The sequence below is a fragment of the Lampetra planeri genome, chromosome 24 (genome assembly GCF_965212315.1).
Source record: "Lampetra planeri chromosome 24, kcLamPlan1.2.h2, whole genome shotgun sequence".
Classification (NCBI taxonomy): Eukaryota; Metazoa; Chordata; class Hyperoartia; order Petromyzontiformes; family Petromyzontidae; genus Lampetra; species Lampetra planeri.
This window is the reverse complement of record NC_136130.1, coordinates 6,912,421-6,984,509: the sequence shown is the minus strand read 5'-3', so window position 1 is coordinate 6,984,509 and position 72,089 is coordinate 6,912,421. Positions and strand designations below refer to the sequence as shown.

The following is a 72,089-nucleotide window of genomic DNA, read 5'->3' as shown; positions in this document are numbered from 1 at the left end:
CGGGTATGTTCCTCTTCCCTTGGCTACGACTCACTCCGTCGTTTGGCCATCATCCCTTGCAGTGACGTGTCCTGCACAAGCCCGGATACTTCGTGCCTAGGAGAAGAAATGTTGCATCCGCTACGATGTGGCGATCACAATCGCGGTCGCTGACCAAACAAAAAAGGAACGAAAAGCTGAAAGCGTGCACAGGGAAGCGTGCGCACGAGGGAACCTACGCTTGGAATGACACTGGATAGACACAGCAAGAGTAACACATGTATAATAGAACGCACGGGAGTCAAATATATATTTATAACCGTTAAGAAAAGCGAAGCTTGGGCAGGAGAAGTCACGAGAAAGTATGAAGGCGGCGACGGTCTCCAGCAGGGGTCCGGAACCTGCGACTCGTGAGCCGCATGCGGCTGTTAACAGACTGCGACGTGACGTCATGTCAGCATGTATTTCACACGCGTTGCGGGCTCTTCCAATTTGAGTTTTGTAGCGAATTCGAAAAGAAATGGCTCTTCTTGTTATTTTAGTTGCCGAACCCCTGGTCTAGGCTAAGGACGGAATGGCAGCCAACGGAGAGAAACGTGCCCGAGACGAGGTTCACAACAACGACGGAGTCACGAATCGAGCTCTTGTGCAGGTATTAGATAGATTGTTGCGCGGGGGGGGGGGCGTGAGGACGTTCGAGACGGTTCGAGACGGTTCGAGCAGAATCAACGGAGGGAAAATCTCGCGAGATGTATTCGCGAAGGCAACTTTTTATTTGAGAGCGACCCGCAGAGACGGTGAAGTGGACTTAAAAGCGCAGACCCAAGTTGTTGCCCATTGCCAGGGCAAGCGAGCTCGCTGTTATGCAAGCTGCAGTGCAGGGGGCAGGCCTTGACCCTGGACAGCCCAGAACATTTTGTGAGAAACCAGAGCGGCGGGGGTGGGGGGGGGTGCACATGCACGCGCGGCTGTCGGATCGCACCTTGAATCGTTGCCAGCAAAATGAATTTCATATTTGTACAAGCAACAGTCGTCCGGCATTGGAAGAGCGTTGGGGGTGAGAGTGAGCGGGGTGGGTTTTGTTTGTTGCATTAAAATGAGCACCGCCGATGGGTGGGTCCTTTCGTAATTTACTTAGCTTATCACATTTCACAAGAGCCCATCGCTGTTAAACATTACACGAGTGGTCACGGACAGGATTCCCGAGGGCAAATGATATCCGCTCGTTTTTTTGTTTGTTGACAAGACACTTCAAACCACAGTTGCTTTAGCAGAAGACCCTCCCAAATTCCACGCGGCCAGTAACAAAACAATCAGATCTATGGATGGGTGTAAGAGGAGCGAATGCATGTCTTGAAATAAGCGGAGTTCTGACTTCTTCTGGAACACAGAGTGAACGAAATGCTTTCTGTAACGCGTTGGTGCGTTACATGGGTTTTTTTTTGTTGCGTTAATGCGCTAACGACGTGGGAAGAGTTGGTGGCGCAGGACTTCGCGCGCTCGGCCCATCAGAGCTTTATTTTTGTCCACGGCAAACATTGGTGACATCTGAACCGGTCCATCAGTGGACACCCGATCCGGTCCTGGGTACACTCCTTCATCGGCCCGCATTAACCAGCGTTGCAAAGAACGGTCAAACAAGCCCCCCCATGGCATGACACGGAATGGCCTTCGTCCAGTAGCATAATACTAAATGGTCTGTAAATTATTACCATTATGTTCACAGTCGTGTTGGTGAAGTATTTTTAGCCCGTGTTTAAACAACCACGACAAAAGTCAACTTCGAAATGTTTCCATAGTTCGTTTTCGAGCTCACGACCACAATTCCTGTCCACTATCCCATGTAAAAACATGGACGTCGACAATGAAAGTAAAATATAAGTTGAACGGAGCGCAAATCAGCGAGGAGAGAGGTGCACACTTTGAAATCGCACTCAGAGATAGATAGCAAGAGGATCACATGGGTTGTGGAGAACAGTAAGTGGACGCGAGCAGGACAAGTTTCCATAAGAGACGATGCCGACTTGTGGTTGAGGAGCAATGAGCAGAGTGGCAGCCAAAGTAGGTCGACCTGTGAAGTCGGCTCGTGTGCAGCTACGAGATGGAATTTAAAATTTTCAGGACTTGGGGAGATGGCAAAAGCTGTGGGAGGGGGCTTCATCCAGGAATGAATAGATTATATCCGATAATGACGATGATCCTACACAGCAGATTATTTCTGCATTGCCACCACGAGATTATGGATACACTCACGCACGCACGCACACGCGCATCCCTCCAATACGTCATGCGCACTCGCATGGTAACAGCCATGCGTTCTGCCGGGCGCGTGGTTTTCAACATTCAGCTGCGCCTTTAAAAAATACAAATATTTTGCTCCCTGGGACAATGAGCACGAAAATCCACTCTGTTGTAGCAACCTCTTTTCCCACCAGCGCCAACGCAGAGTTCTTTCTGCGCAAACGTCTTGGGGCACAAAGTGTTGCGATTGCACGCTTTATGGGGTAACCAAACAAATGGTGAATGCTTATTTATTTGGTTTCTGTCTCGCTCTCGCTCTCCCTGTTAGTTTAGCTTTGTGGTCAAACTTTGATTCCACGCTGCCGGCGGCCCGAGTTCATATCAAAAATAATCAACAACCGTGTCATGTCACCCGTGTGGATTGGGATTTCGTGCTTGTTTTTTATGCTCATGGGTGGAGTTTGGGGGGGGGGGGATACGAGGAGCAACGCCCCCCCCCCCCAACTTTTATTTTCAGTACTTCACAGTTAAGATTTAAAAAAAATTCATTTCTTATATGCACCCGCGATTCCGAGTGTGCGGGACAAAGCGATCCCCTGCCCCCTAAAATATCGTCTGCCGATGTTTATACTCATTGATAACTGCAGAGTTTACATCTTTGTAACGTTTAACTTAAGTTTAATCAGTGCGTGATATCGGCTCTAGCATTTAGTCCTGAACATTTTTCCTCTTGTTTTTTATTTATAAAAAAAAAACGAAAAGCGGCCACAAGAAACACGGAAAGAATTGCATTGATAGACAAAAAAGAGAACAATTACAGATTTAGAGAACATATTCAAGTGATTGAGACCATTCAAACTGTCACGTGGGCTTGGGAAGGACACGTCACGGAGAGAAGGGCCGATGGACGGTGGTCAAGAAGAAGATTGACGTCACAGCTAAGGAATGGAACGTGTCCAAGAAGACATCCACCGAGGAAATGGAGCAATAAAGTCACGTCTTGTGCAGGTGCTGGGTGGATTCTTATATTGCACGATTGTGAAATATGGTAGAGAATTGAGGGTGGGGGTGGGGGGGGGAACACTTTCATCCAGCGGTGGATTGACCATGGCTGATGATGATACCATTCATAAACATGCGTTTAGACTATTTAAATTATTCTGCTGCTATAAATCTAAAGGATGAGCCACTTTGTTCAGCCATCATTTGTGGCCAGGTCGCTCATGAAAAATAAACACAAATAATTTAATCTCTCTCGATTTAAAGCTTTCGTGACTGCAGGGATTCATCTTCTTGGTTCTTTCGGTAACGTGACTTTACCGAAAGAAGCAAGAAGATAAGTTAATCTCATTGGCCTTTGTCCGGTAGGATGGGGATGGTTTAGTTTGATCCGTATGCGTTTTGGTGATTTGGTGATTTCTTTACCTTTCTTGTATTTAGCACTCCCATCGTGTTTTTTTATTGTTTTATTATTGTAACGTTCTTACCCGCCCCTACTGGACATCTGTGAAAGAGCTTTATAGCTCATTGGATTTCTCCAATATGAATGCATATTCTTATTCTGAACACATAAATCAACTTACAGATTGAACGCGGGACCAACTCGTGCCGAGGGAGATAATAAAGTTAATTTTCGTGGGATGGCACAATTTCCAGAATGCAGAACGGTCGTTTTAGCGCCATACCTTCCATTTGGAACGCGTGGCGGTTGAATGGCCGAGAACTTATTTCCATGGTGGATGCGGACAGAAATGTGTTCACAGTTCCCCTAAAAGAGCGAATCCATATACAACCCGCCACATGTATTAGCTCGTAGGTTTAATTAATGACTAGGGAGGTAGGATATCCATAGCAGTGCTCTTTGCTCTGCCGGTGTATGGCGTGCCACATTCCCATTGCCCCATGGACAGGAACGGGTTATGGAAATGCCGCACACGTGCAAAGAAAGGGCTATTATATTTAAATAAATAGTGTAATCCTTCCAACCCACACACCCTTACATTCCATTTTCTCAAATCCTACATGGGCATTGTGGGATTATTTTACTACGGATGATGACATTTTATGTGACCTTCAAATTTCCTCTTCTCACACAAAAACCCATGGAGGATAATGACGATGCATAATATAAACAGACCAACTGACGCACTTGCACATACCTTCATCGCTTTTGTAATTCGCCGCGTAGGTTTTTCTTGCTTATTTTGTTTGACAACGTACATAATTACATTCGTCATAATGTGAGAAAGAAAAAAACCCCCCACGGGACTTGATGTTCTGAGCAAATTACATCTTTGTAACAGAACAACAACATTTTATTCGTGGGCATATTTATTTATTTAGCAGCCTCAAAAGGTCAGTACCGGTCACATCACTTGGATCGAACGGCTAAACGCACGTGGCTTGTGCGGACGACTCGCAGCTGCCACTTGCAAAACGTAAAACACTCGCGGCACATTTACGACCGACCACCGTAATTTGCCCGGCCGCAGACCCCCACTGCAACGGGCAGTGGGGGGGGGGCAACCACCGTGAGAGCCACCCCCTACCGCCCACCGCCCCGACCCCCTCCCACCGAACCCCCCCCCCCACCACCGACCCCCCCACCGACCCCCCCCACCGCCCCGACCCCTCCACCGTTTCGACCCCCCCCACCGCCCCGACCCCCCCCACCGACCCCCCTCCCCCCACCGACCCCCCCCCCTCACCGACCCCCCCCCCCTCACCGACCCCCCACCGACCCCCCCCAACCCACCGCCCCGACCCTCCCCCACCGACCTCCCCCCCCCCCACCGCCCCAACCCACCCATCAAAACGTCGGAAGGAAGTTCAAGCCGACGAGCAACCGAGAGTAACGAGCACATCTCGGCGTTGTGGGTTCCGTGCACCGGGACATCTGCAAAAAAGAGCTTTATAGCTCATCGGATTCCTCCAGCATGAATACGTATTCTGATTGTGAACAAGGCCATCCGTGCCCGACCCACTATCCCTTCCTCCCCACAGTAGCAAACCACATCCTTAGCCATCGTAAGGGTTTCGCATTAAATCACCCCCGTATGCTCCAGATTTGGAAGACGCATCTTATTTCTCTATAACTTTAAGCAAAAGTTAGGGGTGGGCCATATCAAATCCAGTGTGTGTGTGTGTGCGGCGTGTGAGAACTTTTTTAGGCATAATAAATTTGGGGTGCATCTGACCAAAAACTCAACTATTTTTACTATTTTATTTTACCAGGCAAAGCCCGACTGAGCTATGTAGCTGCTTTTCAGCGCGACCTGGCCACAAATGATAGCCCGACGAAGCGGCTTATCACGTGGACATTTATAGCAGCCAAATACTCTAAACGCACGTTCCTAAGTGTGAAGGGATAAAACCAGAGGACCAAGAGAAAACATAACAACTCTAAATATACTCCTGTACACCAGGCGAGGTAGTAGTTAACATTTCACCACCACGGTGCCCCTACCGGAGCGTACAGCAGCACATGTGGTATTCGTGTTATCCCTTCATCAAGGCGCTGTGCTTCACAGATGTTCTGCCAGTAAAGGGGCGATGCTCATCTGTGGTTTTTTGGCCCGTGAAGTAATTCACTCATTTGAAGGTCGTTTTCGAAAAGTTGGCAAACTTGCACCCTGACGCCGGCACACGTGGCTTACGTTTCGTCAAACAACGCCGTGGGAGAATCTTCACCGTCCGATGCAACAACAACAACAAAAACAACAAGTAGGCACTGGCGTCTGCAACGAGCGGCAAACGACTCTAACCTCTCGGCCGCGTCACCGTTCTGACTCTTGCAGACCACGTGAGCGACCCCAGGCGGGTCTGTCTCTTTGCCCGGGTCATTCTGTGGCCGTGTTACCGCGTCTGCGGGAGTTACTCCCCCGGTGCGCTCGATCTCGTCCGTTGACAAAGCCCCCCCCCCATAGCCTTAACGAACTGTAGGAGCAAGTGCTGTTAGCGAGCACCTGTGAAGGCCGGAATGGCAGACGAGGGGGTGGGTGGCCAGCACCACGCCCGGCCGCCTTTGTGTCCCCTGTGGCGATGCTTTCACATCACACCAGGTACTCATTTGAGGCCGAGTCGACCTAGGAGAGGCACAGGACCGTAATCACCACACACGCGCGCGCGCGCACACACAAACAGGTTGCAAGATGCGGCTTGCGGGACTGTGTTACGTTGTGGATAACAGAAGGCAGTGCATACAAATAGAGTGTTGCACCGTACCCCTGTGCTCCCATGTCTATGCTCCCAAACCGAAGTGACCCAACGTGGCGAAGCATGTTCACACAATCGCCACGACTCATGTGGCATGGGGAAGGCCCTCCGTCGTGCAGCAGTCGATAGATAAAAGTGGCGGTACACGTACACGCGAACATCCATTTAAGGATGGCCTGGTCAAATAGTCGAACTTGTTCACAATGGCTCATCTGTGTAGACTGATGGCACAGTTTTGCTGGTTTGATTAACTTTTCCATGTGGACACAAAGCCCCCGACTCCCCACACATGAAAGTACGGGCCCATGCAGAGCGGAACCTTGGTTGTTGTGTATCTTGCTCAAGGTGGCATACTTTTCGCCGTGAATGGTTTGGCCCTCTGCTTCTTTCGTGCGAGCACCATTATTGTGTTGCCTTTAACTTTCTTCAAAAGGAGTGGGCCGTCAATATCTTCCCAACTTCCCTTTCAGCGGCCGACACTTTCAGATGTTCGCAAACCACCACCGCGGTCGCCCCAGAGGCAAAAAGAAACACACACGAGCTCAGCCCTCTCTCTCTCTCGCTCGTTCACTCTCCCTCCCCGCCTTTTCTCTCTCCACGGCCTGCCAAGTTGGCACATTCCTGCCTTTTCAAAATCTCTCGTACTTCTCATTTGCAGTTCAACCACTCTTCTGAATCTCCCCCCACTTTCTTTTTTACTCGACCCCCCCCCACCCATCTTCGCTCTCCCCCATGTACTTCTCTGCTTGCTTTTAAAGCTCTGCCTTTCTCTCCATCTCAGCGCTGTGTTTCTCCCCTCCCCCCCTCGCCGCCAACCCCTGTCACTATTTTTGGGCCACCTCTCTGATTTTCGCCTCTGATTTTCGCTCTAAACGCCCCTTCCCCTCACACGGGAAAACAAACCACCCAGGAAGACCCCCCCCCCCGTGCGCGCACAGCCCTCCTCATTTCCACCCCCCCCCCCTCGTGCAGGTGGCTGGCGTAGGGTTACTGCAAAATCCGGAGCGAACGTTGGGTGCAGAAAGACGCACGCTGTTGGGTCTGCGAAAGGGCCCGAAATGGGCAATTAGGCAACGGCGCTAGGATAACATCAGCGCGGCCCAATTCTTGCTTACATTAACACGCGACCTTGGTTATATATTTTAAAAAGTTCGTGTTACCCAATGTATCTTGTTGCATGGAGCGAAGTGGGAAATTTTTCACCGCGCGCGCGCACAAAACAAAGATCCCCCGTATAGCCTTATCAGACTGTTGGGGCAAGTTCTCTTAGTGAGCACCTATAAAGGGCCGACTCGGCACACGAGGGGGTGGGTGGCCAACACCACGCCCGGCCGCCTTTGTCTTACCAGTGGCGATGTTTACACACCACACCAGGCACTCATTTGAGGGTGAGTTGACCTAGGGGAGGCCCAGGTACCGGTTCAGATAATCGTCATCGGTGTTGGCCGTGAACAGGAAACGAACCCAGGTCGCCGAGTTCATAGCGCAGCGCGCTAACCGCTACACCACCGCTCCCCACACACACACACGTTCACTCGCTCGCTCACGCACGCAATCCAAAGGGACGATCGTTGTAATTAAACTTTGAAACCGCGTTGTTATTACGGCTCAAACACTCGTGAACTATGCAGCGGCTCTCTGACCCTCAGGGTTCGCCTTGGATTGGCGGTGCCGGTCAGCTTGGGATTGCATGTGCCAAGAGCAAAACGATCTGCCGGATCCGACGGGACTATTTCGCTCGCATGCAACAGCTTCTAAGCAGGCAGCACAAGGCGTTAATTCAGCGTATCCCTTTCATGCATAAACATACATTTTTGCCAGATTATAAAAATACGAAATACAGTACTGATAAAGGAGACCGATGTGCACGTTCAGCCAGCTTAAGATAATGATATTATAAAGCCAGATAACCCGTTTGCGCGATACATTCAAAAGCTTTATTTTCTAATGCGATTGAGTTCATCTTATTAATAAGGAACACAAACTGCAATTTAAAACACAGTCAGCAGAATTAAATGTTCTTCATTGCATCCTTAAGGCCACCTGGTCTTATATCGACGAGCTAAAATATTACATTACGTTGCATAAACGGAAAAGCATGTGTACATTTGTATTGCAGCAGGCTTTGTGCAAAACATGTTTCGTATAATTGATACCTCTTAGTGTCGCTGTTAATTTGTTTTAAATGTCTTTAGTATATTTATGGAGCAACCACTTCCGAAAAAAATCAATATGGGTTTCATATCAAACGCTTTAAAGTAAATCTTTCGAAAACAATTACAGCTGCAATATCGAACGATCCACTCGAACCACAATTAGCCAATGACAAGAGGCGGAATAATTTAACTTTAACGAAGCATATTTTTGTGTCCATATTACAAACATGGGAAGAATTTTACATCCGGAAATGTGGACACATTTTTTATACTTCATGAATTTGTCATCAACAGCTGGGTGATGACAACAACACCCATCCACACCACGGGCACGTGGTAAGGGAGAGAGACGGAGGCAGATGGAACAGGGGGACATATAAAAAGAGACAGACACATGGGTGGAAGGCAGACAGACTTTACAATTCATTAAATACATGCTTTAGATAGTTGTTATTATTTTGGCTTTGAATTCTAATTTGACCAAATGCCTCATTTGGTATTCAGTATTTGGCCAAATAGTAAAAGTGCTATTCAGCACATCCCCAATATTTATAGTAGTTTTATTGAATTGTTTTTGTTCATCAAATATTATATATATACTTTATATACTGTCCCTGAATCAAGGAGCACAATGCCAGGTTATTTTAAAACGGGACATCTACCTATTTTTACAAATGATTCCCCATGCATTACATGATTTTTTTCAGGACGGATATTTCCATTACAAAAAAAAACACACGGATAACGGCGATGTCTGCACCGACGAAATCACTTTACAATTCTATAGTCAGCCCATGAACACGCTTCACGGGAATTTCCTGACACGTCACTCTCACACATCCATCCCGGAGCAAGACGAGCTGCTCACAGAGGTCGCTTGAAGGTGGATCTCAGGAGGTGGTGGCTCCATGATATACGCTCACACGAAGAGAGTCGTACTGCTCTGTAAGAGATCCATATAAGATCATACGTTTCGTGACACGATGTTGAAAGCACAACAAATGTGCAATATTTCAATACATATATATGTGCCGTTCACGCACCTACACTTGATATTTAATATAATACTCGCTCGCGCTCGAAGAGAGAGAACAACCCTGGAACTGCAGACAAGCGGAATGGCAGCCAGGCACCAACAATTGCCCAAGTTATACGGTCCTTTATATGCTAAGTTGTTATCAGCCAATTAATGAGTGGTTACACGTGGAAGGAGACCAGAAAGAAGCTGGAGAAAAGACACGCGTGCAAGGGGGCAATACTATATCCCGTACAGATGGAGTAAGGTGGTTGTCCACATTCGCTTACCGCTACCCGGACGCTCACGGGAATGGAGTTTCATAAAAAATCAACCCGTAAAAACAAAGTTTTTTACTATAAATCCTTTATATGCGTGGCGGCTAGAGTCCTCTCGTCCTCTGGCTTGAGATGGCTGCCAACTATGGGTCAGATGATTGCCTGCCACCATTAAGCAATTGGTAATTAAAAAGAATTTATTTTTTCCTAAAAAGTGTAAAATTTTGAAACAAATTTTCAGGAAAATAAATTGTCACGCACAACGAGTATGTGTGCAAAATGTCAGCTCGATTGGATCACGGGAAGTGGGTTAAAATACGACCGAAAGATTTGCACGGTTGTAAGCGCGCAAGCAAGCAAGCAAGTGAACTTAATATAAAGGATTTAAAAAGCGCGTGAACCATCCAACCCTCACTGCCTTGGAGTGCTCGATTACAGGTGTGCGTGACCACCACCGCCAGGCTGTTAGCAGCAATTAGAAATATATATATACACACACACATGATCAAAGGCACCCCACAGTTTGCAAAAAAACCGCACGGAGAGAAGACGAGAGTGTGGACTCGTCCAAGATTACAGCGCGTGAATTACGCCGCACACAAAATCCTCACCCCCACGCGCTTGTCGAAATCGTCGAGATTTACGTTGCGAGCAGTGCGAGATTTGATTGCCGAGTCGATGAGAGTGCTGTACGTGGCTTACACCCAAAGGGTTCTAATTTACTTTTCGACAAGGTCTTGATCACTTACAGTGTCGTGTAGAGCCACGTAAATCTGGCACGCTTTTAATCTGGGGAGCGCATCAGATGTACAAGAGGCGAAGAAAATAGAATTCGTGTGGGCTCAGAACAGAATAGGCACTTCTTTGACAATTAATTTAAATTGAAGGTGCCAGCTATTGTTTTCTTTATTGCTTTACGCACGTTAATGTGGCCGCACAGAACAGATAATACAAAACAGGACAAGGTTTTACTGCATAACGAGACTTGGGAAATAATAATTATGCATAACCCTCATTGAACAGAGTTCATGTCATATGATTCAATTGTGTTATTTTCTCAAAGTACTGTATACTAAGCTCCCACCTCCCGCTCATACCCCCCCACCCCTACTGCCATTGTGCAATGGCTATCAAAGCTGTACTTGAAATTTGGAGGCCATCTGTTCGATCTCCCGGCGTGGCAATTATAGCAAATTTCAGAAATTCCTCACAGCCTCTGCACATCCGGGCACCACGCGAGTTGATCGGTAGGTCGCATGTTATGGGGTAAAGTGGGGGTGCTCCCATCTCTTTCAAGACATTTAACCAGTGTGGAAGAGTAGGCCAAATACCCTATTTTGGGCGGGCCTCTTTATAGCTCCCTCTAGCGAACCCCTTCTGCCAGCAGCGGGTACGAGCAAATACATTTCCATTGTTATTTACTAAAAAAAAATCTAAGCTAAAAAGGGCGATGTTGAATATTTTCTTAACAGCACAAAGCCCCTCCGAAAACGGTGCTTTGAGAGCTGCGCGTGCAGATGGCCCTTGGACGCCTATCGCCTCGCGTCCCCATGAATGCGTTCGCTCAAAAAGGTAACGCACGAAGCTGCTGCGCCAGTCCCGATGGAAACTGCTCGCACCGATGGCCTGCCCTGCCCTGCCTGCCACGCGTCACGTCAACGCCAAGCAAAGGTCTGCACGTAGCACGGCCACGGGACACGCACAAGCGGCCAGGCAAGGATGGAAGTCTAATTCTTCTGCCATCGGTTGACCTAATGAGTTCTGCATGTGTGCTGGAAGCGCACTGGGGGGCTCCTCGCTCGCTCCCCCCTTTGTTCTTTTCACGTCACGTGCCGCTCCCTCCCCCCGATTCGCCCCCCCCCCACTTCACCCCGCTTCTCTCGCCACGCTCAAGCCAACCCCCCTTTTCCCTTGATTTCTTCCGTCCGTGCTCCCACTCTCCCTCCTCCTTTCTCCTAGATTTCTATCTGCACTGCCCTCTCCCTCGAGCCGCGACCCTGCCCACTCCACAAAATCACTGCTCTCCCCGGATAACCCAAGCCAAACTTGCCTCCCTCCCTCCCTACCCCGTCCACCACCACCACCACACATCTTCTGCGCGCGCGCTCTCTCTCTCTGTACCTGCGGTGATTTATCGTGCAGCCCCGAGTGGGAGGTGGAACAATCCCAGCCAATGGGGTGAGCAGTTCGCTTCGAAGCAGCTGTTGCTCAATCCCCTCTGTCTGCCCAGAGACACGTAGCTGCAAGGCAGGGCTAGGCTGGCGGGAGAGTTTGTGTGGCAGGCCCCCCGCTGTGCAATGCCGATTGTGTCGAGGGGGAGACTAACCGGGCTCTTCTTCATTGCTGTGCTTTTGTCATTTTTGGCGATCTAGTAGGACACGCTTGCAAACGAGGCTGTCCTGTCTTCTTGGTTCTTTCGGTAAAGTCACGTAGAAGGGAAATAAAAAAATAATAAAAATAAAACATAATAAAATAATTCTCACGACGTTTCGGCGACAACGCAAGCAGCGAACGTCGTGAGAATTATTTTATTATGTTTTATTTTTATTATTTTATTATTTCCCTTCTACGTGACTTTACCGAAAGAACCAAGAAGATGAATCCCTGCAGTCACGAAAGCTTTAAATTGAGGCTGTCCTTGTCTCCGGAGTGCTCGTTAGGTTAAACGAAGTTAAGTTTAAAACTTGAACCATTATGCAGATAAACTGATAGTAGATATGAATGCAGCTCAACGCTTGTTGAAGCAGAGGGATGCTCTGACAAAAAAAAATGACCCCGCTGTGTGCCTATTAAAGTTTTCTGACCCGCTCCCTCCTACTGGACATCATCTGTGAGAAAAGAGATTCACAGCTCATCGGACTCCTCCAGTTAAAATAACGATTATGATTCGGTTTGATCTTCCCGGCGTGTGAGAACCTTTCTCTGGATTGTCTGACTTAATCTCACATGCAATATATATGGGCCAAACATCCCAATGCAAGTAGACACCTTAAAAAAAAGAGTCTTGATAGGCAATATAATTTTCATGGATAAGAAATCAACATCAAGATATTATCATGTCCAAAGCCATTGATGCCACCACAACCTCGCCAACGATTTCCACCTTCTGCCAAATTCCGCAGCTGCTGCACAGTAGACACGCAACTCCGATTAGCACGGTTGGCTACGTACGGTGCGAATGAAGTTCACATACAATGATAAACTACATTTTTTACCAGGTAAGGCCCACTGAGCTTTATAGCTCTTTTTCAGAAGCCACCTGGCCACAGATCATAGCTCGACGAATTGGCTTATCGCGTGGAAATGTATAGCAGCTAAATACTCCAAACGCACGTTTCTAAAAGTTGGAGGAAAAATAACCGGAGGACCCGGAGAAAAATCCACACAACCACGGGGAGAGAGACATGCAAACTCCAAATATACAGGCATCGGGGTTGGGATCGAACCCACGTCCTGTATACCAGGCGAGGCAATTAACATCTCGCCATACATACATGCCTCGAACAGTATCCACATCGTTTTGCTCTCAGCGTTTCCCCTCGTCTCCGGACTTGTGGGGGCCATTCCAAAGCCTGTTTTGGCAACCGGCCCTCCTCCGTTCTGCACACGCCCCACGCAGTGCAACCACCGTGATTTGTCCACTCAGCAGAACGAGTCCACCACAGCCAGTTGACCGGCAGGGCCGCGTGCGGTGGGGTACAGTGTGTGGGTTACTCCCATCACTGCCAACACGGTTGGGAGTGGCCCAATTTCTATCCCTGGAGAGGCATAATCTAGGAGTTCCATTCCTAGTGGAGGCCGTTCTGCCCACAGAAGTGCGAATAAGCAATTGCAGTGTCTGCACCTTTGCCTTCGCCATATTAAACACGAGAGCACAGCGTCCATACTTTGAAATGGCCACCTTCTCCAGTGCGGGTCATCTGCGACTGCGTCACGGAACTGGACAACATTTCAACCGCACAACGTTTCTACCGGACATCTGTGTAAACTACTGGACATCTGTGGATAAGAGCTTCATAGCTCATCGGATTACTCCAGTCTAGATACATATTCCGATTGCGAAAGTGTGTGCCGCCGCACGTGCATTGTGATAAGTGGTCCTAAAAATCGCAAAATGGAGGGCTCTTAAACCTGGGTCTCCTGTGGACGAAGATAATCGACGAGTGGGTGAAGAATGCACGAATTGCCGCCGCGCACAGTGCGTCACAGCTGCCACTCACGTTCTAAACGGCACATCTGCCATCTCGTGGTTTCAATGGTGCGTGATGTTATCACTGCACAAATGCGTTGAGTAAAAATACACGTTTTGGGTATGTAATACATTCGATATATCCGGGGGGGGGGGTGTTGGTGGCACAGTGGTTCGTGCACTGCACTATGAATCTCATGATCTGAGCTCGATTCCCAGACATGGTCTAAGATCGGTGAGAAGTGACCTTGGGTCTAAACTAATCTTGCATCACCCATGTCTAATTTAACTTACAGCTCTTTGTCAATTCCCTGCTCGACGAAGGCGGCCTTCCAATGCCGTGTCGGCCATGAGGGTTGTTTGACAAGACCTGAGCAAGCTGGCCAGTGCGGGCCTGGTAAAGAAAGAAGGTACCCAACCGGTTCTGATATCGCTCGCTACTCATGGTCGGCTTGAGCGCTGGTTTCAACTGCGCAGTCCACCTACCACCACGCCACCGCTCCACCCAACGAAACCATAAAATAATAGCCCGCTGCATCGCAGTCGTGCAACACCCCTGCATAATAAGCCTTACAGTTCCGTTACCGGGGAATTCCACCCCCCCCCCCCCCACATATGTATTTTGTTATTTTTACCTTTCAAACAGCAACGCAGGCTTTCTCAATTCCCACGCCAAAAAGGCCAGCGGTATTTGGAAAAGCACAGTTTCATTTAACGGAACGAACGCACACACTTGCATCTCACGGTAGGCGTTTCACTGTAATATCTGCAACGGCAGAGGACTGTGATTGCTATGTATAATCCCACTTGAGTAACTTGAATTGAGCAAATTTGTACACCGGCACACAAAGTGGCCTTACCCTTGCGAGTGACGTCGCGGGGATCTTTAACATCCACCGCGAAGCAGACAGTCCGTACTGTTATCGCGATTATTACACCCACAGTATTAACTAGGGCGGCCACCGGAAATCGAACCGCGAAAATCTGCAACAGGAGGCAAACGCTCCACTGCTCGGCCACGTCACTTGCCCGGCGCATTCATCTCGACTCACCGCCGTCACGCTCAACCCCGCCGACAGGCAAATTTGTGTTTTCACAGAGCCGAGAACAGTTGACCCAGGTGCACGGTCATCGGCGTCCGTATTTACTCAACTTACCTGCAGGGGGAAACAATGTCGGATAATAGCTTAAATAATTGGGCTGTGGATACTATATATTTTTTTGCGGACTGTACAGCTTTCACAGATAATAGGAGTGACTGCTAATAGGTTTGCAGATAAGAGGAGCTCTATTGTAACACACTATGATACATAGCTGCACAACACAGTTAGTGCTCCACAATACAGGTTTTTTGGGTTAGATCGCGTAAATATATGAATGTGTCGTTAAACCCGCCACCACCCGACAGCCAATTAGTAAGGTTTGTCACGTAAACAGAACATGCCAATTCGTTACTTGTACAGCACACCGGTGTGTTGGCTTTGCTCGGATGGTGGTGGGTTTAACGACGCGATCTAACCCCAAAAAAACCTGTATTATGGATGATATTGTTCGCAAAAGCCGACTACGTGTTCAACAGTTGGCACTCCACACTGAGCACCAAGATGTTAACTACCTTGCCTGGAATACAGGAGGTCGCGGGTTCGATCCCGACCCTGACGCCTGCTGTATATTTGGAGTTTGCGTGTCTCTCTCCCCGTGGTCACGTGGATTTTTCTCTGGGCCCTCTGGTTTTCCCCCTCCACATTTATAAACGTGCGTTAAAGAGTTTTTGGCTGCTATAAATGTCCACACGATAAGCCACTTCGTTGAGCTATCCTTTGTGGCCAGGTCTATTAATCTGGTAAAAAATAGAAAAATTGTTTAGTTCATAGGTTTACCGGGGCAATACATGTGGCAATGTCTAGCCAATTGAGTTATAACAAAGCACGTGTCAGTGCACGCCCGGTTCTGCATCGTGTACCGTGCACGGCTTACACATGCGGGGCGTTTATACACATTAGAAGGCCATTGCATTAGACCGCGCCTAACGTAAATGGCCTTAATTGCAAATAAAATCTCAACGCGTGATATTTCAGCACGGGGAATTGTGGAATTAATAGCAAGCAGCGTGAGCACAATTTTGATAGTTTAAGCACAATTTCGCATTGCAGAAACGCCAGTTAAAGCTACGTTTAAAGAGGTGACTAACTGCACACAATATGGGGGGGGGGGGGGAGTTTGTTCATGTTGTCAGTGTAATTCATTATAAATAGCAAGGTGGAAGCCGGCGCGGTGCACTGTGACATGTCTATCATAATGCTAATTATTAGGAATCTAATCAGTGCTTACATTTCAGCCGGAACAGTCCAAAACGCTGTTACGGGAAATATAGTTTGACAAACCACGCAATTATCGTCTTATTTTGTCCTCACGATACGAAAAACCACACTGACAGCACCGATGAGCCCATGTGCCTAATTGTATAAACCTGTTCATGGCTTTATTGGAATATAGGGCACAAAATGATAAAGCATTATACATGTATACGCATACCTGGTAATCCAGTGCCTTATGCCTATAACCCTTACTCCAAGCCAGCCTAGCATTGTTAAGTGAAATATCGACTGAGAACGTTTAAGCTCAGAACGTGGTTAATGTACACGCTACCAAACTTGTGATGTTGTGACAGCCACACTGCTTTCGACTTAGAACGACTCACTTCATTTGCCACAACGGTGCCAAAGTTAAAGCACAACGGACTACCGTCACTTGGTAGTGTTGATCACACAAAGAACTCTGATCTGCGAATATCACACAGTGCCCGAGTGAGCCACGGGGACAGGAGACATGAGGGCAGGGACTGCGGTATTAAAAATAAATCCGTTCTGTTACATATACGTCCAGGAGATAAAAATACGCCCTGGAAAAATAAAATATTTTCCGAAACCCGGCGCGTAAATTTACAGCACCTATTTTGAAATTGTAAGGTTAGCCGTCGGAACGCACGGGGTAGTATTTCCATGGACTTAAGCCGGCGTCTGAGGCTGTGATGTGGCCTCGCCCTCTGGTGGACCACAGGTGGCGCGGTTCTTTGCGCCGTTCCTTCATTTCACTCATTTGCGATCTTTGCTAGTCTCGCCACGGGTAATCTCCGAGCGATCGCACCACGCCCGTGGTAATTTGCTTTGTGGGCTATTTTGGGTTCAAGAATCTGCTGTGTGCACTTGCACCCCATGCCAGTGAACTCTCGTGGAGCCCCCCCCCCCCCACAGGGCTGAGATTGAGGTGACCCAACCAAGGGCTTCCATTTTCGGGGGGTGTGGGTTGGTGCTGGGAGGCAAGCTTAATTTTAGGACGTGAACACATCCCATATATATCAGTAAACACTACAACCAAGATATTTTGTGGAGGTCAGCGGGGATAATACAAGACCCACGAGACAACATTGTGACATATGCCTCCGTTTTATTCCTCCTGTTCACTCGGAATATATATGCAGGTCACCTATCATGATGAAGGTGGATCGTGACATGCTAAGTGAAGTGGTAGATCGTGAATTCTCCTCTGCTGCCCCCATGGTTTACAAACTGATTTATCTCCCAAGTCACCCGTGCTGTCAACCCCCTGCCCCTGCACAAGTCCAGGCTCAACACCTTCCCTTTACCTGCTGCCTATGACCGACTGCCTAACGCTACGAGGTAAATATGCTCACTGTACGTTTGTTTTAAACAACGTCTTGAGATGAGGTCGCATGTATCGTTTCAACAAAGTCTTCACGATATCCTACAGCGTCGACTCTGCAACCGAAGTGAAATCTGGAGGAAAGAAAATCAACGATGGAAAATAGGCTTGCTTTGTCTCTCAAATGATGATTAATTTATTTTTAAAATCTAAATTGTAAACTATTTTAAACAAATTAATAAAGGTGCCCCGTTTGGACGGGGTGTTTCCCCCCTCGTGACCCCCCCCCCCCGCATACTCCGCCCATGGATGGCGAGTTGTGTGGTGTCGAACTCCCCACTCAGCCTAAGGAGGAACCTGCCTCTGGATGGAGATACAAAGAGAGACGGTGCGGGGGCACTTATATATTATGGGGTGGGGGGGCATACCTCCCTTCACGTCACCCCCATGGAGTACTACAGTAGAGCTGGGACAAGTAGTTATTTAATTAAATTACAATTCTTTGACTAAACATATATGGGATGCCACGGTGGCGAGATGTTAACTACATCGCTTGGAATACAGGAGGTGGTGGGTTCGATCTCAACCCTGACGCCTGCTGCATATTTGGAGTTTGCGTGTTTTCCCCATGGCTGCGTGTATTTTTCTCCGGGTGCTCCGGTTATTTTCCCTCCACATTTTAGAAACGTGTGTTTGGAGAATTTGGCTGCTATACATTATCACAAGATAAGCCACTTCCTTGAGCTATAATGTGAAAAAGAGCCATATAGCTCAGTGGGCCTTACCTGGTAAAATAAAATAGTTTAGTTTATATTAATGTACACAACTTATTTTGTGGTTGATTATTCAGGTTGGCTTAAGAATTGTAATTGCACCCCTACCCCGAAGGTGGGAAACCCCCTAAAAAGCCATGCCCAGCATGACGCGGCTTCTTGGTGCCGCTGGTGTAGCCAAGCTCCTCCCATCACTTGCAGTCCAGCGGCACATTTGGGAACAGAGGTGCGACTTTTAAAAAAATATTTTTCCGGTTATCTGATTAGTCACACTATCGAACCGATAATCGGTAATCAATAACTTTACAGGATTCCCTCGTTATTCGCGAGGGATGCGATACGGATATTCTCGTGAAAAGCAAACTTCGCAGATAAATGATGTTGACCTACGAAAACCTCAATTTCAAATGAATTACCTGAAATAAATTAAGTAAACAAGCTATTAAACACATGAACATTATCATAAAAATATCTTTATCTCATCACTTTCTGTCATCACTTTATTTCATCACTTTATCTCGATGCAGTCGAGTAGAGATCCGAGATGCGATTCGCAGATAGCCAAAATCAATCGCGGATAGCAAAGTGCGTGAATAACGATGGAATACTGTTATTGTGTTATTGAATAATGTACAGGTTCGATTCCTCGGCGCGGCGGTTGAAACAATAGGCACTTTGTATTTATTTAAAAAATCCACCCTTTCGCTCAACATCCACTTCTGTTCACCGGGCAGTACACGTGTTCACCACAATCAATCGGTAGGTTGTGGGCGGCGGGGTAAATGTGGCTACTTACTATAGTCCGTGGGACCAGAGCGGATATTTCACTCGTCGGTTCCACCTGAGGTGGCCTCACTTTCGCAGTTACAAGTTCCGTACATGGCCAATAGCAACAGTGAATTACGCAATTTTATTTTTTTAGTGTTATTAATCATTATCTGAGAATCATTTCAAATGCGTGGGGTGGTTATCAAGTACTGTAATTCAATGTTACTAGCCGTAAAAGTACACCGGCACTGATAAAGTCTTGCTACCTTAGGTGGTGCCATTTTCTGCTCTGGCAGATTAGGCCGAAATACCCTCTCGATTATAGAATTATCTCTCTTGAGAAGCCCCCTTTTCGTGGAATGGTCCATTCGCCAGCAGTGGGTGAGGGAAGCCAGTGGCAGCGAGATGCCCTTTCTGGCGGTGCGAGACGTGGCCAGATTTGTTCTAGAAGGTAAATAATCGAAAACACAAATTAAGCATGGGCACGTAAGTACAACTACTTTGTTTCATAGAACCTCTGTATTTATTAACATTATAAAAAACAATTTACGAGAACCAAAAGGATGCAGGCTGCAGGAAACGTTAAGAACCACTGTTATAAGCAAACAATTGCGGGTTTTCACCGGCATTTTGATAAACTCCACGGCGCCGAATCAGGTTGCCTTATAGAATAACGTGCTGCATTGTGTGCAGTGTACAAGCCGGTCACGAACGCCTGGCAGAGTGGCGGTGTTTGTTTGGCTTGGTAATTGCCTCTATAAGGAGGGGCCGCTATGAATACACGTGGCGGTCAGTGCTGTCCACAGAGCGGCGGAGGAGACTGCTGCCCGCCCCGTGTTTATCCAAACCCCGATTCAAATTGTTTCCATACACGCGGCGAGCTGCCACCGGGGCTGGGGAGAAACGCGTGGCCACCTCAACCCCATCTCCCCCCATCCTCACAAGATGCCCAACATGAGCTACTCCTGGTGTACACCCGGCAGCGCCACGTCGCTCCGACAAGACACGAGTAGAAAGCATGCAACATAATTCACTAACACGGCGTTGACTCGAGGTGTGATCTCTCTCTCTGTATTGTGGCCTTATTAACCTGGGCTGAGGGCGATTGGAGGCGCGTGGACCAGTGGTCTTGTTTGGTGGGGAGGGCGCCATAACGTACGGTGCGAAAGAAGTTAAACAAACCAAAACAGTTCCGTACCACTCCTGTAGTGTAAAAAAGGTAATGGAGAGTGATGGGACCTGTTCAGATATCACTCGCCACTGATGTTACTTATGGTCAGTAATCGAATTCAGATGGGTTGATTTCAAGTGCAGTGCGCTCACAACTGTGCGAGCTGGCTCCTCCCCTACACTAATATTTTTTGCAGCAAACCGTGATAGAAGAAGACCACTGCGCCCAATATTTTTTGCTAATATTTTTTTTTAACCAAAAATTAGTGGCGAGTGACATCAGTCTGAACCAACCGGTCCTGCACCTCCCCGCATTGATCAGGATCGCGATATAGCAGCGATTTTGGGGTGGGAAAAAATCCCCCCAATATTTATCTAGCGGCGAATTGACCATAGCGGCTTGATAACGATTAAGATTATTTGTGCAGATTCAGACTGGAAAAAAAACCCGGCTTTGAAGTTTCGTGAACCACTCACCTCGAAAATCCGATGTGTGGGTGAAACTCGCGAACGGAAGAGTACCAAAAAAATCCTTCTTTTGTGCAACGGACGTTGATCTATGGGTTGGCGAGCGAGCTTCTAAGGATGCCTTTGAGCCCTTGATATGATCCAAGCGGTTTGGCATTGACGCCATTTACTTTGGCGCAAAGTGTTGCGTTCCAACTTCAGAACACATTCAATAGCCCCTCGCCGTCCCTCCCTCCCACGTACCCACCTTTTTAAATCATCAAAGATGCAATCGGGCGTTGTGAGCTTTGTAGGATTCTTGAAATTCTCCATCGAGATAAACTGGGCGAATTCATCAAAAGCACGTGTTGCCCTGTCATGATTGCAAGTGTCGCGCACAGCACGCCACACTGATTGGCCGACTTTATGCGAAATCAAGTCCAACGCTCACCGTGAATTCAATTCATTAGGCAGCACTTGCAACGTGTGTGCAGGCTGGGCACCAATTAGAGCAGTGGTTCTTATACTCTTAGTTCTTTCGGTAAAGTCACGTAGGTAAAAAATGAAATTCAAATTAATAAAAATAAAACAATAAAAATCACGACGTTTCGGAGGCAACACAAGTCTCCATCATCAGGTGGGACCGTCACAGCCAGATTTGGTTCTTAACCTGGGGTACGAGATGTCCTTTCTGGGGGTGCGAGACATGGCAAGTTGTTCTCAAAGGCAAATAATCTAAAACACAAATTAAGCACGGGTACGTCAAGAACAACTACTAAGTTTCATCGAACCTAATTATTAAGATTATATTTTTTAACGATTGAGAAAAGGGGTGCAATGCTGCAGTGAAGGTTAGGAACCATTGATCTAGAGTGATAATAGACGACATGTAAAAATCATCGCCGTCTATAAATTTGAATTTGAACAATCTTGATTTGAAGTTTTCGTGACTGCAGGAATCCATACTCTTTGGTTCTTTCGGTAAAGTCACGTAGGTAGAAAAATTTAAAACATATCACGACGTGATATGTTATATTTGAAGACGACCGCTTGTGTTGCGATCAAAACGTCGTGATATATTATCTTTCTACCTCCGTGACTTTACCGAAAGAACCGGAGTCTCATTTGAACGTGTATCATTACGCCAACTTCATGCACATCGCTTAAGATAAGCAAACCTATATATCTCATCTACGGAATATAATTGCCGATTCATGATGCGTAATTGGTATGTATGCAATTTGCATATAGCGTACTTTTTGTTAATTAGCTTGGAGTTGCTTATTAATGCGATTATGACACGTTTTGCACTGTTCGCTCATTGAGGGAACAGAGTGATAATTACTGGAAGAAAAAACTAATTAATTTCGTCAGATTTGAAAGCATGTCAGATTTAACGCCACTTGCAACCCATTTGGGTCAATACGCCTGTTTTCGAGTTGAGGTATTTATTTATAAGCGAGATTTGAAGTTAAAAAAATGCGTTAAATCATGTCTTGCTTAAACAAAACGGTGCTTATTCAATTAACACGCAAACGTCTTTGAGATTATACGATTTGAGCACCACTGACAAGCAATGCTATATTTAGTAATTATACAATTAACCAAAACGTATATTAAAGTAACGTAAATAGAGTTTCAAACCATGTGGTATACACGTGTTCGTCTTTTTAATACCGTGGTCGGAAACGGCCATAATTGTGAAATTTTAATGTCACTCATTGGGTTGTAATGACTACATGGTTGGAGGATAAAGTGATTGTGCTGTGCAGTTTCATTAAACGCTGACAATGGATAAATTACAGCAGGCTTTTATTGAAAATCTGAGCAAATCGTTTGTTGAATTTTTACATGTTCTTTGCAAACGGATTGTTGTCGATTTATTACCAGAATCTGATAAAGCTTTGAAGCTCGTATTTTCTGTAAATGCTATTTATATATATAAAAACCCGCACAGGCAGACCTCACCGAATGGCGAGGTTACGTTCCTGAACAATGCCGTATTAGACAGAAAAAGCCCTCTACAAAAAGATAGCTTATGTGGAAAATGTTTGCGTTCCTGGGTCCGACATTCTCAACTGATTCTCCGTGATTTCCGCTCTGGTTATTGTAATTAATGATGCCGACTCGCTCTCCATTTCTTGTGTACATTTTTATTTGTTTCAACTCCACTCCAACACAAAAAAAACCCTCTCTCCATCTTCCCGCACTCAAACCCGACGTTCGCCCCCTCACCCTGAAATTGCCAGCCCCAGCCTTGACCCCCTAACACTGTCGCTTGAACGTTTAACGATGAGCCACCATGCCGTCCGCGTGACTAACGTCGACCACTGGACGGCAAGATGCATGCGGTCACGTGCGCACATTTGCATAATGCCTTTGTCCCTGAGCGTGTCGCTGATTCGCCATCGAGCCACCCATCTTGCTGACGTCCTCAACGAGTGGCCGTCTAGACGCATGCGGCAATTTGTGAACATTTCCGTCGAATGCGTTACATAATTATCAAACAAAACACACAAAGACCCCCCGTATAGCCTTAAGAGACTGTTGGGGGCAAGTGTTGCTAGCCAGCACCTATGACGGCCGGCACGGCACACGAGGGGGTGGGTGGCCAGCACGACGCCCGGCCGCCTTTGTCTCCCCAGTGGCAATGTTTACGCACCGCACCAAGCACTCATTTGAGGCAGAGTCGACCTAGGAGAGGCCCAGGACCGGTTCAGATACTCGTCACCGGTGTTGGCCGTGAGTGGGAATCGAACTCGGTCGCCAGGTTTGTAGGGCAACACGCTAACCGCAACACTACCGCTCCCCACACACACAACAACCTACAAGGTAAATTAATCGTTATCACAGTCGAATCATTCGCACCTTTTCGACGCGGAGACAAGAATCTTGGCAGCGTCAAATCGCGTACAGCCAAAACATCGCACCCCGTGTTCCGGAAAACAGACCTCGATAGGTAAACCGTGAATAGCTAAGACAGCACCATTGGACAAGTTTTCCCTGTACATCCGGTCCCTGCTTTTACCACACAATGCGTTCCTGGAAACCACGTCGTAAATAGGATCCTATTTTCCCATAGGGGGCCGTCCATAAATGACGTCACGCGATTTTTGACCCCCCCCTCAAATATGACGTCACAAAGCTCTGCCCCCCCCCCCCCCCAAATAAAACATGCTTCAAATCACTTTAAACTATTGTCATTGTAGTTCGTACTTAATGTGGCGCTGCACCCTGTTGTAGGAGAAAACATTGAAGAAAAAAAGGCATTTAATTATTTAAAGTTGCACATTTTGATGTGACGTCACATTTCTCAACCCCCCCCCCCTAGGTGCGTGACGTCATTTATGAACGGGCCCTAGAGAGAAACATCACTTGACGATGTTTGTCCTTTCATCAGCCATGTTTAACGGGGTTTAATAGGTAAGAATCCACGAAGACACTTGAGAATAACAACAGCTCCACGCCAAGTCATATCGGAAACCAGACGGACTGTTCAAATGTGTTCGAAGTCGTGTTGGAACTGTCGTCGTAAATCGATCCGTGGTGACGTTATATCAACGTCATAAATGTGCATCTTTGTAAATTGGACCGTCGTAAACTGAAAACTAAAAATTGTGAGCATTTGAAAACTAAAAATTGTGAGCCGTCATGCACAGAATGTAAAAAATGTGTATTTAAATAGCAAAACCCAACATTGCAAAAAAAGTTAGAGGCCAATCCAAAGTGTTTGATTCGCCATGAAGTGTATCAATAATTTTGTTTTTCATTGACAGTGACCGCATTTATCCAGGCAAGTACACAAGTGGCATACAGTGAATCACGTACGCTCCATAATAAATTCAGATACACATAAAGTGTGCGCCAGTTTGTTCAAGTTGTAATATAAAATGTTTCTAAAGCAGCACATGGATACCTATAACGGTTTTCTTACTCCTGTATATAATCACGTTTTTTCCCTTTGAATCATCGTGTGCATTTTGATAGTTTAAAATAACAAAAATCGAAACTTACAAAAATATCAATTCACGTGCAGTATTTGAGGCGTAGCATCATTTAGTGCATTAAAAAAACACAAAAAAACGTGACCAACAAGTTAAGAGGAATTCTTGTTTTTACGGACATTATATTCGGCAGTGTAAATTGAGGCAAGGCAGGCAGGCCGCGTTTCACACGAAGAACTGGGCGATGAGGTTGGCAGTGCCGCACAGCATGAGCGCGACGTGCGCCAGCGTGGACCACCGGCCCAGCGTGCCGCGTCGCTTCTCCGACAGCAAATGCACGAGCGCCGGCAGCACGAACACAAACGCTAGGCCGCACGTCGCTCCCGAGTAGCTGCATCAGAGGGCAAAGGAACGTGGTGGGGGGGGGGGGTGGAGGGTGTGCAGATCGGAGAGTCAACATAATAATGAACAAAAACAGCAAGTCAAAGTTTATCCCTTTTGAACTGGCACATCTGAGCAGAGCCAAAGCAGGGCCCGCGCGTTATGTACGGGTGGTTTTCCACTGGCTATTTGATGAACAGAGTCGGAAATAGACCGTTAAACTCTGGCCTCACGAAGACATCCGATTCTGGTTCGAGACCAAGCCGGGCCGGAGAGCGGCTAATGGCACGTTCATCGCTTGTGCGTCAGTACAACTAAAACACAACAACACCATGTGATCTACACGTGTCTCGAATCGTTAATTGCGGTGCAGATTCTGCAAGTGGGAAAACAACCTGGCGCTTCCTGAACCGCACCGGGCTGGCTTGGCATGGCCCTGGCCAGCTCGGTTGAACAGTGGGAATGCAGTGATTTGCAATACTTAAACGAGCAGCAATAGTTGATTAGAGTTCATTTTGACACTTCTTTGGGAAGGACTAGTTTCTTCATAAGACGACCACCATGTATTGCTTGCAAAGTTGCACTAAATTTATCAATGAGTCGACCACCAATCGGGATTTTAATTGACAATCTTCAAACGGTGAGTTGGTAAGTCTACCACAGTCCTACAATTCTCGATAAACAATGATAAAATACGCAAGTAAAACGAGTAAACAGAAAATGGGGGCGTTAGAAGAGGCATGGTTGAAATATGCAGGGCGTTTTGATTTACGAGAGGTGTGAAAGTGAAAAAAAATAATCGTTGAGAATAGGGAGGGGAAAGGCCGTCGGGATTTGGGGGAAGCGGGTGGGGGGGGGGCAACAGGAAGCCAGGCCAGAGGGTGGAAAGCAGGAGAGCGACGGCAGGAACAAAAGGTGAGTGGGAACGGAAGCAGAGGGCACAGAGAGGAAGCGAGTGAGCGAGCGAGGGAGGGGCCAAGGTGAAAAGGGGATGAAAAGGTGGGTGAGCGGGAGGGGATGTTGAGGGTTGAAGGGGAATGCAAAGGCGACAGGGGGAAGGATGTGGATTGGGGGGGAGGGGTGGGGGGGGTCAGATGGGGAGAGGGTGGCATGCGAGAAGAGGCACAAGGCAGGGAAGTGAGGTGAAGGGGTTTTGTTGAAGAGTAATTGAAGCTGCAATACGAGAGCTGAGCTTGGACTCCAAGCGTAGATTGCTTTCTCGGGGCCCTTGCCTGTTCACTGGCATTAATAATTTGTGTGCTTGGCACACTGTGCAGTAAAAGAAAGCTAGTATTTTCCTAGGGTCCAAACCAATTCATTAAATATTTAGCGCTGCAATGAACTCTTTTTTTCGTACGACATACGATGCCCAGACCTGCTGCTGTGGCGATTAACCTTTCTTTAAAAATCACCGATACGAAACATTATCTTGTTTAGAGAAACTAAACTTTACTGAAGCGTCATTAAAAATAGTATATAAGACGGCTGGGCCAGTGTAACATTATGAGACTGTGAATGATTAGTTAATCTTATTTTTGACCAATTCCTAACATGCCTCAAGCATAGTTAACAAGATTACGGCTGCTTTTTGTTATTACTCAGTATTGTCTTTAATCAGGCAACCATGACTAGTGGTCCACACCGGGGTGACACATTAGGAACTTTATGAGCAACACATGGTTTAGGCTTCACAAAAATATGCAGAAGCACTAACATCCTTCACAGAATTCCGTTTATTTTTGCAGTGGGGGGGAGGAAGTTTCCCAAGATTTTTTTTTACGTGCGTAAATGCGTACATTTTTCTCCTTGTTTTTACTTTTCGCTGTTCGCAAAGCACTCAAAAAACTTAGACCGCACCCAACAGCCCGGCTCACTTACCGAATGATCGCGCCGATGTTTGGGTAAAATCGAGCGACGAGAACTCCGCAGCAGATGAGCACCATATTGAGCACCAGTACATGCAGCACACTGAGGAACAAATGACACGAAAAACAACAAATGTGAGCGCCTCGTGCGACACGTTTAACTGCATCAAAAGTTGGACATATTTCACTCGAGCACGCAGACAAATAACGGCCTTTAAGAGTTTTCGCACAACCTAGTGGAAACGGTCAAACGAACGAACGAACGATCGATCGAGTTTTCCGCTCGATTCAATGCAGGGTCTATTTTTCCATGCCGGGTCAAAGTGACTCCAGAAAACACGGCGAGGCCAATTTGGTCAAATTAAGTGGAGCTTTGAGCCGTGCCTCGTGGCCTCCTCATCTCTTTAAACGGGAGGGAAACTGACAGGGCTGTCACCTGGGGTAACTTTTCCCCCAGATCTGCGTGAAAATCTGCACGCGGAAGATGTACGCCAGCATCGGGAAGACGGTGCTCATCTGGAAGAGCAAAAAGACTCGCGCCAGCAGAGCCATGATGTCATCGTTTGGGAGATTGTCCAAGAAATTCTGTAAATACAATGAAGGGGATGATGTGCAGTGATACAATATATTAAGCAAAACGTATACACACTGTGGATTAGCCGATGAGTAAAACCTAATAGTTATAAACATTTCAGCACTTTCATATCATCAGCTATGATCTATCCACTGCTGGATGAAAGCCTACCCAAGCCGTCGACATCTGTCAGTGTCTTGCGATGCAACAATCTAGCTCGTGCAAGCAAGCCAATTTCATTGTTCTTCATCCGCCGTCAATAAGTTACCTATTTGTGCTGCCACTGATGTTAGATTTCACCACGAGCCATCAACTCGTTTAGCGACGTGTCCGATCCAAGTCAACGTACTTTTGTTAATACAATACAATGCCTGTCATTTGCGATGCCTAAGTTCCTCCAATCCGATTTTGAGAAAACATCTTCTAATGTCACTGTGAATATAACTTGCTGAGAATATATTTCCCTTTACAAATCTATCCTCTTTCTGAGCATGTATATTGCCGTTAAGATAATGTTACCTTTCTAACCACTTTAATGCACTTTCCATTGTTACATTAGTTATTACATTATTCAGAGTGGTGACATCCATTTGTCACTTCAATCATTGTGTTTCGCTAGACATTTGAATATGACGCTTAGGTTTGAGTCTAAAATCAGCTACGCCTTGACCTACATTTTTTAATAACTATTTTGTTTGTGCCTATAATTAGCTTTGTCCTTTGGCGATGTTGAAGTGCACCCTGCATCGCACCACCCTGTGATATCTTTGCACGTTCGTTTTGTTGAGGACACAGTTGTCTCCGACAATCCAAGTTTTGTTTGTTATAACTAGGTGAAGCCCATTATTAATTTAATCACGTGGGTCCCACTTCATTTCCATCTCCTATATATTTCTCTTTGAAAATAATATTCGTTAACTTCATATAGTGATCACTAACAGAAGTTAACCTCTTGTATTCCTTATTGCAATGTTAAACGTAATCATTTCCTTGCCACTGCAACTGTTACCAACTATTGCGATACAGTCACCCATGACGATGCCATGATTTTTACCCCTCGCTCACAAGTTGGTTAATTTCTTCAAACATTTTATCTACCTGTTCATCTCTATGACTTGTTGTTGGGACATACACTCGCATTATGTTAAATCCATCGTGATTCTAGAGGCTTACCATTAGCTGGGCAATTCTATCCGATATACTCTTGAAACCCAAAACTCGATGTATTATTCCCAGAGAGTCTAAGAATCCTGCTCCTCCATAATTAATGTCAACTATCACTCTGAGACAGAATAGGTTGCCATTTTGCAGAAATTATGGAGTCGCCTTTTGTTATCACACCACCGAGGCCAACTATGTCTCATTTTAAATCTCTCAATTCTGTCCCCAGTTTGACGACGGTTGATTACTTGGATACAGTCCACGTGTCGTATGAAGTAACGATCCAGTCAAGAAGGTGTTCTGTTCTTACTTAATGAATCCTAACATCCGTTACGCCTATGCCTATGATGTTGCCATCATGTGTGATGAAATCAGAGTTGCAGGTGACGAAGAACCATGGTTCAGACTGCACTACCATAGGGGGAAAGATATGTGACTATACTTCACCATGCTGGTCAGTGCGCATTGGTGGATATACCTACCAGACAAGGGAAGCGCACTACCCATATATAGAAAAAACAACCTCAAAACACATTTGTCAATAACACGGCTTTAAAAATAAAAAAAGTATATGTAATAGGTGACGGTTTGGGCAATGGTCCTTCTTTACAGCAGGCAGAGAGGTGGAGACAGATTTTATATTCCACAGGGCCTAATTAAGTAATACAAATGTTGCCAGATTCACAGTTTTTAAATAATACAATTAGTGATGCATTTCTGGGTTCAATTATAATTTCAATACAATTATAATCAGAATAATGTACTTAAGTGATGATTAGGCCCAACATTCAGGTTAACCCCAAACATCTGCCAATCACTCACGGGGTTAGCCACGCTCATGTTCTCATCAGTGTAATGATGCCGAATTAAGGCTGTGTTAATCATTACCTAAGCCTGAACAATAATATATATGTGCAATTATATTCGTTTCTTATTATATACATATCGATGAAAATTATGCAGTAAAATGGTACGGCATATATGCAGTATATCGAGTGGTCTTTACTTGCCTCTTGAATGCAAGATTTCCACAGCGGTGGAGATGGGAAGGAGGCAAACACCAGGATTCCTACGTAGAGGTACGTGAAGCCAACCAGGCCATAAGCAATAGAGAGATCTCTGACCTGCTCACACGCATGTCACACCGCCACACACACACGATACATGCTTAGCGAAAGGGAATCGAGGCCATTGAGGCCCTTTATGGAACGCTTTTACGATTAAGGCATCGAACATAATGAACGGCGAAACGTATGGTGTGTTATGCTGGGGAATGTTAGCGTACATTGTTTTCGGGATGCCGGTTGTTTTTGACCAGGGTGATGACGCAGTTGTGAAGGAAAAAGGCAAGCGTTAGGATGCCTGTCATGGCAGGGAAAAACTGGCGAAACTCTGCAAGCACAAACACACGACCACAAAAAAGATTCAACAGCAACAAGGTATAAAAGTGCTCATCCAGCCATGATCAAACCGCTGCTGGATGAATGCCTCCCCAGGCTGTTGCAATCTATCATGACCCTGCGATGTAATAGTCCACCATGCACTTGCAGCTGATTTCATCACTCCATTTCCTTGGGAAGACTTCTTCTAGGATATATCCGTTCCTTGGCTGTCAACCATCTTCCCTTCTAGCGAAGTGCACCGCCTAAGTCCAATTATTTTTCTTAACAGTACGATGTTTGCCTTTAACCTGCCTCTATTCTCTCATCCATGTGTTCCTGTTTCGATTTAACTTCATCCAGATACCAGTTTGAAAAACAAACGCATTGTTGGTTGTAATCCTAATGTGCTGCGCTTAGATAATTTAGCTGCTATACAATTCCACGTGATAAGTCACTTCATTGAGCTATCATTTGTGGCCAAGTCGCATCTGAAAGAAGAAGCTAATGACTCAGTGGGCTTTACTTGGTAAGATAAAAAAAGTAGAATTTTATTTGCATAGAATTTTAAACTGATTTGTTACCTTTCATATACTTTGCACTCGTATCGTGTTTTAGTATTATTTGTTGTTGTAATGTTCTGACCTGCCCCTCCTGGACATATGTAAACAAGAGCTTTAAAGCTCATCTGATTCCTCCAGTATAAATAAATTAATATTCTGACTTGATAAGCTTACCAGGCACAAAGTGTATGTCGCTGGTCGAGATCCAGTGGAAGTCGAGGTGGATCCCCCACTGGGAGGCCTTGACTGTGACCAGGATCAGGAGGTAAACCACAGAAATTGTGCCTACATTGCAAAGTGGTAACCACACAAAAAAGACAAGACTTAGATCCCTCCGTATCGCCGTGCCGGCCTTCATTGGTGACACACGAGGGGGCGGGTTGCCAGCACCACGCCCTGCCACGTTTGTCTCCCCAGTCGCGATGCTTTTACACACCACAGCAGGTACTCATTTGAGGCTGATTCGACCTCGGGGAGGCCCAGGACCGGTTCAGCTAATCGTCACTGGTGTTGGCCATGAGCGGGAGTCGAACTCGGGCCGCCGGGTTCGTAGGGCAGCGCGTTAACCATTAGGCTACCGCTCAACACAACACACACTTTCAAAATGAAGCCACATGTTTGTACAACATACTGGCTACAGACCGCCAACTTGGGACTGTCCGTATGAAACCACTGGCAAACGTCAATTACTTTATAGCAAATACATATAAAGTGTCACTGATTTAAAGAACATGAATGTACTCTATTTAACCACTCAACAGATTGAAAACACGAGGTATTGAAGGGAGATACAGCCTGAAAACCAGATAGCTATTTAGTTTGTGATATTGAAGCAAAGGGACTGGGGCTGTCTGATAAGGCTTTTGAAGCCTTGTGAATGAGGGAAAATATATTTTAAAGCCAAGGTCAAGTACAAAATTATCGAATTCTAGTGAGTGTTATACATCAGCTATATGCATTATAATGCAACGTCAATGCAGTGATGTCAGTAGGGCACTATGGTGTATACCATATTAACCGAGCTTCAATATCATCTTACAGCCCAGGACACAAGACTTGGTAGATATCTACAAGATAAGCGCTATTTATTGTTTAGTTTCACGTTTAATTACAATTTGGAAGATGCTCAAAAGAAAATGCCATCTTATGCTGTTGCGCATGTCATTTGACACGTACAATGCAATACAGAGAATCACCCATGCAACATTACCAGCAAAGGTAAACCCTTTAGCCAAGTATATCACACAACAGCAGCAGTCTACAGTACGTTCAACAGAGCTGCCAACACGCCTCGTCTGCCATGCGCAAGGCACACTCTGCTGACCCAGCTCACAATTTGTGCTGCCAGTTATTTAAAATGTCCCATCGGGCGCAGTGGGAGACCAACACTGAGCAGTATCATTACCGAAATTCAGGTGCTGTTTTCATTGCTGTGAAACGTAACCCATGACCAAGTCAACAGTGTCAGACTCGCTCACAAGAGACTGCATTTTGTTTATATATTTGACCCTCCAGCCCTGCTCACCAATCAATCACGTCCATTTCCAGAAGCTAGGTGAGAAGCCCAAAGGGATACAATATCTCTTTTCGCAAAGCAAGCTCAGATTCGATACATTGCGACTGCTTTCAAAACTGACCTAATTTAATTGCACATTATTCCTCCGAGTTTACTTTTGTAACAGACGCGATACAGCCCCCCTCCATAAATCGAGGCCAGGAGGGAATTAAATCAAACGGAAAACCCCGGACTGTTTGGTATTACAGCGACCTCTGGCCCCGGCTGGGACGCTTGAGTTTCGTTTCTAAATTCCGAGCGTCTCCTGAGTTGTTCCCAAATCCTGGGGCGCACCCTCGCCGGGCCTCACCCAGGTTATTGAAGCGTGCGAAGAACGCAGCGGAGCGGAAGTTGAGCAGAGGCAGCAGCAGAGGCACCAGGTAGAGGGGCACGGTGTTGGTCTGGCTCCAGAACATATTGAAGGTCTCAAAGGAGCCGTTGGTGGCCCCCCGCAGCCCTGCCTCAGGCGGTCCCTCGAACGCTCCCGGCACCAGCATGAGGAGGCCCTCATAGCCAGTCACGTTGGACAGCTGTTTGACAGGGTTCGGGCAGAGCACTGCAGCGCAGCACCGCGCACGGTAACTTTGACGTCAATTCCTTTAAGCAGAAACTTTAAAGTGTATTTGAAATTCGTGGTTCTTTTAATAATATAAAACATACTATCATCTTCTTGGTTCTTTCGGTAAAGTCACGTAGAAGGGAAGTAATAAAATAATAAAAATAAAACATAATAAATTAATAATTCTCACGACGTTTCGGCCACAACACAAGCAGCCGTCCTCAGGTGAGAATTATTTTATTATGTTTTATTTTTATTATTTTATTACTTCCCTTCTACGTGACTTTACCGAAAGAACCAAGAAGATGAATCCCTGCAGTCACGAAAGCTTTAAATCGAAACATACTATCATTTTATATCGTGTCATTCATGCCGACAGCATCCCACAAAGGTGATGGAGTATTTACATAAAGTCCTGGTGTTGGTGGAATTTCATCTGCAGTGGTTATCTTTTGAGTCACTGGCGTTGAATGCAGAAACTTGGTGGATTTGCATAAGCGGAATTGTGATGCAGCATGGAAGATGAAGGTTTTGTGTCCGACAAAGTGCTTTAGAGGTTTTATTTGAATAAAAGATGTGTTACGTGATTTATGTACGAGTGGTATTAGCAATGTGATTTATACACGTATAACACTTATTTTATTGGAACTGTTTACACATTTCTCTTGAAACATTTTGTTAATATACCAAATGTAAATGTTTGCAGTTATTCAAACAGTTTATGGCTGTCATGTGCATGTCATACCTGGATGAGAACCATTTGTTCTCGGGATATTATCCGTCATGTTTATTCCACAGGCTTTGTCTGTCACGCAGAAAGTACATCACAAGCACAAACACATGATTAACAACTCAAAGGGTCTCCCTGTGCACTACTGCGCATACATTATGGTGGCCATTGTTGTCAGTCCTGAATCAGTGGTGGACATTCCACATTCTTATAGAACACATCAGTCTTCATGTCTCCACTCTTTAACAGAGTTTAACTCGCAGCTTATGTGCAATTCCCTGTACTCGGGTATCAAATATGCTCTCGAAAATTTAAATTCCTTCATGGCATCACAAAAATCAATAACACCAGGCCAAATACTTTTCCAACACACGTATGTATGTCGATCTTATTTTTCGCACCGTATGTAGCCAATCGTGTTAATCAGAGGTGCGTGGGAAGGACCACAAACTAAACTCAAAGAGCAGATCTGAAGAAATTAGTTTTCAATCTGGATTTAAAAGTGCATTGCTCCAGTGGCTTCCTAATATCGGAAGGAAGAGCGTTCTGGACTGCCGTAAAAGCAGATCTGAAAGCGCGCGATGCAGTGACCGTCTTTGTTCAATGGTTGAGCAAAAGCTGGTGTGAGGATGACCAGAGTTAGCGTGCTCAAGATGTGCCCTTCCCACAGATCAGACTTACACACACGCATTCTTTAGATGTACGGATGTCCATTCATTGCATTCCAACATTCTCTATCATTAAAAACAAGTCATTTCCATTTTGCCCACACCAGAAACGTGATTCTTGACCACCATAAATGTTGCTGCACTGCCCTCTGCTGTCTAGAATGTGGTCGCACAGTCAAAACGATACTAAACATTCACAATACTTCACATTCGCAATAAACCATTGGAGCTTGTCCTTGGAAGTACATGTCAAATTTCAAATCGGGTATTATACCAGTGTATGTTAGAAAAAATGTTTGCTGGCTGGATTACTGCTTGGATTCTTCGCCTGGATTTATAACTAGATTCCTGGTTGTCCCATGGCCAAATGCGCAAGCAGCGGTGACATAAATGTGCACATCTGCGCGATGACATCACCTGCATCCCAGTGTTGAGCTGGTTTGTGCATGCCCCCCCCCAAACCCACCCTGCACCCTGGCCGTGTAGATAGAGGGAACAAGAGATGGAGAGTGGAGAGGAGAGTGGCTAGGAGAGAGTGAAATGGCATCAAATGGTGACGCAAGAGGGAAAGCAAAACGGAGAGAGGAGAGCGACAAGCAGTGGGAGAAAAGATTATGGAGAGGCAAGAGAGATTGAGACGGTAAAGTACTTCTATCTAATGGCCAATTCGCAGTCCAGCTGGTTTGGGGGTCTCCGGAATACAAAAGAGTGAGCCACCAAAGCTCTACATTCCAGGTGTGCGCCACCATGCCAAGAGACGCTGACATCATGACATGTGGTGCTGATTAATCTGATCCCCACACATATTACTATTGGCTGAGTCGACCATGACCTCATGCCTCTGTACGGAGGAAGCGAGCTTTGGAAAGGACCAGTCCGGCACAATCTCAACATTGAAAATAAGTTCAACATACATAGATGAGGCGGCCCGCATTGCACATGATGTTGGGCATGAGCACCCAGTAGACAGTCATGGTGCAAGCCAATCACACATCTTGGTCAGAATGCACATGTACAAGTACATCCGATTTTGGCAATGAAATGCTGGATGAGGGCCTCTATTATGGCATGCGGGGCATGGGGATTATTTCACCCAAATTCACTACGCTGCCCAGTTCTTGGTTGGCAAACGAAGTAGGTACAATACTGGTGATGATATCACTCTCCTTGGTTGGTAACAGCACTCGGGTCGCTGGTTTTGGTTCGCAGTGCGCTATCCACTGCACCACCACTCCACCAAACAATACCATAAAAGAAGAACGCATATCATCGTAGCTGGCTGACACCAATGCATCGGTCTTTTAGTTCCGTAACTGTGGAAATTCCCCAAATGTATCTTGTTTTTCAAATGGTATTGCAAGGAGAGAGCAAAGGTGCATAGCAATACAACACCATAAGATTGCTCTGCACTGCCCTCTACTGCCCACCACGGTAGCCCTGCAACCTGTCTGTGCACTCGAGCCAGAGGTCGCAACCGGGTACCCGATACCCGTACCCTATCCGATACCCGGCTACCCGTACCCGGCCGGGTACGGGTACCCGTTTGCGACCCTGGTGCGGCCGGGTACGGGTAGACCGTGAGTCACTGGTAACTGTTTGTCACTCATTTCTCAACGTCTTGTCTCTTCTCACAATTCAAGTTCCTAGAATCAACCCACCCGCGCCTGCAACATGGCTTCATCCCAGAGGTCGCAATCAGGTACCCGATACCCGTACCCTACCCGTACCCGGCTGGGTACGGGTAGGGTACGGGTAGGGTACGGGTACGGCCGGGTACAGGTACCCGTTTGCGACCCTGGTGCGGCCGGGTACGGGTACGGGTAAGGAATCAAAACCCGTTTGCGACCTCTGACTCGAGCTCACCGTAGATGAAGCGGCCAGTGTTGTACATGAAGTTGGACATAAGCACCCAGTAGACGATCAAGGCGCCGGCCAGAGACACCAGCGAGAAGAGGAGGCTCATCCACTGGCCAAAGCGCCCGAAATAGTGGCCGCACACCTGAGGGAAGTCCATGCCTTCACCACCATCTGGGAAAGAGTGGCAAAAGCATCATTCTAGGTCACGGGGTCGGCAACATGTGGCTCCAGAGTAAAAAAATAAATAGCTCTTCTTGTTATTTTGGTTGCCGAACCCTGACCATGGAAGTCCAGTTCACCGTGGAAGTCCAGTTAACCTGGAAGTCCAGTTTCACCATGGAAGTCCAGTTTCACCATGGAAGTCCAGTTGACCATGGAAGTCCAGTTTCACCGTGGAAGTCCAGTTAACCTGGAAGTCCAGTTAACCTGGAAGTCCAGTTTCACCATGGAAGTCCAGTTTACCATGGAAGTCCAGTTTACCATGGAAGTCCAGTTTACTATAAAAGTCCAGTTCACCATGGAAGTCCAGTTTACCATGTGCAAGGGTTGATAGACCTGTGGCACCAGAGCCGCATGCGGCTCATTAAGGACTGTTTCGTGATGTTATTTATTAAGGACCGTCTCATACGGCTCGTGTTTTTTTTATAAATTAGAAAAAAAGGCTTTTGTTGTTTTGGTTGCAAAACCCATGTTCTAGGTAGACTGGCCTTAGCACAGTTGTGTATCTTCAGCAAGTGTGTGCTGTTGTATTGAGATACATTTCTGTATATTGTTTTTTTCTAATAAGTTGAAAACGATAGTCTGTTAAACCTTCCAGACTACAGGGGCCAATTTCATTAGTTAGCATTTACTAAGGCCAGCATCGTATGTAAAGAAAGTGGTGTGGCCAACACCTTGTTTGGCCCGCTTAAGTCTCCCATATCTTAAGTTTTCACACTGCATTAGATACTCATATAAGGCTGAAACAACCAAGTCAAGGCCCCAGGAAAGGCTCAGACACCAAATTCCACCAATCTTATTCATAACTGTGAATAAATTCGGACCGCCGATATTGCCATCCAACACACGACAAATGTCTCAGTAGAATGCTCGATGTTGCACAAGACAAAGTATTCACTCTAGGATGAGAAGAATCAGATTATCAGCTGTGTTTTTAGGAACCGCACTAGTGTGTGCGTGCGTGCGAGGAAGTGCACACGCGTGCGCACTCACCGATGGCTTTCGGTGACTGCAGGATGCGATAGCAGCTGTAAAGGGTGATCAGCCCCATCAGGAAGATGATGATGATTCCTAAAGTGAAGCCCGCCTGAACAGATAAGCAAATGCACGGTGAACGGAGGGGGCAAGCTCAATTTACATACAAATCATTTTAATTAAACAGGGACTCAATTTACATACAAATAATTTTAATTAAACAGGGACTCAATTTACATACAAATCATTTTAATTAAACAGGGACTCTGCTGCAGTGTAATGGTTCGCACACTGGACTTGCAATTCAGAAAGCTCAACATGGCCAATAACATTTCCTTGAAAGGAACTATATAACAGGTGACGTTTTGGGCAATTGGCCTTCTTCATACCGATCCAGAGGTACCCGGGTTGTTCTCTGCACGGCAGTTGAAACAATGGGAACATATTTCAAATACTCTTGCCTCTGCTCCCCGAGTAGTATAAATGGGTACACCGCATTTAGTCAACTGGCAAATCACAATTGGTGGGGAAAGTGTGGGTACGTTCATCTCTAATAAGATGTTTGCCCAGTGGAAGAGTAGGCCAAAAATACCAACCAGAAGCTCTACTGAGCTCCTTATAGTGGAGCCCTTTCCAACAGTAGTTGCGTGAGCGAGCAATTTCATTCATGCCTGTACCTTTACCATCTTAGAAAACTGAACTCCATTGCAGACTATTTCAATAGTATAAGTGTTTGTACATGTCAGGGTTACCTGCATCATTGCCCAGGGGATGCTCAAGATGGAGGTGCCCATCATTGTGTTCCAAATGGCAAAACTTTGAACAAAAATAAACAAATGCAAACTGGTGAATAAGGTATCTACTCCCATAAACTATTCCACAATGCAATGAACATCACTATCTATTTCATTAGACCTCATTTGCCAGTACCAAAATATAATAATAGGGGTTTCCCCCTTTTTTCTGGCAACAAAACTGAAACATTTTTACAAGGGTTCATGTCTGCATTGACCACAATACTTGCAGTCAAAATGCAAACAAAAAACATACTTGTTATCATAGTATGTTTTTACTATGTGTATGTTTTGATTTGAATGTAATTTATTATATCATAAATACCTAGTGTTTTTGTGGGATTCAAATAGAATCGTTTATCTGAACAAATAAATATACTACTATGAGACCTCCTTTACCAGTGGCAAAATATAGTGATAGGTTTTTACCCTTTCAACTGGTACAAAAACTGACAGTGCATATCATTATCAGAATTGTTTCTTTTTGTTTGCATTTTGACTGCTTGTGCTATGGTTATTGCAAACATGATGCCTTGTATAAAGGTGTCAGTTTTTGTACCAGTTGAAAGGGTAAAAACCTACCACTATAAATACACTACTGTATTTAGAGGTGTCTAATGAGGTTGCAAATTGATGTGCAACAACCCACAATTATTTTGGATTTGTCAGTAATCGACTGTTGACACCCTGGATGTAACACAGCAAGCAGTTTTGACAGCATTACGCCACAAATCAATGGAAATTGGAAGAGATAAGCCTAGGCATAGAAGCACTGACCTGCCATCAACATGCACAACGCTGAGCATAATATTTTTTTTTGGAACTCGTGTGGATTCCACATTTGTATATATTTTACAGTGCCAAAGCTTAAAAGAGCATGCATAATTAATTGCCTTGCATTGTATTCTGACCTTGTGTGCTGCTTAAACATGCAAAACTTGTTTCTCGCATTGTACACACAGCAACACATGCCAGACACCGCTCTCTTTACACAAACTGCACTCGCAGGTAACACGGCGGCAAGCAACTGCACCGGGCATTCGCTTTGCTCACTTCCCAAGGATCAATACGGACAGAGACAAATTATTATTACACCGCAATTGTGAGCTAACAGGGGAAAGGTAGAGTGGGGACTGAAAATGCGGCGCGCGGTTGTCGACGATCGATCCCGTCAATGAGCGAGTGAGCGCACCTCACCCAAGCGGGCCTGGTGCTTGCTTACATGGTGACCAGGCTTGGCTGCTTGGCGCCGTCTGGCGTGTCTTTAACTCGAAAGGCGGTGCCCAGGGGACTGTACACGTAAATCTCATCTGGCGCCGGGATAACATGATGCGGGGCTTGCTGTGGACGCAGACAAAGATCCCCCGTGTAGCCTTAACAGACTGTTAGGGCAAGTGCTGTTAGCGAGCAGCTATGAGGCCGGCACGAGGGGGTGGGTGGCCAACACCACGACCAGTCGCCTTTGGCTCCCCAGTGGCGATGTTCACACACCGCACCAGGTACTCATTTGAGGCCGAGTCGATGTAGGGGATGCCCAGAACCGGTTCAGATAATCGTCACTGGTGTTGGCCGTGATTAGGAATCGAACTCATAGCACAGCTCGCTAAACCATTGCAACTACCGCACACACACGCGCACACAAACCCGCACTCACGTGCATTGCCAAATCAGCTACATACCCACACTCTCACCAATCAATTGCTAGGGTTTGTTTTCAAGGGCAAAAAAAGCTATGATGAGGTAATACCAGTGTAATCCCATAAAACTATTCACATGTAAGAATGGATGACAACTTCCATACTACACACCTGATATTGATTTAATACGGTGGTAACAAATGTTAATGCTATGATTATGCATGTGATAAGTTCAAATTTTCCTTATTTTCCAAAGCAATAAAATACAATGCACATAAGGTAACCATCACGCACATATAGAAAAGCTTACACTCTTGTAGCATTTCTGTAGAGCATCTGACAAGTTAATATAATTAAGTAAGCTGTAACACTCTTAAGTTCTTTGCTGACACCCACAGAATGCGCCCTTTAATGAGCATACGTGCCATATTTCCCCACGTTATGCTCCCGTAATTAAATTATGACTGCGGTTGAACCGTTGTGCCTTTCAGATGTTCAATGGTAAATCCACTTGCCGCATTCCAGCCCCTTTTCAGCGATCAACTTTCCATTGAATGTTCTCTTTCGGAACAAGGGGATGCGCGTGAAAACAATTTTAATCTCTCCGAGAACTCGTCTTTCCATGGCCCTGTTTGACACGTGCGCGTTACATTTTGGCCGACGGCGTTAAGCAGTTAACAAGCCAGGCAATGTGCGTCACCACCCGCCCACCCCCAGAGTTCTAAGGTGGGGCTAACCAGGGTGGTCAAGTTGCTGGACGAGAGGCGGCTGTAGTAGCGCAGGCGGCTGGAGAGCAGGGATGCGGCCGGGGAGACGGTGGCCAGGCGCTCCTCGCCGCTCTCCGCGTCGCGCTCCACGATGCTCTGTGCGTCCACGTAGAACGGCCTGCGATGCGAGGGACCGCCCAGTCACACACACGCGCGCACGAGCACATGCGTGAACTTGGTGAGAAAACGCTGTGGAAAAAATTATGATTGCATGGGTTCATCCATTGCTTTCACACGTTTTACTGTCTAGGCTATGTTTGAATAATGCAAGCTGGTAAATGGCATTTTATGTTTATTAAGCCCATTTATCCATAGCCTCCCTCTACCAATGAGTACAAACTAGTGCAACATTTCCATTGGCCTCCCTAAGTTTAACCAAGCCTGGTAGGACTACTTATATGCATTTGAATGCCAGCACTGAATAAGCAATAGTGAATGGGCTTAATATACGCTTGCTAACAAAACTTGCCCCAATAGTCTCTGGCTTGTTTTTTTTCAATCCCTTGCTGGATGAGGGCCTCCCCATGCCGTGTGGGTCGTCGTGGTTATATACTTGAACATGTGAGTGCGTGGTTGAAGGCGAGTAGCACAGATGTGGGAGCACAGATGTACAGGACAGAAATGGATGTTGCTGCCCTACCCTCTGCTTCCCACCACGTAGCCCAACAGGCCTATGAAAACCATACTCTTTGGTTCTTTCGGTAAAGTCACGTAGGTATAAAATAAAAAAATGCATTTAAAATACATTTTACCGAAAGAACCAAACAGTATGGATCCCTGCAGTCACGAAAACTCCAAATCTACGAAAACCAGTGTGTCCATGGTGGTTACTTATCCAAGTGCTATCCAGGCTTAACTCTGCTTCTAGTAGCTTTCAACACCTGATGAGATCCGGCACATGCCAGGTTATCTGCTCATAGGTGATCAGCATACAGAAGCCCTTTTGATTAAACGGTTACAATACGAGAAGGATATTCTTTGCAACCAGGATCAGAGATTCTATTAATATTTTGTGATGATGGATGCATGATGTGGCAATGTACAAATAAGTCTGTCATATTCGATTGAATAATAAACTTTTTCTGAAAAAGTTGCAGCTTGGAATTACTCCAAATGCTCGTATCTCATCTTCTATCAACTGTATTAAAAGACGTTCTATTTTGGTTCTATTTGCAGCACAATTTCATGCAAGGTTACATAAGCATATTTCTTTCCCACATACTGTGTATATTAAAGAAATGCATAGAGTGTAGCAGCGGTTCTCAACTGTGGGCATGCACACCCCTGGGGGCACGTGGAAATGTCCCAAGAGGTACGTGTAGTGATTTATAAATGTGACATTATATCGTACATGAGTCATTGGTGAATAATCATCGATGAATCTGCCAATAAAAAAATAACTACAATAGATTTTAAATCCATATGGTAACCTGGAACGATATAAATTACCTTTCTAAATCAATGATTGTAAACAACGTGGTTGCCAAGAGTAACTAGCGAGTGCGAACAAATGACGTAATGCGTCCGTTGATTTTTTTTATTCGTTTGCAGTTAATTCGCTAGTGAGGATACCTCACAAATTGGGCAATGGGTAAAAATATTGCCGTTCATTATTCATACATTTAATTCTCAGAACCATTTTGGGTCAGGCAAGGGGGTACTCGGTTGAAACAAAATTCAAAAGGCACGGTAGCCAAAAGAGGTTGACAACCACTGGAGTATATTTAGGATTCAGTTGACACGCTGAAAGCCTCAGAGCTGCACCTACATGCAACTTATAGTTAAAAAAAATTACACCAAATGAGAAAATTCCTAGCAAAGAAGAGGCAGCGGCAGAACGAGCAGTTTCAATTAAACCTGCGTCCGAAATAGTATTGCAAAAGTGATGTGTTAAACGAGTGGTGGGCCAGGGGTGTGGATTAGACAGCAGATGCACACACGGCAGAAAGGATGGGACAGCAAGCCACCTGCGCAGTTTGGTGTCGTTGACGGCCGGTGACATCCCTCTGCGACCCTGCTTTGGCAGCACACCTCCCAGTAGTGGATCCGTTTCTCTGCGTGTCGAACTCATGGCTCACGGCGCCGCAATGGCAGTTGCCCTTCAATGTTTTTACCGGTGCCACTTGCCCCGGAGCCAAAGATCGCGAGCGCAGGCGAGGGAAGAGGAAGAAGCGAGCGAGAGGGACCTCCGATCTTATTGTCCCCAGTTGAGGCCCTTCATCGCTTGCTATGTGACATCCAGGTGGCAAATGCTGGGCTGCAACACGTAAATATGTCAACATGTGCTGTGAATAAAAAAAACTCCGCTTCAAATTAATTTTTATGGGAATTTTTGGTATTTGTAATATGATTGCTTCTAGCACACAATGTGCAATATACATATTATAAAAGTATGGTGTACAATATTATGTTATGTCCGTATTCATGTTTATTACTTGGGCTAAGTGATCCATTATATGGAATGGTACTGTAGCCTTGCGTATACGGCATAGAAATTACACGAAACATCCTGTAATGTGCAGTTATCACTTCTGACTATACTGAATACTGACGAATTAATCACCTGCACACTGTTAAAACATTGTAGAAAAAAAAATAAACCTGACAAGATGAAGAAAATGCCCTCGTGTCAGTCTTTCTGTCACTTGAGTTTTCCACGAAAAGTACAGTTGAAACACATGTCCATAGTATTTCCTGTTCAAAGAATGATCACAGTTCTGGGAAAAAAGTATAACCCTCCAAAAAGACTGTCCTGGTAATTTCCATCCAGGGACTCCAAGGCCAAATGAGGATAAATGTAAAGCTCTGGACATTCTAACATGTGAACGTGGGTGCTTTCTAAGCTCACATAGCCCCCCCACTCATTCTTGTCTCCGTTTTCATTAGCTCTGGACACGCAAGACTATCCAGTAATGGTGCTCGTATTCCACCTTACGTCTTACACCTCGTGATGTAGCTTTACAGAGTTAATGTTTTGCTTAAACAATAGCAACCAAGATAAACTTCTGGGAGTTTATAGCATATAATCTGTTACGATGGAATTTTCAGGCAGACAGGCCGTATGCCAATATAACATGTGTATACTAGATGCATGAGTTTTGGATTTAAAACCTTTACATTTTCAGATATTTAAGGACAATTTCAAATTTTGTTTGGTAGTTTCTCGATCATTTCCATTTTGCTTTCGTGAGAAAAACTCTGCTCACAATAGTGACGTACCCCGATGCCACATGACATCCCTTTTGTTGGCAAAAGCAAGCGATGTCTTCCAGTGCCACTACTTACAAGTGATTAATCTTAAAAAAACATTTTTTTTGGGATCTGAAATGTTGAGCCTAGGCTCGGTTTAAACAAATTAATATGAAAATAGGTAGCGCATATTATACGTTAGATTTGCATGTTGTTAATCCACTGCTGGATATGAGCCTCCCCACACAGTGGGGGTTTATGCGATCATATTCACACTGGCCAGTGCGGTTTGGTTAAGGCGGAGAGCATACATGCAGGAGCATAGATGCAGAGTACCACAACATGGATTTTGCTGCACTGCCGTCTGTTGAGTACGTAGCCCTGTAACAGCTTTTTACCACGTGTCCTCCAGGCAAAATCCAGCTTAGCATCCGAGACTGGGTGCATTCTGGATGATTTGGTCATACAGTCTGTGCTCTGATTAAATGTACGAAATTAACCACACAGTTCCTACTTCATTAGTAAATAGATTAGAAATACTCTTTGGTTCTTTCGGTAAAGTCACGTAGATGAAAAATATAAATAATAAAATGAAAATAACTAAATTAAACCACGACGTTTCGGAGGCAACACAAGCTTCCGTCATCAGGTGGAAGAGCCACAGCAAGGAGCTTGTGTTGCCTCCGAAACGTCGTGATTTTATTTAGTTATTTTCATTTTCTTATTTTTTTTCATCTACGTGACTTTACCGAAAGAACCAAAGAGTATTGATCCTTGCGTGAGCGTGTTTTCATTGCTTAAACGAGCGTGGGACGGAGGTCAATTCCAGTTTACAGGCGTAAGCTAGTTGTGGAAATTCCACATTCCCATAATGGTCAATATTATACCAACTGTTGTATGCATGCACTCTACGTTGAAACTTCTTTCGCACCGTACATAACCCAACCTTGCTCATCGGTGCGCTGTTGATGTCACCAAGTAGTATCTTCCCAAAGCTTGTAAACATTGACCATAGTAGTCAAAGTAACACAATTAGAATTTAAATATATTTCACGTAGCTTGGTGGAATTCAGTTTTAGTGGAAATTCCATATTCCACCGTTGACAAGAGTCGAGTAGGCCTCGGCAAGGTAAGGTAATTTACCCTTTTTACCGGGTAAAAGGGTAAAAAGGTGTCGACATGCCAAGGGGTAAGTTTAAAGGGTAAGGTAAAGGTAGCTCGGAAGAATTACCCAGTAGGGTAAAGGTAGCGCGAAGTATTACCCGGTAAATACGGTGCCTTGTTTACCGCTAAAAGCTCCGTGGCACAGTCCGTGGCTTCCATTTAATAAGTAATATTTTTTAAAAACTTTTTTTAACATGCTTTTATGAAATGTACTAGTAATGGCAGAACTCCACGACTCCAGGAAGTGGCCCCGAAGCTTGCCATAACGTAAGGGGCCGTGGCCAATTACAGCCAACGTCAGTTGACCGTGGACAATTAGACCCAAGCCGAAACATAACATGTAAAAATAATGTTTTTTTTTTAATGATAGAATATAGTATTGTCATCAGTATGACATAAGTATACCAAGTTTGCAGTCGATACCACATTGGAAAGTGGGTTAAAATTGAGTTACAAGATTTGAGGATACAACAAGCATGTAAAATTGGAATCATCCAGAGTATTCTACATGAATTAAGCGCTCTACCTAGCATTTACCTCTTATAAACATTTTTCACGTGTAGTAGTACCCCAGTAATTACCCTGTAATCGGGTAATTTGTATGGGGTAAGGGTAAAAGGTAGGGTAAAGGTAGGCTCGTTGCTTTTTACCTTTTACCTTACCTGCTAAAGGGTAAAAGGTAGGGTAGAGTGATTGAATTGTGGTAAGGTAAAAGGTAGGGTAAAGGTAGACTCGTTGCTTTTTAACTTTTACCTTACCTGCTAAAGGGTAAGGAAGAGTGATTGTATTGTGGTAAGGTAAAAGGTAGGGTAAAGGTAGGGTCGTTGCTTTTTACCTTTTACCTTACCTTGCTAAAGGGTAAAAGGTAGGGTAGAGTGATTGTATTGTGGTAAGGTAAAAGGTAGGGTAAAGGTAGGCTCGTTGTTTTTACCTTTTACCTTACCTTGCCGAGAATCGAGTAATGATAAAATGTGATCACACTGCAATCCAACAGCTGGGGAATTATAACTTAAGAAAACGTACGGTATTAAGAATTAACATTTTAACACAATTACGAAGTTTAAAGGGAAACTGTGAATGCCACATTTATTTACGTTGAACTTCTTTCGCACCGTACGCAGCCAGCCGTGATAATTAAACGGTCGAGGCCATCGGAAGGATCAATCGTGTTGACGAAGTATTATAACATTTAAACAAATATACACAGTTCATGGAATGTTCTTTGTTGTTGCGGAAATTCCTCATTCTCGCGACGGGGTCGAGTACATCGCGCATGAGAAACACCGCTGACTTGGCACACGGCTACTTAAACAAGCTACTAAAACACGAGCTAAATGATACGAAGAGTTATGTAAAATAGACGAAGGTAAAGAAACAATTCGTAACCTTCAAAGCGAAAACGCTAAAGCCAACGACTCAAAACTCACGTCCAAAGCACTCGATTACTCGGCAACTCAAACAACAACGACGAGCGTGGGATTGACGCTCAAACCCCTTCGCTTCGTCAACCTCATCGTTTTCACACGAATGTTATTGTGATTATCGGCGTAAACTAAAATCTTAAGACGTTAGCGCCACGAACGTTCTGTTACCGCGGACAGGGAGACCGGCTGATGAAGACGAGGCGGCGAGAGTAGCTGGCGAAGTAAATAAAGAAAATGCCCTGGGGGCTCACTTCGCGTTTAAACAGTGGAAGGACGCACAACGGAATGTGTGCCCTCGGGGCGATTATGACTTGCAAAAGTTTTGTCAAAGGGCGGTGTAAACATCCCCTGCGCGTCATAGGGAAGCGGATGTGGATTTGCTGCGTCCGGGGGTCGTTACGAGTCAAACTCAAAACGACTGAAGCGACTTCTAATGAAGTCGATTTATATTCTTGGTTCTTTCGGTAAAGTCACGTAGAAGGGAAATAATAAAATGTGTTTTAATTATTTGATTAAATATAATTTTTTATATTATTTTACTTCTACGTGACTTTACCGAAAGAACCAAGAATATGAAGGGAAATAATAAAATAATTATTATATATGTTTTCTTTTTATTATTTTATTATTTCCCTTCTACGTGACTTTACCGAAAGAACCAAGAATATATATGCTGTGTTCAGGTGGGAAGCCCACCTGATGACGGACGCTTGTGTTGCGCCCGAAACGTCGTGATTTATTTTTATTACACGCTTTCTATGAACTCACTCTGTCTGTTGTCGTATCCTCAAATCTTGCAACTCAATTTGAACCCACTTCCCAATGTGGTGTCGACTGCAAACTTGGTATACTTATGTCATACTGATGACAATACTATATTCTATCATTAAAAATATATATTTTTAAACATTATTTTATATATGTTATGTTTCGGCTTGGCTCTAATTGTCCACGCTCAACTGAAGTTGGCTGTAAATCACCAAGGTCTCTTAGGTTATGGCAAGCTTCGGGGCCACTTCCTGGAGTCGTGAAGTTCTTCCATTACGAGTACGGTAAATTTCATGAAAGCGTGTTTAAAAAAAGTTTTTTTTAAATATTAGTTATTTTATACCTACGTGACTTTATCGAAAGAACCAAAGAGTATAGTCTATTAAAGGCTATATAGGGGATCTTTATCTTTGTAGCCATATTGTGGACGTTGGGGGTGTCCTATTATAGCGAATGGTTTACCATTTGTTTCGTGTTTAGATTACAGACAGGATTTGTGTACATTAAACCTACACAACAATTACAGTCACTGACTACTAAGCTGGTAGTGTCCCAGTTCAAAGAGATGTTTTAGCCCCACGTTCATTTGTTTAAGCAGGTGTTAATTAACTTATGCGACCAGCATTTAGTCTCGTCCGTGCCCTACTGTGTTATGCATCGGTACCGTCATCAGCATTTGTTGAAGCGAAAAAAAACCCCAACTCAGGTTCAGAAAATACAGTGTCCAAAATGTTTGAGCAGTGGTTCTTCACCTGGGGTGCACGCAGCCCCTGGGCGTGCGAGGTGCCCTTTCTGCTGGTGGGAGACATCGCCAATTTTTTTTCGAAGGTAAAAAATGATCGAAAGCACAAATGAAGCACGACCACGTAAGGACCACTACGTTCAAACCGGTGTCATTTATTAACACAAGTGACAGCCACGGTGGCTGCGACGCTGTTGGTAAAATCTTGATTTGAAGCTTTCGTGACTGCAGGAATCCATAGTCTTTTGTTCGTTCGGTTAAAGTCACGTAGGTAGAAAAAATAATAGATCACGACGTTTCGATCGCAACGCAAGCAATCGTCATCAGGCGGAATAAAGAGGAAAGGGAGCTGTTGGTGAAGTTGTCAGAAATTCTGAAGATGTTTAAAAAACGAAGACTCCAGTGCAATGCTATTTTGCGTATGGCAATATGAATATGTCGAGGAACTAAATGCCAATGTCGAGGTCAGCTCACCGCGAGGGGGCTGCAGAGAGATATTCCGTGTAGTTTTGCTACGGTATTTCTTTGAAGGTGCGCAGACGAGTGGTTTACTCTATGGTGCAATAAGCCCATCAGATGGCGCTAGGAGACCACTTTATTTGTGTAAAGCGGCACCGACCAACTTAAGTTCGACTCGAGTTGAACATTGCTCGCGTTCAGCTTTCATAAAGCTGTGGCGTAAACCGCATTGATCTACATCCGGTGAATTCAAATAAAACTGATGTGAAATGTGCTACATGCTGTACATGTACATTAATAGTCATTGCATCATGTAGCTGTTCATGATCAACTTGAGTTTTTTGAAATCACGTAATTCTGCTCTTGTTCACCTCTTTGCTCCATCATACAAACAAACGTTTCCATTCAGTGCATAGTACCCAGTATGACGTATGGATGCGAAATATAAACATTGACAAAGAAAATGGAACAATAAGTATAACCCGTAAAAACAAAGTTTTTCACTATAAATCCTTTATATGCGTGGCAGCGAACTTAATATAAAGGATTTAAAAATATATTCGCCTGTGGAGGACGCGGGGATCGATCCCGCGACCTTTGGCATGGGAAGCGAGGGCGCTACCAACTGCGCTACTCCGCCACGGCCTGTGGAGGGGTTAAGCTCTGGGCTCTTACACTCTGACGTTCAGCCAAAGCCATGAATGCGTTCTATTTGAATATATGTAAAATACATTTTTTTTGCCGAAGAAGTGTAAAATTTTGGGAATTTTTTTTCACGAACAATAATTGTCTGGCACAACGAGTCTGTGTGGAAAATGTCAGCTCGATTGGATCACGGGAAGTGGGTTAAAAAACGAGCGAAAGATTTGCACGGTCCTAAGCAAGCAAGCACGCAAGCAAGCAAGCAAGCACGCGAACTTAATATAAAGGATTTAATAAGTATAACCCGTAAAAACAAAGTTTTTCACTATAAATCCTTTATATGCGTGGCAGCGAACTTAATATAAAGGATTTAAAAATATATTCACCTGTGGAGGACGCGGGGATCGATCCCGCGACCTTTGGCATGGGAAGCGAAGGCACTACCAACTGCGCTACTCCACCACGGCCTGTGGAGGGGTTACGCTCTGGGCTCTTATACTGTGACGTTCAGCCAAAGCGATGAATGAGTTCTATTTGAATATATGTAAAATATTTATTTTTTGCCTAAAAAGTGTAACATTTTGGGAATTTTTTTTCACGAACAATAATTGTCTGGCACAACGAGTCTGTGTGGAAAATGTCAGCTCGATTGGTTCACGGGAAGTGGGTTAAAAAACGACCGAAAGATTTGCACGGTCCTAAGCAAGCAAGCACGCAAGCAAGCAAGCACGCGAACTTAATATAAAGGATTTAATAAGTATAATCCGTAAAAACAAAGTTTTTCACTATAAATCCTTTATATGCGTGGCAGCGAACTTAATATAAAGGATTTAAAAATATATTCGCCTGTGGAGGACGCGGGGATCGATCCCGCGACCTTTGGCATGGGAAGCGAGGGCACTACCAACTGCGCTACTCCGCCACGGCCTGTGGAGGGGTTAAGCTCTGGGCTCTTACACTCTGACGTTCAGCCAAAGCCATGAATGCGTTCTATTTGAATATATGTAAAATACATTTTTTTTGCCGAAGAAGTGTAAAATTTTGGGAATTTTTTTTCACGAACAATAATTGTCTGGCACAACGAGTCTGTGTGGAAAATGTCAGCTCGATTGGATCACGGGAAGTGGGTTAAAAAACGAGCGAAAGATTTGCACGGTCCTAAGCAAGCAAGCACGCAAGCAAGCAAGCAAGCACGCGAACTTAATATAAAGGATTTAATAAGTATAACCCGTAAAAACAAAGTTTTTCACTATAAATCCTTTATATGCGTGGCAGCGAACTTAATATAAAGGATTTAAAAATATATTCACCTGTGGAGGACGCGGGGATCGATCCCGCGACCTTTGGCATGGGAAGCGAAGGCACTACCAACTGCGCTACTCCACCACGGCCTGTGGAGGGGTTACGCTCTGGGCTCTTATACTGTGACGTTCAGCCAAAGCGATGAATGAGTTCTATTTGAATATATGTAAAATATTTATTTTTTGCCTAAAAAGTGTAACATTTTGGGAATTTTTTTTCACGAACAATAATTGTCTGGCACAACGAGTCTGTGTGGAAAATGTCAGCTCGATTGGTTCACGGGAAGTGGGTTAAAAAACGACCGAAAGATTTGCACGGTCCTAAGCAAGCAAGCACGCAAGCAAGCAAGCACGCGAACTTAATATAAAGGATTTAATAAGTATAATCCGTAAAAACAAAGTTTTTCACTATAAATCCTTTATATGCGTGGCAGCGAACTTAATATAAAGGATTTAAAAATATATTCGCCTGTGGAGGACGCGGGGATCGATCCCGCGACCTTTGGCATGGGAAGCGAGGGCACTACCAACTGCACGACTCCGCCACGGCCTGTGGAGGGGTTATGCTCTGGGCTCTTATACTGTGACGTTCAGCCAAAGCGATGAATGAGTTCTATTTGAATATATGTAAAATATTTTTTTTTTGCCTAAAAAATGTAAAATTTTGGGAATTTTTTTTCACGAACATTAATTGTCTGTCACAACGAGTCTGTGTGGAAAATGTCAGCTCGATTGGATCACGGGAAGTGGGTTAAAAAACGAGCGAAAGATTTGCACGGTCCTAAGCAAGCAAGCACGCAAGCAAGCAAGCAAGCACGCACGCAAGCAAGCAAGCGAACTTAATATAAAGGATTTAAAAATACGGACTCATGGATCAATTCATGATCGGAATTGCACAGACAGAAAGTGGAACTTATTTCAGGGAGGAAATGTAAATCTTGAAGAAAGTAAGTGGGCCGGGGCATGACAGATTATGGCTAGGAGTACAGAAAGCTGATGGACGAGACTAGTTAGAGAACATCAGCGAAAGGAGGGAACATGCCGAAGTGGACGATTACTGTGGAAGTGGAGCGATTAAGTGAGTTGAATTGTCGCCTTTGCATGACTAAGAGATAACTGCAGAATTAGGGGGGGGGGCTTCAGTGCATGGCTAATGATGGTGATTAATTGTACGATTGATAACAATGGTAAGAGTGGATTTTTTTAAGCCACATTTAAAACACGATAAAGAGAAAGCCGGCTCTTTTCTGACATTAAGAGGAAAACAAGATCGAAATTAGTTTTCCTGAGTAGCTTTCTTCAGCGAATTGTATGGTTTGGAACGAGAAAGATTGAGTGGGGTTGAGTAATGTCATTGCTCATAGTTTGAGGATGAGGGGTGATAGTTGAGGTAGAAATTAAAAACATTTAGCTGACGTTTCATGATTCTTCAAAGTGTGAACAATTGCCAGGTTATTCATATGGTAAATAAAAGGCAGATTGTGACAGTTTTATTACGAGCTGGACACAGTGGTGCATGCCAATAATGGAGCAATTCGAATGCTAGGGGGAATCACGCAGGTTTGTTAGACTCCCAAACCCGCTGGGGTGCATCGTGTGTGGTCAGAAGATGGAAAAAAATAAAATGTTCAGTGAACTGGTTCATGAGTTCCTCCGTGTGTGATCATTCAGTCGATGTAGGTTTTATCCTGGTATTCTAGTTTTCTCACAAGCGAAAGGCTAATTAATAGCGATGGCAAAACTTCACAATTCATAACTCTCATGAAGAAAAGTCTTGAGGCTCATGAAGACATTCATGAATTTTTAAATGGCCTACGGATCCGAAACATCATCTTTTATTACTATTTGTACCGCACCTCTCATGTTCTACATCTGGAGGCATCAGAACAAAGGGGTATTTGATATAATAACAAGCGAATTGCTCAGTAAGGAAGTGATTGCAGACCAAATAATACAATGGGCAAAAACAAATGTCGTACTGTAGAGATAATATACACAAACAAATGTTAATACACACAGTTGAAAAGATGAACTATGCCGTTTTTGCCAATGAACATGTACATTTACAGACAAAATGTGAACAAAAGCCGAAAAGTGCACAAAGATGCGTGGAAAAATGCACGCTTGCAATGACACTTAGATGCAGATAGCAACATATTAATTAAAGAACATATAAAGAAAAGTAGGCTTAGGTAGAACGTGTCATTGGAAATGATGATTTGGTGGTGGTCAAGAGCAATGCCCTACTGTAGGTAGCAGCCAAAATTAGGAAACACAAAACCCCGAGTGACGGTGAAGGCTTGGGGAGGCCCTCATCCAACAGTGTGTTGATGCTGGCTAATGATTATTACAATAATTATCGTCTTCCACAATATAACTCTAACGCGTAAAGTTACTAAGACGTGAGGCGCTTTGTGCTCGCATATCGATCACAATCGTGGCAATAGAAAGCTAGGTGGAGGTTCGGAACACAACATGTGGAGTTTGGGGGCCAATTTGGGTTTCTCGAACGCGCGACCTCGGCAGAACCCCTAACAAATTCAGACGTCGGCGCCAGACTAAAACATTTGTGCTTTATAGATTGTAAAAAAAAAGTGAGTGTTTTTTTTATGTCCTTTTTACCCCCTTCTGCTTTTCCCCCTTCGTTCTGTATATTTTCAAATTTATGAACATTCGCGTTCAATGTGCTGCATCTCATGTCACGTGAGTTATGTGCGCGTGCACGGTATGAATTATCCTGCGCGCGCGCGTGCGTGTGTGTGTGTATACACAGTGTTGTATCAGTGCGTTTAAAACACGCGGCGTTTGTAGAGACACAGCTCAATTTTTACAATGCACAATAGGGTCTTGTAATCAGATAGTGTAAATATTGCATTTAATCTAAACACGGGTTTGCACTCTTGCAGTCAGTGCAATGCACCATGTCCAACAAAGACAAATTGTCAACGCAGATGTGCGTTTTAAATTCTCACATGCAATCAACATCAGCCACGACCTATCCACTGCTGGATGAAGGCGTCGAAAATCCTTCAGCAATTCATGATCCGATTTCATCATTCCATCTCGCGGGTGGACATCCTCTTGGGAGTGTTCAGACCCTTGGCTGTCAATCCTTCGTTAGTCTCGAACACTGCCTATCATCCCTCTGAGCAACTTGTCCTACCCAAGCCCACTCACTTCTCTTCGTTCAATGATGTTTAGACGTGTGTGTTGTTCTCCAATGTATGTGTTGCTCTCCACGTCACTCAGTGTAATTGCAGGCACGCATCTTCCTATCGATGTGTGCACACTTTTCAGCTTTTGCTCCATTTTAACTTTCAATAACCGTGTTTCTGATCGTCCATATGCCATAACAGGTAATATAATATACACAGGTGAAACATTTTGTTCGTAAGGAACATTGGTATATTGCTGTTCATAGTTTAAAATGTATAGAATACAATGGAATGAATGCAATATAATTTCCATATATGGTTAAATACAAAGAGTGAATTAACATTGTAATCACCCATACAGTACATATATACTGCATGTTATGATTTACAATGAATACATTTTCGTGATTTACTATGACATGTAAGTATGTTCAATCTTGATTTGAAGCTTTCGTGACTGCAGGAATCCATTCTCTTTGGTTCTTTCGGTAAAGTCACGTAGGTATGAAATAAAATAAAATCACGACGTTTCGGGCACAACACAAGCGTCCGTCATCAGGTGGGAAAGTATGATCTGCTGCTTGGGCAGACTGTTTTCTTTCAAACCTTTTATATATACCTACGTGACTTTACCGAAAGAACCAAAGAGTATGTAAGTATGTTATCGTATAGAATTAATATATAAGTTAAATTTCGATTTAAAGCTTTCGTGACTGCAGGGATTCATCTTCTTGGTTCTTTCGGCAAAGTCACGTATAAGGGAAATAATAAAAATAAAACATAATAAAATACAATTCTCACGACGTTTCGGCCACAACGCAAGCAGCCGTCCTCAGGTGAAGAACAGGTCATTCAGACGCTGTCTTTCCGACAGACCTGTTCTTCACCTGAGGACGGCTGCTTGCGTTGTGGCCGAAACGTCGTGAGAATTGTATTACGTTTTATTTTTATTATTTTATTATTTCCCTTCTACGTGACTTTACCGAAAGAACCAAGAAGATGAATATATAAGTTATCAGGTTGATACTTCAGTGGACTTGTGAATGCAATATTTTAAAATATATATGTTAAAAATAGAATAATTCTACAGTATGCACGCAATACGAGAATCCAAATTGAAATAAACAATGGTCCCCGTCAATACCACAATTTTGTGTTTTCATTATCCAATATATTTCAAAATTTAGTATAGTAATTTATCCCGTAGTCTCAAGGTCAATTTTCAAAAAGCGCTTTGAACTTTCTTGCAACTAAGAGGAAACTGAAGTGCCCAGAGAAAGCTCACGCACACGAGGGAATAACCAACAAACGACACACACAGGTCATAAAGCCACTTGCTCTACTCGAAATATAACGACCTTTATTTTGGAGTTCTGCCTAGGAACCCGCAATGTTTATACGTTACAAGAACACAATAGTTTTGTTTTTTTATTTGGAGCCGCAGGAAGCACAAAGGTTAAGCACCCACGACTCATTGTATTGCAGACCTGGGCGGCTATTTTTAGGTAACCAGGAATGCGGTGGAGCCGAGTGCTTGGATAAGAGAAAAATTTCCGATCCTCTATGCCCACGGAACCTGGATCCCACACCTCTGCGTTCGTCAGCTCGCCCCACAACCATGGGGGGGGGGGGATACTCGAGACTGGTCACTGGCGCCAAGCATGTGACAAACCGCGTGGCACGGGAAGGCGTCCTCCGTCGCTTACATCCCGTCGCGCTTTCTTGCCATGGATTGAGCCCAGATATTATTCCAATATTAGCGACGCCCTTTGCGCGTCACGCAAGTACAACGCGGCGCGAGGGGGTCGGGACGTGGAAGGGGCCGCCGTCGGTGACCTGTGAGCATCGCGCACGGCGCGCGCGCGGGTTCGTGCCAACATCCTCTGCCAGTGGTTGAGAAGAAGGTCACAATCGGTTGGCTTGCACGCGTGCGCACGCGCAAACGGACGCACGCGCACGCATGCACATTGCAGGGCACGTGAAAACACGTGTACACGTGTGCACAATATGTTTGTTGTTCTTCTAAATCTTATCCTATCGTCACGGAATTTATATAGCGCTTTAACCAAGGCCGTAATTATAATATTCAAATATGCTCAAAATGTCCCCCCAAATATATTACTATAAAATAGGTTTCTGTTTATATGATTGTGGTTATGGTTGTACTTTATTAATCCCTAATCTTTGCCATTACATACAATGAAACAAGAAAAGGTTAAACATTTAAAAACAGAGCAATGTAATACAGTACACTATTAGACATTATTGTAAAAAATAAATAAAAAGTCCATCCCATGTGTTAGTGATTTTTTTATATTTTAGGCAGGAAATTCGTTTTCAAATTGAGATTTTTTTTCTTGGGGGGACCCCCAGACCCCCTGGAAGATTTGGTCCCCCCCAATGTTGACTCCATGGCTATGGCCTTGGCTTTAACCAAGGCGCTTTACAAAGAATTGACAGCGGTACGGATGAACGTGATGGTGGAGATGAGGTGAGTGGAAGAGATGAGAGGAAGCAATGGGGGGCAAATTTGCGATGCGTGAATTCGGTGAAAACGAAGTTGATGACAGTAAATGACGGTGAATGTTCTGCAACATGTATCTATTGAATGATATAAATAAGCAAACACGCACAAATGAACATACAAGCAAACAAAACGAAGACAAAGGCACGCGCAACTGCACAGTTACAGTGGTACCTCGGTATACGTCGTTAATTCGTTCCAGAAGGTAGGACTTGTACCGAAAATGACGTATACCAAACGAATTTTTCCCATACGAAATACTGTATATGCAAACAAAGACAAAGTATTCTTTAGCCGCTTACACACTGATTGGCCAAGTGTTGTTTGCAAGCACCTAATAAGCCCAACCATCTTTGTCTGGTTTGGTTCGTGATTGCCAACGTCATTGCTCGAATACGTACAAATGACTTGCGTACACAGATAAACACAAAGATGCACAATACACATGCAGTGTTGGCATGCACCTGTAAACCCAGTGCTAGATTAAAACATAATTTCTTTAGAACTGATTTTGTGTTTAGTTGTCCTTCCTCCGCATCTCCAATTAGCACGGTTGGCTACGTACAGTGCGCAAGAAGTTCAACATACGTGCAAGGGTTAGTGGACCACGCAGACATTTGTTGCACTCCGATACACACACCCCATGGGCTGAAGTAATGGGACAGAACATGGATCCGTGAATCCATCTGTGACGACCTTAGTGCTATCCCATTGTGTGGACCATGGCTTTTCTCTGGGTCGTCTGGTTTCCTCTCACACAAAGCAAAACGCTCCTTATTAAAACGGAATTTGACAAGCATCCCAATGCAGAACCATCAGAATAAGAGTCTTTAGACTCATTGAGGCTTTATCTACTGTTCTACCTACGTGACTTTACCGAAAGACCCAAATAATATGAATTCCTGCATTCACAAAATCTTGAAGTCAAGATTTCAATGAATGACGTTACTACTTTTGATCACTATGATAAATGTGCATCACATAGGAAAATGAACAACCTCCGTATTGCCTTTTTTACATTCGATTGGACCTAGTTCTGTTAGAGAGCACCTATTAAGGCCACCACAGCACACGAGGGAGTGTTGTAGCCAGAACCACACCCACTACTGATGCTTAACACACTGCACCAGGTACTTATTAAAGGCTGATTCAACCTAGTTGGAAGACCAGAACCAGTGCAAATATTCTTTTCGCAGTGAGAAGGATTCAAATCGGGTTTCCCAGTTCGGAGTGCAGTGCATCACGGACGCACGCACGCACGCAGGCACGGAAGCGACCACGCGTACCCACCGTTAAGTTAATCTGTCAAGCCCGAGCTCCACATCCCAGCTACCGCCGCCCATCCACGTTTGCAGATCGTCAGGGATCAAGGTCACCGAACAAAACCCCTGGCCACGCCTCGCATTGTCGCGGGACAGCGCGCGTGATGAATGCTCGCGCGCGGGAAGTGACGGCGGGGGGGGTGGGGGGGTCAGAAACGTACGCACACGGAGACGGCTGGAGTCAGATGGGCGCACAACTCACTACGCCAGAACGGTCTGGGCTTTGGGTGGGCGGGTGGGAACTGGCGCGGAAGGAACTCGCCTTGTCTGACAGGTTTACAGGCCTCTTCCTCGGGGACTCGCTGTACTTCCTTTTGGATGAGACGCGCGTCCCTCGCAGCCGGCCAGCCACCGCAGCGCAAGACCTCCTCCCCAATGGGCTCGCAGTGACCCTGTTACAAACAAAGGTGGCTTTTTGTTACGTTTAACTTCTCGGTTCATCTGCAGGATCCAGGTGGGATGTTGCATCACAGGATTGGGAGATGTGGCGGTGGCCAAGGAATGCCTTCATCCGGGAGGGGTTTGACATTAGCTGATGATGATTTACGTTACCGATAAAGTGGGCAGTACAGCAACATCCATGATTGTACTGCACTTCTATGTTCCCACGTCGTCGTTTCCCGCCTTCACCATCCTGCGCTGCCCCGCGTGAAGCATGGCCAAATATCCGCCACAACCTGCACGGCATGGGGCAGTCCTCATCTAGCAGTGGATTAAATAAGTCGTAGGCTATTGGGGCAAGTTCTGTTAGCAAGCGCATACTAAGCCCGCTCTCGGTTGCCCATCCGGTGCTGGCGTCTAACAGGCATGTAAGTCGTCATATCAGGCGTAGTTAAACGTGGGAAGGCGAATGGCAATGCTACACTGGTTTGTAGACGGTAAGACGTCTGAAAGCAATGGGTGACCCCATGCAATCTAGTTTATTTCCAGAATTAATGTTAAAATATCTCGGGACCTCAAGGTCACCATGTCCAGAGCATGCGGTACACTGTGCACAGTCAGTGAACCGTCACACTCTGGTGCCTCAGGCCCTGCTCGTGGCAACCTTCCACCTCTTGTTCTTTGGAAGTTAATCCAAAGAAATCACTTATTTTAAATCAAATGTTCACTTGTAATTTTTTTTCTTTAAGCCCCCCCCTAAGTGTGTATTTCAGCGCACCTCTCCCCAACAAACGATTTCATCTGCCGCTCATGCTTGTTGAATCACTTTGAGCGCATCGATCAACCCGGAGCGCAATCCGCTGCCAGGGGGGGAGAGGCAGGTCTGAATCATTAACGCGCAAACTCATTCATGCGCTCACTCATCCGTCCATTCATTCATTCATTCGTCAAATTTCTGTTTTCCCTAGTTTAATGAATGGTTCACCCCCGATCCCCGCCTCCTTGTCAAAGCGTTCCGCCTGTGGAGGTGAGGCGAGACACTTTCCACTCACGCGGCCAAGGAAACGCCTGGACCGAGTTCGTGCGTGGTTCGCATGACCGCCGCCGCTTGCGTATGTCAGCTCTCCATTGTCCCACGCCGCTTGGCTGATAGTGATATTCTGGTCACGGTGAAAAAAAAAAATTCTCAAAAATAATAATAATTAAACATCCACAACTGAAACGGGGGCATCTGTTTCCTTTACAGTATCGCAGTTTATGCGATTTGGAGAAACGGACTTTAATTTACAGTTTTTTGTGACCACATGCAATATCCCTCAGCACCACACCCCTGATATAAATAGCTGCGGCCAACTTCACATAAACATAGCATTCATTGGACACAATTTCGTACATCTGATAAAGGTCGCATAGAAGTGGTGGGGGAGTGGTGTAGCGCTTAGAGCACTGGATGTAAACACAGTGACTTGAGTGCCTTCGACGGCCATGGTTAACATCAGTGGCGAGTGGATATCACCACCACCACCACCACCTAATATTTAAATCGCGCTTCCTATCCAGTATAGTGACAGCTGCCCCTTTGTGGCACAAGGTGAATGCATCACCGGCCTGCAAGTGAGCATTAGTCTGCCAGCCAGGGGGGGCGATGGTGCATTGTGGCGTTATCAATTAAGTCATTTGTGAGTGTTTTTTTAAATCAAATTTAAACCGTGACGCCACCGCACACGGCTTACTTTCTTGTTTGCTCGAATAAGGTCGTGGGGAATGGCACGTTAACTATGAAATAGACGGTGTGTGTATTCATAGTTAACACACTCGCAAGATTTACCAGGGTGGCAGCCGGACTTGAACCGCGGACCTCTGCTACAAGCGGCCATCGCTCTCAACACCACCTCCCGCCTCTCCCTCCTTCAACCAGCCTGCACTGAGCAGTGTGGTGAAGTATGGTGGTAGAGACTGGTGAATATGGATGGATGTGAATTTGGTTGGATGCGAATGTGGTTGCCATCTTGTCAAAAATTGATGCTGCCTCTCTTGGTGCCTTCCTGGTCAAATGTGCCTTGGAAGCACCGCTTGCATTTGAGAAAAAAGTATCAGAAAACATGGGTGGCCCAAACACACAGGTTACACAAGCAACACTCGCAGCACCAGCAGCACCACCAGCAGCACCACCAGCAGCAGCACCATCAGCAGCAGCAGTACCACCAGCAGCAGCACCACCAGCAGCAGCACCACCAGCAGCAGCAGTACCACCAGCAGCAGCACCAGCAGCAGCAGCACCACCACCAGCAGCAGCACCAGCAGCAGCACCACCAGCAGCAGCACCACCAGCAGCAGCAGTACCACCAGCAGCAGTACCACCAGCAGCAGCACCAGCAGCAGCAGCACCACCACCAGCAGCAGCACCAGCAGCAGCAGTACCACCAGCAGCAGCAGTACCACCAGCAGCAGCAGCACCAGCAGCAGCAGTACCACCAGCAGCAGCAGCACCAGCAGCAGCAGCTACAAAAAGGAACGAATCAAAACAGCGTCCATTAAAACGCAGCAGCCTCGCCTCGCTGAGTGAAATGATGTTGAGACCAGTGCCTGATCTACTGAGCAGCTCTCCCCAAAGACCCCACTGCCCAAAAGTTAAAACACTTTCGCGGCCGTGATAAACAGGCCAAGGCACCTGCGCAAATGCATCGTTACGACCAAATGGGTAGCGCGTGTCAGGGTTCTAACGTGGACTGAACACGCGCTATCCAGCACCTGTCTGGCAGCATGTGGAGTGACACCGAACAAACATGGATTTAATTGCAACAGATGACTATTATGCGTAGAAGGCGTACATGCAACTAAGTCATCGTATCAGTATCATCATGAGCCATGGTCTGTCCACTGCTGGATAAAGGCCTTCTTCCATCGTCACCATCGATCATTGCCTTATGATGCCACAATCCATCTCACTCCTGCACATGAGCTGGTTTCATCACCTCCACTACGCATCGATCATTCTCGCGGGTGAATTGTCTCATTTGGCTGCCGTTCCAAAACCAGTCACCATGCTCCAACCCCCCTTACTTTTCTTAACAGCCAAACCAACTTGCATTTGTTCTGCAATCCACGATGTTCATTGGTCTGCCACACGGTGCAATGCGCACCCATCTCAATGCTTCTTTGCAAACTTTTCAGATTTTGTTTCACGTTGTTCGCCAATAATCATCCAGGCTTCTGATCTCCGTGTCCCAGCCGGCGATATGCACTCACGGGTGCACTTCGTTCTCCAGGCGCATTTGTGTGCTACTTTCAACGACAACATTTTTGACGTAAAAAAAAAATCAATACGTCCTGATTGTATTCAAATCTTCACGTGATTCGCCGTGTGCGAGTTGGTGGTCGAGCCGTGGCGCGGTGACGAACGCACTTCCACAACGCGCACAGCACGCCTGAGTTCGAGTCGCAGATCTACTTTACCCCTCGCTCCCTCTCCACCCCGAATCCGTTCCCTTCGGCAACCCACACTGATCAGCTTCAGTGAAGTATGATTAATTAGTTTAACACGTATGCATGATGAATTAACCCCCGGCCACCGACGTGCCACGAAGAGGCCTTTGTCCTGAACAGGGCTGTGCAATGTACATATGTCGATGTGTGTCGCTACCGCGAACTATATTTGGCGACAGTGAGTGCATCCAGTGGCCACGAGGTTTATCTTTCCATGTCAACACGTGAACAGCGCGTGGAATTCACGTGCGAGTAGACAGAATGAATTGGCTTGGAAACGTGAGCCGCGTCCGGTCTGTGAGTGTTGAACTCGCCCTTCTCACGACCAGGGGCAGGAGTTCACTCGAGCAGGTGCGACAGGTGGGCCTGTTTGTTTGTGTTTCAACGCTTTCCAACGCAAGTTGAAAGCGTTCGTGCATTAGCCCTGCCCGCCTGTCTGTCTCGTGAAGATGATCCAATGAGAAGGCAACTTTAATATAAAAGTAATATATCGCAGAGCCGGTATCATAGCCCAGTTGTTTTTTCTCTGCCTGTGGATGTGCTGCTTCATGTATGTATGTATGTTGAACTTCTTTCGCACCGTACGTAGCCGACCGTGCTAATCGGAGGCGCGGGGATGGACAACAAACTAAACACAAAACGCTGTTCTCAAGTTTTCTAAAGAAATGCACGCCTGGTGTGAGGGCTACCGTTGTTATCGTTCATTAAATATTTTTTAGGACAAAATGCAGGTTGGAAGGCGTTATAGAATCCATGCGTATGCACGGATTTTTCTTTTTTTTTGCTGTTTGTTTATGCTTCAAGTTCTGCGCAGACTAAACCAGACACTGTGACCTGTTTTTTTTTTTAAATCAACATTCAATTGTAGCGCCACAGCTCCAGGCCATACAAAACGCAGCGCCCACATTCGTAACTGATCCTGCTGGGCTGTGGGTCTTGCAGGAAGTCTGCGTATTGTTCATCAATAGCCGAGCAATGAAAACAACACTGATTACCCTTTATCTATTGTGCCATCAACAAGGCAAAGCGAGAGCCCGGGACGCTCGCAGAGGCTGATACGAACTCAAAAGCAATCCACCTGCTGATGGTGGCAACGGAGGAAGAATAACATGGTCGGGTAAAAATCCAAAATATCCAAGTGCCTCGATTGCTCAGCCTGTGACCAAATGTATCCTCAATTATGTTCGAACTCATTGGATCTCAGAAGCTAAGCAAGGTGAATATCCAGTTAACACTTGGATGGGTCACCACCAGGGCTTGCCAGGTGATGTCAGCATGGGTCTGCAAAGGTGGCAGCAGATGGCAGCGTTGAGTGGCACCCCAACGTGTGCGTGGAATTTCTCCAAGTGCTGCGGTTGATCCCCCACCTGCCAAACATTCACGAATGGCATTGGCCAATGAGATCAGCTCGTGCGCAGGAGCTATGTTGGATCTCTGCATGGAAGGGGGTGGCTTGTGAAACATTCATCCAGCAGTGGATAGCTAATTGTTGCTACTGATGATGATGACGACAGAGATAGGGCAGTGGGAGGCGGTGGGGGTGGAGGCATTGGGAGGAGCGTGGCTTCGAGAGCAATGGACACATTTAGAGTGTTCCATTTTACTCTGGAGGGATGTCCCTTCGGGGTCCCAGACTAAGTGCTTGTTATGTGAGACAGCACCGCTCTGTTGTCAAATCCCCTTGTTTTTACACATTTGCCTAATGTCAGGAGTGGCCTCACATGAGTGTGTGCGTGCTCGTACCCATTGGGCACGCCATGGAAAATTTCAGCTTTTAAAAAAAAATTCTGCGTATTTATCACATGCAGTGACAGGTTCAGACACCAACTGTTGTCGAGTTAAGTTCTTAGCCATAACTAACACCAGTGACGATTATCTGAACCGGTAATGGGCCTCCCCCTTGGTCGACTCAGGCCCAAATGAGTACCTACTGTGATGTGTAAACATCACCACTGGGGATACAATGGTGGCTGGGCCTGGTGTTGGCCGTGCCGGCCTTCATAGGTGTACGCGAACAGCACTTGCCTTAACAGTCTGCTAAGGCTAAAAGAGGATCTTTGTCTTCTTTGTGTGCGTGTGCCAGTGTCTGTGTGTGTGTCAGTGTGTCCACGTGCACCAATGTCTCGTCCAGTCGTAGCGCGCCACCGAGCACGCTGTGAATGCCGGAGTCAAATTGCTTTAAATATCCGCCTGCACAATACATTACGCACACACCTGCACGTCTGAAATGTCAGCCCGTGGCATATCATTAATCTCGTTGTTCCCTACACCACCCCCCCGCTCCTGCACGTTGTTTTGTAAATGATTCAAATTGACATCACGAGGAGCTAGGCTTCGTAAATGATGCCGAGTGACGTGAGCGACACTGACTTTCAGAAATCCCGCAATTGCACTCTCACGGAATGTGTACGCAGGTACGGGGCGCGTGCGCTGCACACAGCTGTGAAAATACGCCACGTGGGATGTCCCGTGTAATAACTCTGGGCAAATGGGACGGCGGTCTAAGAGCTCTCGGCTAACTGTCACCACGTGCTCAATAGGACATCCGCCGCGGAGAAGGAGCGATGGAATCAAGTCGTGTTCAGGTGCTAGATGGATTTGCTACATCGCTTATGGCATGGGGGAGGCCTTCATCCAGAAGTGTGTTGATCATGATGATGATGGATGCATATCTTATCCAGGGGAAAAAAGTATTAGTCCCTTGACCCTGGCCAGATATTTCACTTGTCAGCACCACCTGCAGTGGCAACGCTTTATTGATATGGATGAGTGGGTTATCACATCATACGTTATTTTTGTTGTACAGGTGGTGTTTTCGTAAATTCGAACAACGGCAGGCCAGTCAGCCAGTGCCAATAAACCCCCCAGTTATTATCTTTTGTTTTATTACCCTGTTATTCGTGAACGTTCATGTTGAACAACGTTGGTGCTATTAAAACCTTTTTGCCATCTCAGGTGTGCACCAAAATCCTCCTGCTTTGCCCCCACAAACTGCGACTTGGAATTCGCATGCGCACGCAACTGACGGGCGATTTGCCCAAACCTCGATGAGACACGCTTGCAACAACCTCACCTTATCAATAATCGCCCTTGCGTGTAGGCCACAGACTGTTGTCACTACGGCGGCGTTGTCTCGATCTCCCGTCACTTTTTTGTTGTTGACGCATTCCTCCCAACAAAGCGTGGCGTGCAAAGGGCTCGCCAAACAATGCTGGGTCAATGGGGAAATGAATAGACCGTCGCGGGGGTTTGGAAATCGAATAATGCGGGTTCCACTTTCCTCCACCGCCGCGTTTGTGTTTGGTCTCTCCTGGTGGAGCGCTGCTCTCTGACTTTCGCAGTGCGAACGTGACTGTGCAAAACTGATATAACGTTGAGCGTATTTCGCACCGTGCGTAGGCAACCGGTTGGCACCGTACGGCGCGAAAGAAGTCCAACATACATGGCAAGTTTCCAGGCGGTGTACGTTCATGTGGTCCATGTCAAATCACTTGGTTTTTGAGAGTTGTGGAATCCAAGCGCTGTACACTGATGTGCAGATATCATCATAATTATCGGCTCAAGTTTAAGTGCATTGGGTCCGTATCTCATTCCTTTGAAACCCCTAGCCTGTTTTCTTGTGGAGAGGTGAGTTTAAATAAGTCTTAAAATTTCGGGGAGAAAAAAAAACTGAAAGCAATGCCAATGTTGATTTAAGCCTACAGATTGACCTCTTAAACCACTGAAACGGTTTTTAGTGAATTGGATCACATACGAGAAATGCGCTTGCTTTAAGATACCTTCCTCTGCCGTTATGCTATGCCCATAATTGTTGTAAATGAGTCATTTGTAAGAGATGGCCAGAGATTTACATATGCTTGTAGACATACGTTCGTGCAACCCACATCGACAAACGCGCGGTGAATTATCGTCAAACAAACCCCCCCGTGACCAACAGGGTGTGGGGGAGGCCTTCATCCAGCAGCGGATTTATAAAATAGCCTTTTAACTTTTTTCTCTCTCTCTCCATACAATGACATACGTGCAACAAGTACATCACACAAATACATTACACGCAGATTGCACACGCAACGCGCAATGTGCACATGCATATGTTGTACAATGTCACGGCTCTCCACCCCGGGAGGCATGTTTTCTTTGGACCTGTCGTTACCTCTCTCCGATTTCGGCGTTTGTCGATATCCGTCTCGGAGTCCCAGGATCCCTACCCCCTTAACCTCCACTCCCATTGCACCCCCCCCATCACCACCAACCAGCAACACAGCCGTCTCCTGACTCAACCCCCCCCATTCCTCCCTGCACCGCCATCTCGACCCATCGCGTCTCGTCTGCTCACCGCAACTGTTCAAACAACATCCCTTATATGCCTATTCTTTGGGTCTTTCGGTAAAGTCACGTAAATAGGTTCAAATTAATACAAATAAAATAATCAAAAAAATACGATGTTTCGATCACAACACAAGCGATCGTCATCAGGAGGAAAACAAGACTTATCCTTTATGCCTTTAGCATTTTCAAGAGACTTGCCATCCCATTAAAGTGAACATTTAAAATAACCCAAAAACGGTCTGTTTACTTTTCATTTGTATTTACGACTTACTTTCTTATGGTATTCGTTGCGCACAATCACACTTTAATCTGTGCGCGGTTGCAATTTACTTTTCACAGTCGGTGTTAGTCGCTGAAGTCGTGACGGGGGTGTCTTTCTGTCATCCCTGTTGCTCTGTGCCCCCTGTACCGGTGCCGTTCTGTTGTAATGTGCACTGATGCCTACTTTACTGGGGGCGATATTGGCACGTAAATTGAAGATTGATGGAAGAGACACACAAAGGACCCAACGAGGCTCACGGTAACAGGGCGTTTTGCACTGCACGGTGGCATAGCGCAGTGGCGAGATGTTAACTACCTCGCCTGGTATAAAGGAAGTCGTGGGTTCGATCCCGACCCTTGACGCCTGCTGTAGATTTGGAGTTTGCGTGTTCTCCCCGTGGTCGCGTGGATTTTTCTCCGGGTCCTCCAGGTTTTCCCTCCACATTTAGAAACGTGCGCTTAGAGTTATTTGGCTGCTGTAAATGTCCACATGATAAGCTACTTCGTTGAGCTATCATTTGTGGCCAGGTCGCTTCTGAAAAATAACTACATAGCTCAGTGGACCTTACCTGGTAAAATAAATATAGTTTATCTTCTTGGTTCTTTCGGTAAAGTCACGTAGAAGGGAAGTAATAAAATAATAAAAATAAAACATAATAAAACAATTCTCACAATTTGTTTTATTATGTTTTATTTTTATTATTTTATTACTTCCCTTCTACGTGACTTTACCGAAAGAACCAAGAAGATGAATCCCTGCAGTCACGAAAGCTTTAAATCGAAAAATATAGTTTAGTTTGGTTTTGCATCTGATTCGTTGAACCGGAACATTGTAAGAAGGATTGCCATGCCCCGCACTTGCACACGAAGAGGTTTTTTTTCTTCTACAAACGGGAATCGCAGAGCGTACAACAGGGTACTCTATGAGTTTGTACAGTCGGACAAAGTTAAGTCTTCAGGCCATATTAAGGGACAATTGCCAGCCTTGTCATATCGCACATACGCACAGCTTGTATAAATCGCGATGATATACGGTTTATTGGTCGCCATAACCGCGTTTATGTTTACGCTCTGCCATGGCGTCGGCTGAATTCCCCCGTGGTTAATTATACAGCTGAGAAACTCCCAGTTGTATTTACAAATAAGCTTTGAAAAGCCACACACACACGCGCACACGCACACGCACGCACTGTTGCCAATGGCATACACTCTCAAAAAGGCACGTCGACGAGACAAGGACACGTGTCACAGATACACGACGCGGGACTGAATCTTGCAACCAGCCACATGTTGTTCCCAGTCCGAGTATGAGTAGAGCTGCAAGCCACGAGATGTCCCGCTCATTGCACCTCTGGCAGAAGGACTTCCACTTCAGAGAGCACGTCTACTGAGTATGTTGCGCCTACTCTGCCACTCTATCCAAACATCTTGGAAGAGGTGGACGTGTCCACCACACTTTAGCCCACCGCACGCGGACTGTCGATCGACAAATAGTGGTGCGCACGTTTATACTGCTGTGTGGGCAGAAGCAGTGGGGGTGGATTTACGAAATTTGCGCCGTTATTTCGCCACGGTGGCCAGAGGGCACCACGGTGGCGAGACGTTAACGACCTCACCTGGTCTTCTTGGTTCTTTCGGTAAAGTCACGTAGAAGGGAAATAATAAAATAATAAAAATTTTACATTATAAAATAATTCTCACGACGTTTCGGCCACAACGCAAGCAGCCGTCCTCAGGTGACCTGCTCTTCACCTGAGGACGGCTGCTTGCGTTGTGGCCGAAACCTCGTGAGAATTGTATTGTATTGTTTTATTTGTATTATTTTATTATTTATTATTTTATTATTTTATCATTTTATTATTTTATTATTTTATTATTTTATTATTTTATTATTTCCCTTCTACGTGACTTTACCGAAAGAACCAAGAAGATGAATCCCTGCAGTCACAAAAGCTTTAAATCGAAAAATAATAATTATAAACACACGACTCCTATTTATTTCTTTGCTTGGAGAAAGAAGATAAAAAAAATATAACAACCAGTAATAACAAATAATGAAGTGCTCCAACCAGTCCCTCAGCGACTGTCAATCATGCACGATTTCTGCGAACTCTTTTGCTTTGAAAATAAAAAAAAATAGGGAAAAGAAAACATTCAAAAAGTTGAATTCCACTACGGTTCCATGTACGCAACCTCACATTGTACGTGCCCATAAATCACGCATTATCATGTACCTCCGCTTATCCTATGCAGACCATGTTTAGAGCTCGTGGAGCTATCTCCCCCGGGTTTTGATTTCTTATTTACACGAACCACCAGACGAGGCCAAGAAGAACCGTGCTTGATAAATAGCTCTGTGCTATCACATGTAAAAACAAAACATCTCTCTGCGGATTATACGACGCGCTCGCTACACATATATTTGATATCAAAACGTTGGGGCTTCGTCTTCTTATGACCTGGTAGGTTTGTGCGGATGTGACCAGATTTGAAGAACTTTATTGACAACGGGCACAAGTTTGGGGGGGGTGTCTTATTTTCCGAGTCCGGAGAATATTGAGTTTAAGTTTATTTTATTTGTTACACAGATGATCCCGTTAAGTCCATTTCTCGGCAGTTTTACAAGGGAGATATGGTAATTCTCGCAGTATTGTGGTTGGACTGGCCACTTAATTCAGCCAGAATGTTTCTGTATAAATAACCGACATCTGTAAATACAATGTAACATCTAAATGCTGTACAGAAATAGTGGCCATAATGACACTATATATAGAGAGGGACAGTCGGTCATGGTCGTTGAGCTCTGTACTTGTATAGGGGTGTCTCAGGTAAGGGAGTTCCAGACTATTGGGGCAACAGAGGAGAAGAGCACCCCCCTACACACAAGAGAGAAGGTTTACTGGGGGTATTGATAGAAAGTATTGATTGCTGGACCAAAGTGCGTGGACAGAGGATAAGGCGAGTCCGTGGAGGACCCAGAAGCACCAATGTAAAACTATCTTTTTGGTTCTTTCGGTAAAGTCACGTAGAATGGAAATAATAAAATAATAAAAATAAAACATAATAAAATAATTCTCACGACGTTTCGGCCACAACGCAAGCAGCCGTCCTCAGGCGAAGACCAGGTCTGTCGGGGAGACAGCGTCTGAATGTTTTATTTTTATTATTTTATTATTTCCATTCTACGTGACTTTACCGAAAGAACCAAGAAGATGAATCCCTGCATTCACGAAAGTTTTAAATCGAAATGTAAAACTATTCACCACATCGAGAGTTAAGAATGCCCCAGGTCTGCGCTGTAAAACATCTGTAATGTCGTGAGACGCCCACGAAACAGAGCCGAGCAGCTCTTAGGGCCCTTCCTGCAGAAAAAAATCTACCTTATAGCACAGGGGTCGCAACCTACGGCTCCGGAGCCGCATGCGGCTCTTTACGGGCTGCTTCTTGACGATATGTACGTATGTACAGTATGTACTCAGATGCATTGCGGCTCTTGAAATACTGAATTTTGTACCGAATTGGAAAGAAATGGCTCTTCTTGTTATTTTGGTTGCCGACCCCTGTTATAGCAGAACAAGTATGTAGTATGTCATGGGACCTCCCTTGCCAGTATCAAAATATAAGAACAGGTTGTGTACCCTTTCTGGCATTAAAACAGTTGTGTTAAGATGTTAAAACACCAAACTGAAACCCTTTGCAAGGAATCGCGTCTTTGCAAGTATATGTAGTTAATGCAGACATGATTCTGTGCAAAATGTTTCAGTTTGGTGTTTTAACATCTGAACACCTCCTGTTTTATTGCCAGAAACTGTAAAACCTATTCTTATAAATACGTAGTAGGCCAATGTTTCAGGTAATATCCCTTCTTTAGAGCACGCAGAGAGTGATAACAAATAGGTTGACCGTGGTGCCCCGAGCCAACAGCAACATTTATTCGGACGGCGAGGCCACAGCTGAGCATGGTGGCGCATGCCAGGAATCAAGTACAGTTGTGAGCTGAGCTGGTGGACCACGCAGAGATCACAACAAAGTGTGAGACACCCACGAGATGGAGGGACACGAAGCTACTTGCTCACGCCGCAGCCGGCGGATGGGGCCTCGACGGTCCCCAACATTTTTGACACCTGGGACCGGTTTAGTGGAAGACAATTTTTTCACGGACCGAGGGGGGGGGGGGGGTGGTTCATCATTGGGTCTTTCCCCCTTTTCAAAGAAGCTTTCCAGCGACGTTTGTTTTTTACTCATTTTGGCTCGGGGTTAAAGCTTGTGGGCTTACCAAAACTGTGTCTGAGACGAGTGCGCAGTGCGGGAAAGAGGCGCGGACGGAAGTGGTAAATAAAATGATGGGCGGGCCACGTGCCGACTCACCGCTCACCTTCTGCTTTGCGGCCCGGTTCCTAACAGGCCACGGACCGATATCGGTCCGTGGCCCTGGGGTTGGGGACCCCTGCAAGTCTAGAGAACCCCGCCGTAGGGTGTTTGAGCCCACATATTGGAAGGGGTGGAAGTGGCCACGTTTTGCCCCACCGCATGTGACTGGCACCCGTTTATCTTGCCGAGTGAGGTGGCGGTCGGTCCGGGTGGCAGGAATTTAAGAAGTGCGCCGATTGTTTCAACTGCTGCACCAGGAAATCGAACCGGGGACCACTGGACTTGCAAGTCCGGTGCGCTTCGGCATCGCACCGAGGCAGCATCGGAGGTTACCAGTAGATGGCAGTAAGTCAAGTATTTGTATGACCTATGTAGAAGAGTTTTCAGTGGGTTTCTCTCACGTGCGCAGTGATTTCTCTGGGCACTTTAGTTTCCCCCCTATGTGCAAATTATATACGGGAATACGACAAGAACATGCCCAAATGTTTTCAACAGGACCGACCCTTTTGAACCAAAAAAAAGAATCTTGAGGCTCTCCTGAGTATTTTCTGTGTAAATACAAAAATATTGGTTTGTAAAAAAAATCCTTTTGTGTCCAATATGCAAATAGCATTTAATTAAAGCCACATAAGCTGGGAATGCTTTGTATATATATACACACGGGAGAACGAGGTCACAAATCTTTCAACAAAACTGCCCATTTAAATCGGAAAAGCCTCCCGCAAGTATACCGCTCCGGATATTGCGTGTAATTCTGCACCGTGCATAAGTCAATGCCAACAACTCTGCGGATAGCGCAGCGCAATGCTTTTGTCCCTTTGGCTACAGTTTCTCTCCGACGTTATACCCCCCCCCCGACCACTCTAACTCTTAATAAAAATAATAATAAAAAGTCTTGGTTGATGGTGTTTCTCTTCAATCTAGAGCAGTGGTTCTTAACCTTTACTGCAGCCTTGCACCCCTTTGATTCTCAATCGTAAAACAAATGCATAATGTTCATGAATACATCGGGGTTTGATGCAACAAAGTAGTTGCATCAAACCTACGTGCTCGTGCTTACGTGCCCGTGTTTAACTTGTGTTTTCGATATAATTTACCTTCAAAACAAACCAGGCCATGTCTCGCATCCCCAGAAGGGGCATGTCGCACCCTCAAGGGCTGCTTGCACCCCCAGTTTAAGATCCACTGATCTATCGCATGCCCTTTGTTTTATAGCCGCGTCACATTTCGAAATGAAATATTGAGTGTGTGTGTGTGCGCAGGCGCATGTGCGGTAAGTTATGGAAGTGCTGTAACACAACACTGGGGAGAGTTAAAAAAAACAAGCCCTGGCCAGGTTTCACTTCGGCGATTTCAGTCGTGTTTTTTGTACGTTCTGGAAATCTGTGTTTAACTCCAATGAGCAAATGAGTTTCTCTCTCGGTGTCTTGAGCTTTGTGTGTATGTATGTGTGCGTGTTTGCTTGTGAAATGCCGTGGACAAATGTGTGCTTTTGTTTTCTCCATACTGATAACAATATAATTGAATGTGAAATTTCAAGAACACAATCATTTTATGTGGAGCGATGGATCCAGTGGTTCGCACACTTTTGCTATAAATCCAGCATCAGTGGCGACTCTCCTGGGCTAATCAACCAGAATTGACTAGCTTAGTGAAGTATGGTTAAACAATCCCACAATCGACACAGCCTTCATTTTGTCGTGGCTTGACAAAGAGCTATAAATTATTACCATTATCATCATCATCATCATTCCTCCCTCCAGGATCAGGAAAACAAGCACCGCTTTAACGAGGTTGCACAACTTATTGGAAAGTCTGTGTTGGTTTTGTTGAGGTTAGAACGACCCCCATCATAGGAATGTGGAATTCTTATCGCTCAGGACCACCAGTGGGGATGAGGATCATCCAATGTCCATTTGCTGGGCGCGGTTTTGATGGACTGCATAAGCCACTTCGTAATAGGAGAGAGGTCAACTTCAGCGTTAAGAGAGAGGTGTTTGAGACAGGAGTAATGCCTGTGTTACCGTACGGGTCAGAGAGCTGGACGTT

At 45.4% G+C, this 72,089-nt stretch overlaps 1 protein-coding gene across 6 annotated transcripts; it reads right to left on the bottom strand.

Moving 5' to 3' along the window:
• Positions 1-23,027: 23,027 nt before the first annotated feature.
• SLC38A9 (solute carrier family 38 member 9) lies at positions 23,028-46,544 on the bottom strand. 6 transcript variants are annotated; one of them, XM_078605480.1, is made up of 15 exons: positions 46,468-46,544; positions 42,490-42,779; positions 40,493-40,640; positions 39,341-39,459; positions 38,077-38,140; positions 37,343-37,436; positions 36,137-36,301; positions 33,621-33,680; positions 32,627-32,872; positions 30,936-31,046; positions 30,105-30,211; positions 29,830-29,943; positions 27,521-27,669; positions 27,098-27,187; positions 23,028-25,229 (listed from the first exon to the last, which is right to left on the bottom strand). In XM_078605480.1, exons 2-15 carry the CDS (start codon positions 42,591-42,593, stop codon positions 25,064-25,066), a joined length of 1,737 nt encoding a protein of 578 aa, XP_078461606.1. In that variant the 5' UTR covers positions 42,594-42,779; positions 46,468-46,544; the 3' UTR covers positions 23,028-25,063. The 6 variants fall into 6 exon arrangements, with proteins under 6 accessions (XP_078461606.1, XP_078461608.1, XP_078461607.1 ...); XM_078605482.1 differs by lacking the exon at positions 46,468-46,544 and adding an exon at positions 46,303-46,461 and having other exon boundaries at positions 42,490-42,807; XM_078605481.1 differs by lacking the exon at positions 46,468-46,544 and adding an exon at positions 46,303-46,461.
• Positions 46,545-72,089: the final 25,545 nt, after the last annotated feature.

Coding starts and splice junctions, on each gene's coding strand:
- SLC38A9 (XM_078605480.1), bottom strand. CDS start 42,593: ATGAGTTCGACACGCAGAGAAACGGATCCACTACTGGGAGGTGTGCTG. Junction 37,437..38,076: donor TCCCCTGGGCAATGATGCAG/GTAACCCTGACA, acceptor TTATCTGTTCAG/GCGGGCTTCACTTTAGGAAT. Junction 29,944..30,104: donor ACCGGCATCCCGAAAACAAT/GTACGCTAACAT, acceptor GCGTGTGAGCAG/GTCAGAGATCTCTCTATTGC.